Source organism: Balaenoptera physalus (genome assembly GCF_965194825.1).
Source record: "Balaenoptera physalus genome assembly, chromosome: 1".
In the NCBI taxonomy this organism is placed as follows: Eukaryota; Metazoa; Chordata; class Mammalia; order Artiodactyla; family Balaenopteridae; genus Balaenoptera; species Balaenoptera physalus.
Genome location: NC_138882.1, coordinates 49361966 through 49434054, shown reverse-complemented (window position 1 = coordinate 49434054; position 72089 = coordinate 49361966). Strand labels below are relative to the sequence as shown.

General features: G+C 41.1%; 1 protein-coding gene across 4 annotated transcripts; it reads right to left on the bottom strand.

Moving 5' to 3' along the window:
* Positions 1-21440: 21440 nt before the first annotated feature.
* ZNF648 (zinc finger protein 648) lies at positions 21441-64136 on the bottom strand. 4 transcript variants are annotated; one of them, XR_014266910.1, is made up of 4 exons: positions 60514-64136; positions 54525-57233; positions 47128-47286; positions 21441-27257 (listed from the first exon to the last, which is right to left on the bottom strand). XR_014266910.1 is itself a non-coding variant. In XM_082473195.1 (2 exons), exon 2 carries the CDS (start codon positions 57172-57174, stop codon positions 55504-55506), a length of 1671 nt encoding a protein of 556 aa, XP_082329321.1. In that variant the 5' UTR covers positions 57175-57233; positions 60514-64136; the 3' UTR covers positions 54026-55503. The 4 variants fall into 4 exon arrangements, 1 of the variants encoding a protein (XP_082329321.1); XR_014266911.1 differs by lacking the exon at positions 47128-47286 and having other exon boundaries at positions 54577-57233; XR_014266912.1 differs by lacking the exon at positions 21441-27257 and having other exon boundaries at positions 37746-47286.
* Between the last annotated feature and the right edge of the window lie 7953 nt (positions 64137-72089).

Here is a 72089-nt window from a genome sequence, read left to right as displayed (position 1 = left end):
GGTAAATGGGAGTGTTTCCATAATTTCTCTTTCAGATTTTTCATCATTAGTGTATAGGAATGCAAGAGATTTCTGTGCATTAATTTTGTATCCTGCAACTTTACCAAATTCACTAATTAGCTCTAGTAGTTTTCTGGTGGCATCTTTAGCATTCTCTATGTATATTATCATGTCATCTGCTAACAGTGACAGTTTCACTTCTTCTTTTCCAATTTGGATTCCTTTTATTTCTTTTTCTTCTCTTATTGCCATGGTAGGACTTCCAAAACTATGTTGAATAATAGTGGTGAGAGTGGACATCCTTGTCTTTTTCCTGATCTTAGAGGAAATGTTTTCAGTTTTTTCACCATTGAAAGTGATGTTTGCTGTGGGTTTGTCGTATATGGCCTTTATTATGTTGAGGTAGGTTCCCTCTATGCCCACTTTCTGGAGAGTTTTTATCATAAATGGGTGTTGAATTTTGTCAAAAGCTTTTTCTGCATCTATTGAGATGATCACATGGTTTTTATTCTTCAGTTTGTTAATATGGTGTATCATATTGATTGATTTGCGTATATTTAAGAATCCTTGCATCCCTGGGATAAATCCCGCTTGATCGTGGTGTATGATCCTTTTAATGTGTTGTTGGATTCTGTTTGCTAGTATTTTGTTGAGGATTTTTGCATCTATATTCATCAGTGATATTGGTCTGTAATTTTCTTTTTTTGTAGTATCTTTGTCTGGTTTTGGTATCAGGGTGATGGTGGCCTCATAGAATGAGTTTGGGAGTGTTCCTTCCTCTGCAATTTTTTGGAAGAGTTTGAGAAGGATAGGTGTTAGCTCTTCTCTAAATGTTTGATAGAATTCACCTGTGAAGCCATCTGGTCCTGGACTTTTGTTTGTTGGAAGATTTTTAATCACAGTTTCAATTTCATTACTTGTGATTGGTCTGTTCATATTTTCTGTTTCTTCCTGGTTCAGTCTTGGAAGGTTATACCTTTCTAAGAATTTGTCCATTTCTTCCAGGTTGTCCATTTTATTGGCATAGAGTTGCTTGTAGTAGTCTCTTAGGATGCTTTGTACTTCTGTGGTGTCTGCTGTAACTTCTCCATTTTCATTTCTAATTTTATTGATTTGAGTCCTCTCCTTTTTCTTGATGAGTCTGGCTAATGGTTTATCAATTTTGTTTCTCTTCTCAAAGAAACAGCTTCTAGTTTTATTGATCTTTGCTATTGTATTCTTTGTTTCTATTTCTGCTCTGATCTTTATGATTTCTTTCCTTCTACTAACTTTGGGTTTTGTTTGTTCTTCTTTCTCTAGCTCTTTTAGGTTAGATTGTTTATTTGAGGTTTTTCTTGTCTCTTGAGGTAGGCTTGTATTGCTATAAACTTCCCTCTTAGAACTGCTTTTGCTGCATCCCATAGGTTTTGGATCGTCGTGTTTTCATTGTCATTTGTCTCTAGGTATTTTTTGATTTCCTCTTTGATTTTTTCAGTGATCTCTTGGTTATTTAGTAATGTATTGTTTAGCCTCCATGTGTTTGTGTTATTTTCCGTGTAATTCATTTCTAATCTCATAGCATTGTGGTCTGAAAAGATGCTTGATAATTTCAATTTTCTTAAATTTACTGAGGCTTCGTTTGTGACCCAAGATGTGATCCTGGAGAATGTTCCATACACACTTGAGAAGAAAGTGTAACCTGCTGTTTTTGGATGGAATGTCCTATAAATATCAATTAAATCTATTTGGTCTATTGTATCGTTTAAAGCTTGTGTTTCCTTAGTAATTTTCTGTTTGGGTCATCTGTCCATTGGTGTAAGTGAGGTGTTAAAGTCCCCCATTATTAGTGTGTTACTGTCGATTTCCTCTTTTATAGCTGTTAGCAGTTGCCTTATGTATTGAGGTGCTCCTATGTTGGGAGCATATATGTTTATAATTGTTATATCTTCTTCTTGGATTGATCCCTTGATCATTATGTAGTGTCCTTCCTTGTCTCTTGTAACATTCTTTATTTTAAAGTCTATTTTATCTGATATGAGTATTGTTACTCCAGCTTTCTTTTGATTTCCATTTGCATGGAATATCTTTTTCCATCCCCTCACTTTCAGTCTGTAGGTCTCCCTAGAACTGAAGTGGGTCTCTTGTAGACAGCATATATATGGGTCTTATTTTTGTATCCATTCAGCCAGTCTGTGTCTTTTGGTTGGAGCATTTAATCCATTCATGTTTAAGGTAATTATCGATATGTATGTTCCTATTACCATTTTCTTAATTGTTTTGGGTTTCTTTTTGTAGGTCTTTTCCTTCTCTTTTGGTTCCTGCCTAGAGAAGTTCCTTTAGCATTTGTTGTAGAGCTAGTTTGGTGGTGCTGAATTCTCTTAGCTTTTGCTTGTCTGTAAATTTTTTATTTCTTCATCAAATCTGAATGAGATCCTTGCCAGGTAGAGTAATCGTGGTTGTAGCTTCTTCCCTTTCATCACTTTAAGTATATCATGCCACTCCCTTCTGGTTTGTAGAGCTTCTGCTGAGAAATCAGTTGTTAACCTTATGGGAGTTCCCTTGTATGTTATTTGTCGTTTTTCCCTTGCTGCTTTCAATAATTTTTCTTTGTCTTTAATTTTTGGCAGTTTGATTACTATGTGTCTCGGCGTGTTTCTCCTTGGGTTTATCCTGTATGGGACTCTCTGCACTTCCTGGACTTGGGTGGCTATTTCCTTTCCTATGTTAAGGAAGTTTTCCACTATAATCTCTTCAAATATTTTCTCTGGTCCTTTCTCTCTCTCTTCTCCTTCTGGGACCCCTTTTATGTGAATGTTGTTACGTTTAATGTTGTCCCAGAGGTCTCTTAGGCTGTCTTCATTTCTTTTCATTCTTTTTTCTTTAGTCTGTTCCGCAGCAGTGAATTCCCCCATTCTGTCTTGCAGGTCACTTATCCGTTCTTCTGCTTCAGTTATTCTGCTGTTGATTCCTTCTAGTGTAGTTTTCATTTCAGTTATTGTATTGTTCATCTCTGTTTGTTTGTTCTTTAATTCTTCTAGGTCTTTGTTAAACATTTCTTGCATCTTCTCGATCTTTGCCTCCATTCTTTTTTCGAGGTCCTGGATCATCTTCACTGTCATTATTCTGAATTCTTTTTCTGGAAGGTTGCCTATCTCCACTTCATTTAGTTGTTTTTCTGGGGTTTTATCTTGTTCATTCATCTGGCATATAGCCCTCTGCCTTTTCATTTTGTCTATCTTTCTGTGAATGTGGTTTTTGTTCCACAGGCTACAGGACTGTAGTTCTTCTTGCTTCTGCTCTCCTCACTGTCCTTTTTAAATTGAGGTATAGTTGATTTACAATATTATATTAGTTTCAGGTGTACAGCACAGTGAGTCAGTATTTTTACAGATTTACACTCCATTAAAAGTTATTACAAGATAATGGCTATAATTCCCTGTGCCGTACAATATATCCCTTTGCTTATATATTTTATACATGGTAGTTTTTATCTCTTAATCCCATACCCTAATCTGTCCCTCCCCCCTCTCTCTCCCCTTTGGTAATCACTAGTTTGTTCTTTATATCTGAGTCTGTTTCTGTTTTGCATATATATTCATTTCTATTATTTTTTAGATTCTACATGTGATATCATACAGTATTTTGTCTTCCTCTGTCTGACTTATTTCATTAAGCATAATATTCTCTAGGTCCATCCACGTTGCTGCAAATGGCAGAATTTCATTCCTCTTATGGCTGAGTAATATTCCATTGTGTATACATGTACCACATCTTCTTTATCCATTCTTCTGTTGATGGGCACTTGGGTTGCCTCCATATGCTGGCTATTGTAAATAATGGTGCTATGAACATTTGGATGTATGTATCTTTTCAGAGTAGTGTTTTCATTTTTTTCCAGGCATATACCCAAGAGTGGAATTGCTGGATCATATGGTAGTTCTATTTTTAGTTTTTTGAGGAACCTCTATAGTGTTTTCCAGAGTGGCTGCACCAATTTACATTCACACCAATAGTGTACCATGGTTCCCTTTTCTCCACATCCTTGCCAACCTTTATTTGTTTTCTTTTTGGTGATAGCCATTCTGCCAGGTGTTAGGTGATGTCTCATTGTTTCCCTGATGATTAGTGATGCTGAGCATCTTTTCATGTGTCTGTTAGCCATCTGTATATATCTTCTTGGGAAAAATGTCTATTCATTCTAAAAATGTCTAACCCATTTTGATTGGGTTATTCAAGGTTTTTGATAATGAGTTGTATGAGTTGTTTGTATATTAACCCCTTTCAGTCATATCATTTGCAAACATTTTTTCCCATTCTGTAAGTTGTCTTTTTGTTTTGTCAATGGTTCCTTTGCTGTGCAAAAGCTTTTAAGTTTAATTAGATCCCCTTTGTTTATTTGTGCTTTCACTTCTTTTGCCTTAGGAGACAAATCAAAAAAATATTGCTATGATTTATATCAAAGAGTGTTCTGCCTATGTTCTCTTCTAGGAGTTTTATGGTTTCATGTCTTATATTTAGGTCTTTAAGCACTTTGAGTTTATCTTTGTATATGGTGTGACGGAATGTTCTAATCTCATTGTTTTATGTGTAGTTGTCTAGTTTTCCCAGCATCACCTGAAGAGACCTTTTGTCCACTATGTATTATTGCCTCCTTTGCCATAGATTAATTGACTATAAGTGTGTGGGTTTATTTCTCTATTCTGTTCCATTGATGTGTCTGTTTTTATTCCAGTACCACACTGTTTTGATTACTATTGCTTTTTAGTCTGAAGTCTGGGAGGGTACTACCTCCAGCTTTGTTCCTTTTTCTCAAGAATGCTTTGGCAACTTGGGGTCTTCTGTGGTTCCATATGAATTTTAGGATTATTTGTTCTAGTTCTGTGAAAAATATCATGGATATTGTGATAGGGATTGCAATAAATCTGTAGTTTGCTTTGGGTAGTATGGTCATTTTAACAATATTAATTCTTCCAGTCCAAGAGCATGCGATATTTTTCCACTTCTTTGTATCATCTTCAATTTCCTTTATCAATGCTTTATGGTTTTCAGCATATAGGTCTTTCCTTGGTTAAGTTAATTCCTAGGTATTTTATTCATTTTGATGCAATTTTAAACGGGATTGTGTTTTACTTTCTTTGATAGTTCATTATTAGTGTATAGAAAAGCAATGGATTTCTATATATTAATCTTGTATCCTGTAACTTTGCTGAATTCATTTATTAGTTCTAATAGTTTTGGCGTGGAGACTTTAGAATTTTCTATATAGTGTATCATGTCAGTGTCTTTCTTTTTATGACCTTTTAAAGGTTATAAGCCCCTCTCCCACCCAGAGTTCCATTGTGCCCTTTAAAGGTTCATACTCTATATTATTATCCTGGGGAATCTTATTCACCACCAAACTTTTAGCCACCACCCATGCTAATAACTTTAAAATAATTATTTCTCTGAACAAGAACTCTTTCCTAAGCACCACATCCATTTTTTTTTTTTCGAAGCCTACCTCTTCAGGTCAATAAGCGCTTACTGGAGTGCTTACTATGTGCCAGGACTTTCACCAGGGATATGAAGGGGAATGAAACACACCTCCCTGGGATGACAAGAGGGTCCTGCATGCTTGAATTAAGTCCCAACTTCTCCAGACACTCCAAACTCCATTAATAGAGGTAAGGAGGGAGTCCCACAATTTCAAAGCAGGATCATCTCTCCCTAAGAGAAGTAAGATTAAGCTCTGTACCTGCATTAAGAGCCCAGGCCTCTGCCAAGGACAGGTGCCATAAGAGCCCCAAACACCCACACCTCTATACCCCCAAATGCTTACAGCCAACACTCAAAGCCTCCTGTTGATATCTGCCTTGAAGGTTTAATAGTCAAAATATAGATAATTCATACAATTAACAGGAGAAAACCAAATAACCTGATTTTAATAAAAAGGCAAAGGATCTGAATAAACATTCCACAAAAGAAGACAAATGGCCAACAATAAATGAAAAGGTGCTCAACCTCACTAATCATCAGGGAAATGCGAATCAAAACCACAATGAGATATCACCTCACACCCATTAGGATGTCCATTATCAAAAAGAAAATATAACAAACAAGTGTTGGCAAAGATGTGGAGAAAAATGAATATTTGTGTACTATTGGTGGGAATGTAATTGATAAAGTCATTATGGAGAACAGGATAGAATTTCCTCAAATTAAAAACAACATTTCTATATGATTTGGCAAGCTCATTTCTTGGTATATAATCAAAGGAAATGAAATCTGGATTTCAAAGAGATATGTACACTCCCATGTTCACTGCAGTATTGTTCACAGTAATCAGATATGGAAACAACCTAATGTCCATCAACAGATGGATAAAGAAAGTGTGGAATATATATATATATATACACATATACACATATACATACATATATATATATATATACACACATATACACACACACACACACACACACATACATATGCACACACAATGGAAAATTATCCAGCCATGAGAAAGAAGGAAATCCTGTCATCTGCGACAACATTAATGGAACTTGAGGGCATTATGCTAAGTAAAATAAGCCAGACACAGAAATACTGAATGATCTCACTTGTATGTAGAATCTTAAAAATTTGAACTTATAGAAGCAGAGAGTAGAAAAGTGGTTGCCAAGGGTCTGGGGGTGAGGGGAGGAGACAGAATGAGGATAAGTCAGCCAACAAGTGTAAAATTTCAGTTATGCACGATGAATGAGTTTTGGAGGTCACCATGGTGACCAGCATGGTGATAATAGTTAACAAAACTGTATTGCATACTTGACATTTGCTAAGAGAATAGATCTTAAATCTTCTCAGCACACACACACGTAACTATGTAGAGCGATGGATAACTTATTGAGCTTGATTGGGATGATCTTTTCACAATGTTTATATATATATCAAAACATCAAGGGTGGGGGAAATTAGGAGATGTAGGTCAAAGGGTACAAACTTCCAGTAATAAGGCAAATAGGTTCTGGGAATCTAATGTACAGCATAGTGACTATAGTTAACAATACTGCATTACATACTTGAAAGTTGCTAAGAGAGTAGATCTTAAATGTTCTCTCCAAAAAAAAGATGGTAATTATGTGACATGAAGGGGGTGTTAGATAACATTATGGTGGCAATCATTTTGCAATATATAAATGTATCCAATAACACATTAAATGCCTTAAATTTACACAATGTTATAGGTCAATTATATCAATAAAACTGGAAAAAACATCAAATTTGACCAATTAAAATTGTATATGTAAAATGTACAGGCTCTCAATAAAGTTGTTTAAAAATTAAAAATCTACCTTCATTCCACCTGAACCGGTTTCATTATGGCTTTTATCCTGGTTTGTGTCAGTCACCGCAAAAAGCCTTAGACTCCCAGGTCACCCCTCATTTCCCATTTTCTCATCCCTATATGGCTCTGCATAACCCCAGTTCTGTTCCTATATCCCATTCCCTCCAAGCTCCCCCAGATCACCTACTGTGCTCTCTGGAATACATGGTCTGTCATTAGCAAACATTCCCTAGGTCCCCAACTTCTTCTCTGAGCAGTCCTTTCCATTTCTTGCTCTAGGGAAAGTAGTTTCTCCCCGGAGGATACTGCCCCCAGTAGAGGAGGGGCTGTGTTTCCTCCCACAGCCCTCAGACGTCTGGGCTTGAAGGTAGATGAGGTCCTCCTTTGCTCCCCATTGCCACTTTCAGACCCTTCTCTCTCTCCTCCCAAAATACCCCAGCTTTGAATCATATGTCATCAGACTATCCCACTCATTACCCTTCACTGTAGCTATAACTTACTGACATTTGCTTCATCGTCATTCTTTCCAGTACTACTTCTGTCTTAATTTTTGGTGATTTTATATACCAAAGAAAGTGAAACTTCATGCATCCCGGCCCCTCACCTCACCAAATGCCCCTACTCTGATGATCTTGTCCTCCGCCCTTCCTCAAGTTCTCACCCCCATAGTGACATCCTAGACTTTGTCATAACAAATCATTGCAACTATTCCAGGAAACAGATCCCACGCCGACCTCTCCCTGAGCCCTCTCCCATAAACTTCAGCTATCTCCCTCTAGAGCCCCAGATTCAAAGAATTCTGACCCTACCTGGACCTATAATCCAGGGATTCTATCATCTTTTTACTGTCCCTGCCCCCTTCCCTCCTTAGCCAGTTTACATGCCATAGTCAATCCTTAGTAAATGCTGTGTATATATCATTTCCCATATCCCTCAATTCATTGTATTTGCTTGGCTAAACTCCAAATTTGAGCATTTCTGCCAGCCGTACTGGCCTACAAATTCAATGCAGCTCGAAGTGACTAGAAACACACACACACAGCCGTGCTGACTTGTGTGCTTTAAATTCATGTCCGGAACCTCAAGGGGGCCCTTGATGCCACGCAGCAGCCACTTTGGTTTCCCTGGTATATTTGCCTTCCCACTCTTTGAGATGATTAGTTCACACCTTCTCCGTTCTCCTCACAAGTCCAACGCCTCTGCCCCCATGCTCACTCTCAGCTGACGATCTTGCCTCTTACTTTCCTCACAAAATTGGAGCAATCAAAAGAGAATTTCCACAAACTCCCACTACCTCATTTACCCACCTCCAACCATCTGCACCCATATACTCTGTTTTCTTCCTGTTATAAAAGATGGACTTTTTAACGTACCTCTAAAGCCAGCCGGCTTCTCCCTTGTGCAGTTAATACCTGACTGGGGTAGGTTGTGTGTTTGAGGGATGGGTGTTAGGTTTTTTTCCTAATTTCTTGTTATTGTGAATAAGAACGTCATGAATATCTTAATGCCTATTTTTTTTTTAATTTTGGATTTTTTTCTTAGGATGGATTCCAAAAAAGTATAATGATGGGGACCAACTGCATTTATATTCTCATAGTGACATAGTTAGGGGGGGAAGGAGGATGGATGAAGGGAATAAGCAGCTTCTGACTCACTGTCAGATATGAGGGGAGAAAATATTATGAAACAAGAACTTTAATAGAACTAAGGTACAATAAAAACAAGTAACATTTGGGAAATATGTCCAAAATTATATGTTACAATACAGTCAATTCAAATGATAACTTATATCCATTCCCTTCTCCAAAAAAGTCATTTTCTATGTTTACAGTTTTGCTTGGAGAAATAACCAAAGAACAAAGCGATTAAAAGCTAAAATATTAATTCCTGCTTGCCTCATTTGTGTCAACTTGCAGAAAACAATTCTGGAAAAGGGTTTCAGTGATCTGATTTTCTCATCAATAAATATTTATGAAATTGAATTACTAAACTTTAATATTCCAAAAACTGCACAAGCACCTACATAACTTTGTGAAACCTTTGCTGATATTGGAGGGAGGAGAGTGGATAGAAGGTCAAATAAATCATGTATGCTGGCCACCTTCTTGCTGTACTTCTGCAGATTTCTGTTATCCATAGTGAGCAGTGTTGGCATTTTCCTGTCTCTTTTTCAGATTTTTCCATTACAAAAGCAATGTATCTCCAGGTAAACGAGGTGGTTTACCATTTACTTTTTAAAAGAATTTCTTCTCTGTCCCTAACTGCAATAAAGTCACAGTGAAGGAATAAAAGTATGTAAGTCCACAAGGAACAAGAGACCACAGAAGGAAGCCATCGAGAAGAAGATCTGGCAGCTTGGGAAGATCTCATTTCTACTGAGGTTAAAATACCAGGTGGAGGAGCAGTGACAGGTATGGCAGAGTAAGCTTCAGCTCATGTGCCTGCAGAGACAAGGGGAACTTGCCTAAGAGGTTCCTGGAAAGGCTTAGCATTTAGAGACCCAGGCACTATCAAAGATGAAGGTGAGATGTAGGACTGGAAATAAGGGGCTTGTTTGGAATCTATGTAACGAGCAATTGAATCCTCCCAGATCCCCTTTCTAAAATTACACAGCCACATGATGAGTCCCTGAAAAAGATCAGAAGCTGATTCTCTAGTGAAACTGAAAAAGAACATTCCAGATGTGAACCAGGCACTGAAAATGAGGGAATTTAGTGAAACAAAATTAACAAAACACTTAATTTCCTTTGCTCCCGGAACACAGACAAGCACATGTGCCATCCCACTTCCCAGATAAGATGTTAAAGGATTCTTCTATTAGGATAACAGATAACCCCAAAGAAAGCTGTTCACATACTGAAATATGTGGGTCTCCCAATGAAGAGCTAACCCTTGATTGTACCATGGTGAAACCCCATAGCCTACAAGACCTGTGCAGGCATACAAAATTTCATATCAGATTTTTGTACCTTATTTTAAAACTAAATAGTCAAAAACTCTAAGATTTTTAGGAAAGTCTCCAACATGAAAGAGAGACAACAAATGGGAAAAATGGATAAGAAGAGAAACAAACACTATACAAAGAACAGAAGAATAATTACAGTATCCTGAGAGAAAAAAATTGCACTCATGAAACAAGACAAAGTACTACAGAAAAGGAACTGTGTTAGTTAAAATATAATAGGCTCTGCTATAGTAATAAACACTCAGTTTTCAATGACTTAGGACAACTAAAGTTTCTCATTTATACCAAGTCCAAAGCAATCAAAAGTTGTTCTTCTTAATCTGGGACTCAGAGATTCAGGTTCCCATTATTCTGTGATGTCACCATCTTTTCATGTGGCTTACAAGGACACAGCAGGAGGAGAGAGGGATGGACTGAGGCACAGCTTTTAACTGCTTCAGCCTGGGAGTGACATATATCATTTCTGCTCACAGACTATTGGCCAGAACTAGTCCAAATCTAACTGAGGCTGGAAAATATAGCGAAGCACATGGAATATTAGTTGTCTAATATCCTTGCAACAGGAACTACCAGAACAAGAAAGAGCTCTTGAAAATTAATATGACAGCTGAAATTTATATTTCTATAGAGAATTTAGAGGATAAAGTTGAGGAAATCAGGAAAAAATTTTGTAAAAGACAGAGATTAAGTCTATAATCCATCCAATTGTTAGGAACTCCGTGAAGAGTACAGAGAAAAAAAGAATGGGAGGAATTTTTCTATGAAGTAACACCAGAAGTTACCCATGGATTATAACCTGCAACTCTCCAGATTAAAAGGGCCCACTGACACAGGCATTCATCTTTTGTGCTAAAAAGCTATGGTCAGGAGTCTTGTGATATAAGGCCCAGCAATCTGTGAGTAAAATAAAACCCCTCAGAAGCATGGCCACCACTTAGTTTGACAAAAGGGAACAGCGTGACTGGCAAGCATCTCAAGGAGCCTGCTCCATTCAATACACAGTGTTATATCTTGTGTTTATCACTTAACATTATATAATAATTGTATTTCCATGGTACTGGATTATCTTCATGGCTGTTACATTTACTGATTACAAATATCCTATAGAAGAGATATACCATATTTTACTTAACCCTTCCACTATACTTAGACTTACGTTTCCAATCTTTCGTTGCTATAAATAAGACAATCATGAATATCTTACTGTCTAAATTTTAATTTAAATTTGGATTACTTCCCTAGGATGGATATTTCCTTAGGATTATTTCCAAAACTGAAAAGATGAGAGCAAACCTTATTTATATTTTCATGACTCTTAGTAGATTTTACAAAAATCAGCTTCCACAATTACACCAGTACATAATGCATCCAGGCATACCTGCATGTATGTGTTTATCCACACATTCACTGGCACTGTATATTTTTATTGAAAGTTTTTGCTAACTTAGGAGGAAGAAATGGCTTTGTATATGTTTTTCTGTACAATTGTTTATAACAATTTCATTTTAATAAATTAACTGTCCATAAACTTTGGTTATTTATCTATTTAGTGCTTTATTACTTTACAGGACTTCTCTATATGAACCCTTTGCTAGTTATGCCTTTAGCTTTTTTTTTAATATACTGAAATTTAAAAAATATTTATGTAAAAAATATGTTGAGAGGATTAACCAAGATGGCAGAGTAGAAGGACGTGTTCTCACTCCCTCTTGCGAGAGCACCAGAATCACAATTGGCTGCTGGACAATCATCGACAGGAAGACCCAGGACTTCACCAAGGAGGATACCCCACGTCCAAGGACAGAGGAGAAGCCACAGTGAGACGGTAGGAGGGGCGCAATCAGAGTAAAATCAAATCCCATAACTGCTGGGTGGGTGACTCACAGACTGGCGAACACTTATACCACAGAAGTCCACCCACTGGAGTGAAGGTTCTGAGCCCCACGTCAGGCTTCCCAACCTGGGGTTCCGGCAATGGGAGGAGGAATTCCTAGAGAATCAGACGTTGAAGCCTAGTGGGAATTGACTGCAGGACTTCGACAGGACTGGGGGAAAGAGAGACCCCACTCTTGGAGGGCACACACAAAGTAGTGTGCGCATTGGGACCCAGGGGAAGGAGCAGTGACCCTGGGGGAGACTGAACCAGACCTACCTGCTGGTGTTGGGGGGTCTCCTGCAGAGGCGGGAGGTGGCTCTGTTTCACCGTGGGGACAAGGACACTGGCAGCGGAGGCTCTGGGAAGTGCTCCTTGGCGTGAGCCCTCCCAGAGTCTGCCATTAACCCCACCAAAGAGCCCAGGTAGGCTCCAGTGTTGGGTTGCCTCAGGCAAAACAACCAACAGGGAGGGAACCCAGCCCCACCAATCAACAGTCAAGTGGATTAAAGTTTTACTGAGCTCTGACCGTCACAGCAACAGTCAGCTCTACCCACCACCAGAGCCTCCCATCAAGCCTCTTAGATAGCCTCAACCACCAGAGGGAAGGCAGCAGAAGCAAGAAAAACAACAATCCTGCAGCATGTGGACCAAAACCACAGTTACAGAAAGATAGACAAGATGAAAAGGCAGAGCGCTATGTACCAGATGAAGGAACAAGAAAAAACCCCAGAAAAACAACTAAATGAAGTGGAGATAGGCAACCTTCCAGAAAAAGAATTCAGAATAATGATAGTGAAGATGATCCAGGGCCTCGGAATAAGAATGGAGGCACAGATTGACAAGATGCAAGAAATGATTAACAAAGACCTAGAAGTATTAAAGAACAAACAAACAGAGATGACCAATACAATAACTGAAATGAAAACTACACTAGAAGGAATCAATAGCAGAATAACTGAGGCAGAAGAACGGATAAGTGACCTGGAAGACAGAATGGTGGAATTCACTGCTACGGAACAGATTAAAGAAAAAAGAATGAAAAGAAATGAAGACAGCCTAAGAGACCTCTGGGACAACATTAAACGTAACAACATTCGCATTATAGGGGTCCCAGAAGGAGAAGAGAGAGAGAAAGGACCAGAGAAAATAATTGAAGAGATTATAGTCGAAAACTTCCCTAACATGGGAAAGGAAATAGCCACCCAAGTCCAGGAAGCACAGAGAGTCCCATACAGGAAAAACCCAAGGAGGAACACGCCGAGATACATAGTAATCAAAGTGGCAAAAATTAAAGACAAAGAAAAATTATTGAAAGCAGCAAGGGAAAAATGACAAATAACATACAAGGGAACTCCCATAAGGTTAACAGCTGATTTCTCAGCAGAAACTCTGCAAGCCAGAAGGGAGTGGCATGATATACTTAAAGTGATGAAAGGGAAGAACCTACAACCAAGATTACTCTACCCGGCAAGGATCTCATTTAGATTTGATGGAGAAATCAAAAGCTTTACAGACAAGCAAAAACTAAGAGAATTCAGCACCACCAAACCAGCTCTACAACAAATGCTAAAGGAACTTCTCTAAGTGGGAAACACAAGAGAAGAAAAGGACCTACAAAAACAAACCCAAAACAATTAAGAAAATGGTCATAGGAACATACATATCGATAATTACCTTAAATGTGAATGGATTAAATGCCCCAACCAAAAGACACAGACTGGCTGAATGGATACAAAAACAAGACCCATATATATGCTGTCTACAAGAGACCCACTTTAGACCTAGGGACACATACAGACTGAAAGTGAGGGGATGGAAAAAGATATTCCATGCAAATGGAAATCAAAAGAAAGCTGGAGTAGGTATACTCATATCAGATAAAATAGACTTTAAAATAAAGAATGTTACAAGAGACAAGGAAGGACACTACATAATGATCAAGGGATCAATCCAAGAAGAAGATATAACAATTATAAATATATATGCACCCAACATAGGAGCACCTCAATACATAAGGCAACTGTTAACAGCTCTAAAATAGGAAATCGACAGTAACACAATAATAGTGGGAGACTTTAACACCTCACTTACACCAATGGACAGATCATCCAAAATGAAAATAAATAAGGAAACAGAAGCTTTAAATGACACAATAGACGAGATAGATTTAATTGATATATATAGGACATTCCATCCAAAAACAGCAGATTACACGTTCTTCTCAAGTGTGCACGGAACATTCTCCAGGATAGATCACATCTTGTGTCACAAATCAAGCCTCAGTAAATTTAAGAAAATTGAAATCATATCAAGCATCTTTTCTGACCACAACGCTATGAGATTAGAAATGAATTACAGGGAAAAAAACGTAAAAAAACAAACACATGGAGGCTAAACAATACGTTACTAAATAACCAAGAGATCACTGAAAAAATCAAAGAGGAAATCAAAAAATACCTAGAGACAAATGACAATGAAAACACGACGACCCAAAACCTATGGGATGCAGCAAAAGCAGTTCTAAGAGGGAAGTTTATAGCTATACAAGCCTACCTAAAGAAACAAGAAACATCTCAAGTAAACAATCTAACCTTACACCTAAAGAAACTAGAGAAAGAAGAACAAACAAAACCCAAAGTTAGCAGAAGGAAAGAAATCATAAAGATCAGAGCAGAAATAAATGAAATAGAAACAAAGAAAACAATAGCAAAGATCAATAAAACTAAAAGTTGGTTCTTTGAGAATATAAACAAAATTGATAAGCCATTAGCCAGACTCATCAAGAAAAAGAGGGAGAGGACTCAAATCAATAAAATCAGAAATGAAAAAGGAGAAGTTACAACAGACACTGCAGAAATACAAAGCATCCTAAGAGACTACTACAAGCAACTTTATGCCAATAAAATGGACAACCTGGAAGAAATGGACAAATTTTTAGAAAGGTATAACCTTACAAGACTGAACCAGGAATAAACAGAAAATATGAACAGACCAATCACAAGTAATGAATTTGAAACTGTGATTAAAAATCTTCCAACAAACAAAAGTCCAGGACCAGATGGCTTCACAGGTGAATGCTATCAAACATTTAGAGAAGAGCTAACACCTATCCTTCTCAAACTCTTCCAAAAAATTGCAGAGGAAGGAACACTCCCAAAATCATTCTATGAGGCCACCATCACCCTGATACCAAAACCAGACAAAGACAGTACAAAAAAAGAAAATTACAGACGAATATCACTGATGAATATAGATGCAAAAATCCTCAACAAAATACTAGCAAACAGAATCCAACAACACATTAAAAGGATCATACACCACGATCAAGTGGGATTTATCCCAGGGATGCAAGGATTCTTCAATATACGCAAATCAATCAATGTGATACACCATATTAACAAATTGAAGAATAAAAACCATATGATCATCTCAATAGATGCAGAAAAAGCTTTTGACAAAATTCAACACCCATTTATGATAAAAACTCTCCAGAAAGTGGGCATAGAGGGAACCTACCTCAACATAATAAAGGCCATATATGACAAACCCACAGCAAACATCATTCTCAACGGTGAAAAACTGAAAGCATTTCCTCTAAGATCAGGAATGAGACAAGGATGTCCACTCTCACCACTACTATTCAACATAGTTCTGGAAGTCCTAGCCACGGCAATCAGAGAAGAAAAATAAATAAAAGGAATACAAATTGGAAAAGAAGAAGTAAAACTGTCACTGTTTGCGGATGACATGATACTATACATAGAGAATCCTAAAACTGCCACCAGAAAACTGCTAGAGCTAATGAATGAATATGGTAAAGTTGCAGGATACAAAATGAATGCACAGAAATCTCTTGCATTCCTATACACTAATGATGAAAAATCTGAAAGAGAAATTATGGAAACACTCCCATTTACCATTGTAACACAATGAATAAAATACCTAGGAATAAACCTACCTAGGGAGACAAAAGACCTGTATCCAGAAAACTATAAGACACTGATGAAAGAAATTAAAGATGATACCAACAGATGGAGAGATATGCCATGTTCTTGCATTGGAAGAATCAACATTGTGAAAATGAGTATACTACCCAAAGCAATCTATAGATTCAATGCAATCCCTATCAAATTACCAATGGCATTTTTTACAGAGCTAGAACAAATCATCTTAAAATTTCTATGGAGACACAAAAGACCCCAAATAGCCAAAGCAGTCTTGAGGGAAAAAAATGGAGCTGGAGGAATCAGACTCCCTGACTTCAGACTATACTACAAAGCTACAGTAATGAAGACAATATGGTACTGGCACAAAAACAGAAACATAGATCAATGGAACAAGATAGAAAGCCCAGAGATTAACCCACGCACCTATGGTCAACTAATCTATGACAATGGAGGCAAAGATATACAATGGAGAAAAGACAGTCTCTTCAATAAGTGGTGCTGGGAAAACTGGACAGCTACATGTAAAAGAATGAAATTAGAATACTCACTAACACCATACACAAAAATAAACTCAAAATGGATTAGAGACCTAAATATAAGACTGGACACTATAAAACTCTTAGAGGAAAACATAGGAAGAACACTCTTTGACATAAATCACAGCAAGATCTTTTTTGATCCACCTCCTAGAGTAATGGAAATAAAAACAAAAATAAACAAATGGGACCTAATGAAACTTCAAAGCTTTTGCACAGCAAAGGAAACCATAAACAAGATGAAAAGACAGCCCTCAGAATGGGAGAAAATATTTGCAAACGAATCAATGGACAAAGGATTAATCTCCAAAATATATAAACAGCTCATTCAGCTCAATATTAAAGAAATAAACACCTCAATCCAAAAATGGGCAGAAGACCTAAATAGACATTTCTCCAAAGAAGACATACAGACGGCCATGAAGCACATGAAAAGATGCTCAACATCACTAATTATTAGAGAAATGCAAATCAAAACTACAATGAGGTATCACCTCACTCCTGTTAGAATGGGCATCATCAAAAATCTACAAACAACAAATGCTGGAGAGGGTGTGGAGAAAAGGGAACCCTCTTGCACTGTTGGTGGGAATGTAAATTGATACAGCCACTATGGAGAACAATATGGAGGTTCCTTAAAAAACTAAAAATAGAATTACCATATGACCCAGCAATCCCACTACTGAGCATATACCCAGAGAAAACCGTAATTCAAAAAGACACATGCACCCGAATGTTAATTGCAGCACTATTTACAATAGGCAGGTCATGGAAGCAACCTAAATGTCCATCAACAGACGAATGGATAAAGAAGAAGTGGTACATATATACAATGGAATATTACTCAGCCATAAAAAGGAACGAAATTGAGTCATTTGTTGAGAAGTGGATGGATCTAGAGACTGTCATACAGAGTGAAGTAAGTCAGAAAGAGAAAAACAAATATTGTATATTAATGCATGTATGTAGAACCTAGAAAAATGGTACAGGTGAGCCGGTTTGCAGGGCAGAAGTTGAGACACAGATGTAGAGAATGGACATATGGACACCAAGGGGGGAAAACTGCGGTGGGGTGGGGATGGTGGTGTGCTGAAATGGGCGATTGAGATTGACATGTATACACTGATGTGTATAAAATTGATGCCTAATAAGAACCTGCAGTATAAAAAAACAAACAAACAAAACAACTAATACTAAACTTTCATTGGGTTATTTGTATGGAAATATGTTAATATAAATGTTTCAGACATTACATGAAATTTCTAAAAAATAAAAATAAAATATTGATTCTTTCTTTGGTGATTTATTACTTATAAGAACATACTTCTACAGAAAGTTGATAACCACTTAATTTTTTGTTGCTTTACTATGATTAACTTTTTAAGTCCCTAGTAAAAGAAGTTTAGTATTTATTTAATGTGTGTCTATGTTCTAGGCACTAGAGGTTCAAGACCAATAGAAGAGGTCCCTGCCTTCCAACAGTTTATAGAACTGATGCTTCCTACAAATTGTTAGACTGTCCTAGCACCGCCACTATGCAGAATGTTTTCTTTTTCCATTGATGTCTCATGTGTCACAAATTCTTATATGTAAATATATTCTGTCAAAATCCCAATGATATTTTTCACAGAAATAGAACAAGCAATTCTAAAACTTGTATTGAACCACAAAAGACCTTGAATAGTCTGAACAATCTTGAGAAAGAAGAACAAAATTGGAGGCATCACACTCCCAGATTTCAAACTATATTACAAATCAATAGTAATCAAAACATTATGGTATTGGCATAAAAACAGACACACAGGTCAATGTAACAGAAGAGAATGCCCAGAAATATACCTTTTCACATATGGTCAATTAATTTATGATATGGTCAATTAATTTATGACAAAGGAGCCAAGAACATACAATGGGGAAAGGACAGTCTCTTCAATAAATGGTGTTGGGAAAACCGGACAGCTACATGCAAAAGAACGAAACTGGACCACTATCTTACACCATACACAAATATTAACTCAAGATGGATTAAAGACTTGAACATAAGAACGGAAACTATAAAACTCCTAGAAGAAAACCGAGGTGATAAACTCCTTGATTTTGGTCTTGGTAATGATCTTTTGGATCTGACAACAAAAGCAAAAATAAACAAGTGAGACTAAAACTAAAAACCTTCTGCACAGCAAAGGAAACCATCAAGAAAATGAAAAGGCAACCTACAGAATGTGAGAAAATATTTGCAACTCATATATCTGATAAGGGGTTAAAATCTAAAATATATAAAGAACTCATACAATTCAATAGTAAAAATGCAAAAAATCTTATTTAAAAATGGTCAGAAGATCTAAATAGACATTTTTCCAAAGAAGATATACAGATGGCAAACAGGTATATGAAAAGATGTTCAATATCACTAATCATTAGGGAAATGCAAATCAAAACCACAATGAGACATCACCTCATACCTGTCAGAATGGCTATTACCAAAAAGACAAATAAATGTTGGCAAGGATGTGAAGAAAAGGGAACCTCTGTGCACTCTTGTTTGCCTTGCTAAATGGAGTGACCTTGGGTTCCTCCTTAAAATTTGGTCAGCTAGTGGTTTTCTGGTCCTATAAGGCAGATCCAAGCCAGTATACTCACTTATCTGAGCTTCCTGATTCTTTCCTCCACCATTTGCAACAGCAGTTTTGCATTTTTACTTCACTCTGTGTTGGTCATTGCTTTTTCCAATCTTCTGAGAGGTATGCCACCAACAATTTAGAGTCATCTGCTAGGCCCTTGTAGGGTATTATCTTATGGCTATGATGGAGTGCTCCCATATCCACAAACTTCCCCTTCACAAACTTTATATTCTGTTCTCCCTCAGTCAAGCACTCTCAGGGGCCTCTGTTAGACACATTCCCACAGGTTCTGCCAATAAATTCTCTCTAGGTCCTGAGGCTCCTTCAATATGTAGTATCATCTCCCTGTGGCTGGTCCAGCACTTTTCTGATTGAGCTATCCTGAGATTTGATGCTAGTTATGAGTCTGGTGGCCAGGAGGGGAAGTGGAAACATATCTTAAAGAGGACTCTGCACTATTTTATAAGGCCTCATTTGAAATCTCTTCATAGTCTTCAAGAAGGGTGGGGGTAGGAGGCCCTATCTTCAATAGAGAAATAGACCACTTCTTCAGGATCAGAGGGTTCACAGGAATCAAAGTTCGAAGTACATCTACACAGTGATATCTTTATCCCAAGTCTCAAAGTCACATTCTTTGCCCATTAAAGCCCCAACTCTGACTTAAAGGCTTGCCCAGGCTGAGAAGTCAGCCTTCTTATAGTCCTGCACTATTGCAATTAAGTCCTATGCCCCATTTCAGCTGTTTCTGCTCCCACCCCATCCCAGCTGCAGGAGTTAAGCCCTTCTGACTCTCATGTTTTGCTATAAATTTTTGACCAATAAATCTGTCTGTAATTTTCTCTCTTCAGCTACTTCTCCAATTCCAGAGACCTTATAGTCATTAATTTCCCACAAATTAGTCTCAAATGCTGACTCATTGTGCCAATTAGCACATCCCCTCCCACCTGAATTCCACCGCAGTTCATTACAGATGGAAATCTTAGCAGTCACACTATGTAGCATAGCAAGGATTATCAATTCTCCACCTACCTTCAGCTCTGGGGTCCTCATTGCCATCCAGACAGCAAGTGAGCCAGCTCCAGAATCCCGTCCTCATGGTAGGCTTCTTAAATTCACCTCTGGAGCCAGTGGTCTTAAGTTGGGTTCCTGAGCAGCTGGGACTGAGATGTTCTTAAGTGATTGAGAAAGTGCTCTCAGGATAAGAGGAGCGGTAAGAAGCAGAGGAGGATAGGAGTAGAAAGCTTAAACAAGACTGTGGTACCTGCTGAAGACTAGTTTCAGTTTGACTCCACAGAGAGGCCGGAGTTGTATCACAACAAGGCAAGGAGGCCAGCCTTTTGTACCACGAAGTCTGCTGCCATTTGTTGAGCTCTGCCCTGGGTGGGAGGGGGCGTTGCCTCCGGGGCAATGAGACTTCTTTTTGGCTGAGGACTATTTTCAAGAGTTGGGACAGCTGTGAATTGTTATCAGTCAACAGGAGGCTGGGGATGGGTGCACTGTCTGTAAAGAGGATCCAGGTGGGGCACTAAGAGAAACCATCACACTAACATTTAATGGGTATGTACCTTATGCTAAATTCTTTTTCATTGACTGTCTCATTTAAACTTCACAAGTCCAGAAGGGAGATATTAAGATTGTCTCTATACTACAGATAAGGAAAATGAACGTTGAGAGTTTAAATGACTTTCTCATGGTTACAAAATGAGGGTTCACGTTTTCAGGTGTAATAAACTTGTAGATGAAAAGGAAATACCTCAGCTTGTGTATTTGTGAAATGAGAACACACAGAATCCATTTAGGATCATATCTTTGGAAGCTTAAACTAGGGACTCTAGAGTTAGCCAATGGGAATCAAATCCTGAGTGTTAGTGCTTTTCAATAATGTTGCCTCTTGAATATAATTGTGATTCTTATTCCCTAAATATACTTGATCTCATGTTGATTTTGTTTATGTGCGTGTGTGTATCAACTTAGTTACTCATAATATTTAATTAGTTGAAACACCACATTTCCCAACTCCTTAGGATAACAGGTGTTAAAAATTACTAAGAAATTCTCCATTACGTGGTGGAAAAGCCGAAAAAATAGTCTAGGCATGAGATTAATAATTTATTTAGCTTTGGCTGTGTTAAGCACTTTATGTCCATTTTCTCATTATGAAACAAGTATTAGCATCATATCCCACAATATAGATAAGAAAACTGAAACTATGGGACGTTTATTAACTTGCTCCAAATCACAGAACTAGGAAGGGATGGGTCTGGGAATTGAACCAAAACCACCATCTGACATCGAAACTACTATTGGATGTTAAGGAGAAAATGGCACATCATAGATTCACGTATATAGAGACAACTGGTGATACACATTTCAGTATAGGTGAAGGAAATTTTCCACCTTCTCAACTCTTTTTCACATGAACCAAATCTGAAGATGGAAAATTTCAGAAAACACTCATTCACTCAGCACATCACTGAGCAAGAGAACATTTCTGAGACAAGGAAGAATTGTTAATAATGACCTGTTAAAAAGTATTTTTCTAGAGGCAGTGCCCTGAACTGACACAGGATTGATTGGCTCTGATTCCACAGCTTGAGTGAAATCACCAAATCAGGTTCTCTGGCCCAGATGAGGATGAGGTTTTGTGGCTGGAGTGGCTATCTATCATCATGGAAACCATGCTAGCCACTTGCCCTGGATGGTGGCCTCTTCGGAATGCTCCTGAGGTTTTCTTTGCTTCCTCTTCCCACTCGCCACCTCCCACCCCTAATTAATTAATCCCCTGCTGAATCCCTCTATTTTCTGTTTCCTGGAGTCACTCTTCAAAAGGAAACAAGGTTGTTCCACTGTTGGCAGAAGGCCACTTCTGTTGTCCTAGACAAGTTACTCAGCCTTTCCAGGTATCAATTTCCTCATTTGTGAAAGAAGAATAACCCACTTCTTCAGATCGTTGTGGGGGATACATTCATTTTATACGTAAGTACATGGTGTGTGTGTGCGAGCCTAGGACAAAAGATTTCTGAATACATTCAGATACCTTCCCTACACCTCACCCTGACATACATACACTACCATGTGTAAAATAGATAGTTAGTGGGAAGCTGCTGTATAGCACAGGGAGATCAGCTCCCAGCTCTGTGACCACCTAGAGGGGTGGGATGGGGGGTGTGGGAGGGAGGCTCAAGAGGCGGGGGGGTGGGATATGGGGATATATGTATATGTATAACTGGTTCACTTTGTTATACAGCAGAAACTAACACACCATTGTAAAGCAATTATACTCCACTAAAAAAAAAAAAAATTGGAGGAAGGGAATATTACTTCCCTGTTCAAAACTCTTACTGGCTGTCTATGACCTATGAGATTAAAAACGAACCCTGCCTGTATTCAAAACCTTCCACAGCATGGCCCCCAATGTCCTTCCCATCCACCTTTCCCATGATACCCCACCTCTCACTAGTCACTGAATGTGATCTGCATTTGCTCACCTTTATGCTGTTCTCATGTCCCTCTCTCTACTTGTACTAGCCTCTCCCAATTTTGCCAAAATCATATCCATCACTTTAGTCTCAAACAGTGTGGAAATTCTATGCAAATCAGATTTCAGTAAATTATGGAAATTGTGAGAATTCCATTCCTTCAATGTATCTTATCATTTGTCATGGGTGAAACTTGAATTTTAAAAATGTTCCTTGATGTTATCAAACCATGTATTTTAAGTGTACAACTTGATGGATTTTCATGAAGTACACACACCCATGTAACTATCTCCTGGATGAAGAAATAGAGTATTATAAATATCCAGGTAGCCTCCCTCAAGCTGTTACCTGAAAACTGGATTCGCTTTTTGGTGGGTGTCAAGCCAAGACACAACCAAGCCAAAGAGCAGGAGAAGGAAGGATTTATTACTCACAACAAGTTGGGAGAACACGAGGAAATGTCCTGAAGTAGTATTTCCCTGAACAGCAAAATTAGGGAAGTTTTAAGCTAAGGGTACTTGCATACATGAAGGGGCTTGGGCAGGATAGTATGTGCATATTCATGGAGGGGCTTGAGCCAAGGAGAATGCAGCTTAGAATTGGGGCAAAGGTTGACAGAGTCCTGGCTCTAGTTGATTGAAGTCTCAAAGGTCAGCAAAGGTCAGCAACATCATTCCTTAGGTTCCAGTTAGTCTGGTGGTTGAGTACTCAAGGGGGGTTTAGAGCTTGCAGAATAGCTCAGGAATGTGCTTCAGGCTAATCTTTACCTTCGAAACAGAAATGGGAGTCTTTACAACTGATTTATTGTCCCCAATATGGTTAAGTTATTTCCTTGGCCTGGTCAAGAGCAAGCACTTGTGGCCAGGCTGAGATCACAAAATGGCTTAGGCCTCAAACGGCTTCTCTTACGTCAAGAATGTTATGTCTGGAGAAAGATAAATACTATGTCACTTACATGTGGAATCTAAAAAATACAATAAACTAGTTGATATAACAAGAAGCAGACTCACTGATATAGAGAACAAACTAGTGGGTACCACTGGGGAGAGGGTGGGGAGGGGCAGCATAAGGGTGGGGGAGTGGGAGGTACAAACTATTGGGTGTAAGATAGGCTACAAAGTGTTTGTATAAAACAGGGAATATAGCCAATATTTTGTAATAACTGTAAATGGAGTGTAACCTTTAAAAATTGTATTAAAAATGTTACATCTGGTTCTCTTCCTTCAGGAACCCCCTACCCTATCTGCCTACAATGCCCTGCCTAATTTCCACCCTCTTCTCCAAAGGTAGCTACTATCCTGATATCTAATATCATATATTAGCTTTTTCCTTTTTTAAAACTTTATATAAGTGGAATCACACAGTTTGTGTTTTGTGTGTGTGTTTGACTTCTCTTGATCACTATCGTGTTTGTGATATTTATTCATATGGTTGCATGTGGCAGTACTTCATTCTTTGTCATTTCTTTATAGCATTCAATCATGAATATGCCACTATTTTTGATCTGTTTGCCTGTTGATAGGCATTTGGGTTGTTTCTAATGGCTAAGCAGGATATGTGCTGGGAAGGTCCTCATCTGAATCAGGTGCATCTGATCAATTTCTGGTCCAGACAATGTATAATGTGACTGCAGAGTTTGGTACTGTGTACTGAGATGCGGATATATACTCATTTTCTCCCTCATCTACCCTCTCTCTAAGCTTGGTCTGAGAACACTCTGGCACTTAGAGCTGCAGAATTAAAAGAGTCAGTTACCAAATGTCTCGTGAAGTTATGTTAATAGGGCCTTAAAATAGCCAAATGGCCTATCTGTTGGGGTTTTTTTCCCTCCAATATTTAATAAGGTGTTCAGGAATTATGAGTGTGGACCCCACATAAAGAAGAGATCTATTTACTTATGTTTTTCCTAAACGATGGTGATTCACAAATTACATAATTCTAGGATGTTAGACCTGGTAGGGACTTTGAAGCTCATCTATTTTAATGCCCAATTTTGAAGTGATAAAAAAAGGCATAGATACATCAGTGATTTTTCCAAGGTAAAATATTTTAGTGGCAGAATGTGGTCTAAAACCTGACTAGAAGGGTCCTTTCCTCCACAAGATGGCATTGCAAGCCACTCTGAAGATTTTATAGCAGTAACATGCCAACCTCCCTTCCTAGAAACATGCAGGTTTCCCCACTGACGAGTAGACAAATATCCACTTTCCTTCTGGGGATGGATGAGGAGTTCCACGTTGGGGTCACTTTACACATCACTTCACCAAACACCAGTGACTTTCTTTATAGAAAATCCACCAATAGAAAATCTGATTGTACTGTGCTCCAAGACCTCACTAGAGGAAGTTACCTGGGGATGCAGGAGCAGAAACTGACTGTCCTGCATCATCCCCTTGAGAAATGTTAACAGCCGAAGGGCCTTTACTGTTCATTCCTGAAGGGAGTAGAGCACCAACAACAGCTAACTTAGACTGAGTGCTTATTACGTGCCAGGTACCTTCTAAGCTCTTTACATGCATTTGTTCATTTAATTCTCACAATTCTCAAGCAGGTATTATTATTATCCCCAGTTTACTAATGAAAAGACTATGGCACAGGGAGGCTTGGTCACTTGTATATAGTCCCACTAACTCTTATGATGAAGATATGCCCCCCACCCCGGCTAAAGTTGAGAGCCCAATGAACCTTCTGGAAGTATATGTGAAAAAAATTATGAAGGGCAACAGCCACAGATTCACAAAGTAAATGTGTCCTCTGGTGGGGACAAAGGCTCTTGTCATGAAGTCTATAGCTCTGCCATATATATGTATAATTGTGGTTTTTTTTTTTTTTTTTTTTTGGTCTTTGTAGCAAGTCTTGCATTGCTCAGACCAAAAACACTTCCTGAGAAGCCGCATACTTACTTGGAACACCCGAGAGAAAGTGACAGGCTGAGTAAAATTCCATAAGGCTTGTAGGCAGTGATAACACTCCTTCATCACTTCTGGTAATTGAGCCAATGGTGTGGGCAGTTGATTCTGGAATACTGTTTTCCCATATATCCCATTTCCTATAAACTGAAAGTGGAGCATGCCAATGGGTAAATTAATTTTTGCCAGAGGAGCATGGAGAGTCCCTCACAACATTTAGACAAAATGTCAGCATTCTCACCCCAGCTCCTGACGGCCAACACAGTCAACTGAATGGCTGCGGCCAGATTAGATTCCTCAGGACTGAGCCTGGGGTGGGCAGTTCCTTGGGAGCCAAAGGAATGAACTAGAGGAAATTCAAAGAATCAAGCCAGGACTCAATTATCAGGTAGGATATGCACAGACAGGCCTCCAGAGATAAGGTCAGGTCACTAAGCTGGGAGTTGGAGCAGGATTAGAGTGCCAGAAGGTCAGGAAAAACAAGGGCTGGGAATTCCCAGGCAATTTCCTTGAATTCAGGCTGGAATTGGTAGCTCACCCTTATAAACAAGCACGTGCATACTTAGGGTGTGGGCGCAGATGACTTGAACGTCCAGGGAAGAGTATTTAAAATCTCATCACTGTTTCAATGTGCATGTTTTTTTATTATCAGTGAGAATATTTTTCTATATGTTCCTACATGAACATTTCCTATATGTCAGTCATTTGTTTTTCAGTGGAGGCTTACTGACTAAATAACTTCAGAGGGGATGCTTGAGAAATGCAGTGGAGGCTAATATGGAATAAGCTAAAATGTCGGCTCAGGAAGGTCACCCCTCCAATACCTTCCTTCTTAGGCCTCACATTGAGATAGAACAGTATAGAGAATGCACCCTGGAAAGACACTAGGTCAGACTCCCAGGTCTACACTTTATTAGCTGTAACTCTTGCTTTCTGAGCCTCAGCTTCACCATCTGTAAAATGAAGATGGCAATGCCCACTTTATAGGCTGTTGTTATTCAATAAGATAACATGGATAAGGTCCACATAAGATACCTGACCTGTGTCTTTCTCACTGCTCTTCCTTTAGCCTTCTGAAGGAAGGCTGCCATCATGCTAAGACAGAGCAATGGGTAAGATGTTGATCTGAGGTTTGATCCAGCCAAGGACATATTCCACAGGCATTCAGGAGCCTCTTTGCATACAATGATCTCTCCAATGGCATTTGACTCAGTCCCTTTCCCAGATCTAACCCTGTTAGCATCAGAATTCCTCAAAACATTAAATAAGACAAAGAAAATCCTAGTATTATAAAGCTCTAAACTTAATGTAGTATTTCACCCAATACATAGAATCTTTATTGCCCCCCAAAAAGAAATAAGTTTTTTAAAAATAGGTGATTGTGACTATACATTGTAAATACATATTAGCAAAATAATTTTGTTTGATTAATATAGCCTTCTAAGTGTTGGCATTCACTGCCCCACACTGCAGCCGAGCGTGCTTCACACATTCCTCAAATCTTGGAAGAGCCACAGAAACCCATCTTGGTTCTTCACTTTCTGTCTATAAAGCAGGACCAGTTAGGGGAAGGAGCGTATTACTGGGAACTCTCTTCTGTTCCCTGTGCTTCATTGAGTACCTGTTGGGAGACCAAGAAAGATGCATTGCAGCTCTGGTGCACCCGTTTCCATCAAGCAGAATCAAAAGAACTTAAACAGATCATAAAGGTGGTCATATGTCAAACTCACTCAAGATAAACGAAAACATTTTCCTGGGTGCCTTCTGGACCCAGGTCTTCAGAAGTATATGTAACTGCTGCCTTGGAATATTGATTTGAACTGATCATTCCACATCTTAGCCTCCAAACCCCAATTTCTTGTTCGTTGATTCAATGACCGTTGAGTAATTATAGCTGCGATGACCCTATTTCCAAGAATAAGACCACATTCTGAGATACTGAGGGTTAAGACTTCAACGTATCATTTTGGGGGGGACATAATTCAACCAATAAGACTCAAGATCTTCATTCCTTATATGAAAATAAAAGTATATTCCTTGTGGAGCCGTCCTACATTGTTGGTGGGAATGTAAATTGGTGCAGCCACTGTGGAAAACAGTATGGAGATTTCTCAAAAAACTAAAAATATAATTATCATATGATCCAACAATCCCACTCCTGGGTATATATCTGAAAGAAATAAACACTAATTCAAAAAGATACATGCACCCTAATATTCATAGCAGCATTATTTACAACTGCCAAAGTATGGAAGCAACCTAAGTGTCCATCAACAGATGAACAGATAAAGAAGATATGGTATATATATATATACAATAGAATACTACTCAGCCATAAAAACGAGTGAAATTTTGCCATTTGTAGAAACATGAATGGACTTGGAGGGCATTATGCTAAGTGAAATAAGTCACACAGAGAAAGACAAATACTGTATGATAGCACTTACATGTAGAATCTAAAAAATGCAACAAACTAGTGAATAAAACAAAAAAGAAGCAGACTCACAGATATAGAGAACAAACTAATGGTTACCAGTGTAGAAAGGGAAGGTGGGAGGGGCAATATTAGGGTAGGGGGAAAAAAGGGTTATTATGGGATTATATGAAATCATGTGTGTGAAAATTTGAAAATTGTAAAGCACTGTAAAATTTAAAGAATCTTTCATTCAATAAAGAAATAAATAAATAAGTCTAATTAAATGTGAAAAAAGTACATTCCTTGCAAAGTTGTTATGAGAATCCTGTGTGAACTTATGAAAAAATAACTAGCATAATATCTAACACATAGTAAATGAGAAAAGTGAAGAGGAATCAAAGCCTGTCATCAAAACTGTATTTTGATTGTCACTATCTGATTCCCTCTGAGTTATTTGCCAAGAAATCTTGGTGGAGAGGTCTTACCAAGTTCTGTGACTCTTTAATATTGTATTCACTGGTGACCCTGATTCAACATATACTGAGCACTTTCTGTATGTTTGGCATTATACCAGGTACAGAGGTACAGGAGAGGAGACCTGAGGCCACCTCTGTGATGTTCTGAGGTGGTTTGTACTCCAGGATCAACCCATCATCCCAGGTAGTACTCAAATCTAGAAGCCATGGTCTGGAAAAGGGGTCAGCACACTATGACCCAGGAGCCAAATCCGGATTACTGACTGTGTTTGTAAACAAAGTTTTATTGAAAGATAGCCATGTCCATTTGTTTATGTATTGTCTATGGTGACTTTTGTGTTACCATGGCAGATTTGAGGGATTGTGACAGAGGTAGGCCCACAAAGCCTAAAATATTTACTATCTGGTTTTTCACAGAAATGTTACCTTTTGCATAGTCCAGACCTTGACTTATACTCTTCTTTTCTTTTTTTTTTTCCACTGAAGGAGACTTATAGTCTTCTTAGTCTATAAGCCTACCTTGAAATTTAAATTTCTTTTCTTTCTTGAATTTAAATTTCTTTCTCTTCAGCTACTGCCCTGACTTCTCTGACAACTTTGATTTGTCTAGTTTTGAGGCTCAGAACCTTGGGGTTATTCATTCATCATAATGTATCAATATTGGTTCACCACTTGTAACAGATGTACCACACCAATGCAAGAAGGTAATAACAGGGCATGCATTCCCCACAGTGCACTCCAGGCCTCGCTTTGTTTTGTTTTGTTTTTTTTTTAAGACCCCCTCTTTTGTTTTTTGGCCACACAACTCATCATGTGAGATCTTAGTTCCCTGACCAAGGATCGAACCTGTGCCCCCTGCAGTGGAAGTGCAGAGTGTTAACCACTGGACCACCAAGGAAGTCCCAAGGCCTCTCTGTCTTAAACCTGGTATTTTGCTTATTGCATTCCTTTCCTGGATCCTATTGAATAATTTGTGATCCCTTTTTAAATTTGAAAAGATATAACACAGAAAAACTCATTCTTCAGCAAATATTTGTTGAATACCTATTATATACTAATTATATAAGTATTAATATAATAATACTAAAGGACTGGAACATAGTAGTTCAAAATATTTCTGATGAAATTTGAAAGTTACATTAGTTTGTAATAGATGGTATTTTTCCTCAAAATATTCATTGCCTCTTCCATAGGGCCCCTGCCTATGGGAGGATGACCTATCTCTGCTCGTGGCAGGCATGGTTGTGTGACTTGCTTTGGTCATTGGACTATGACTGGAACTGACAGTCCTACCTCTGAACAGAGCTTTAAGAGCCATTTTGTGGGCTTCCCTGGTGGCGCAGTGTTTGAGAATCTGCCTACCAATGCAGGGGACACGGGTTCGACCCCTGGTCTGGGAAGATCTCACATGCCACGGAGCAAATGGGCCCGTGAGCCACAACTACTGAGCCTGCGCGTCTGGAGCCTGTGCTCCGCAACAAGAGAGGCCGCCATAGTGAGAGACCTGCGGCCTGCGCACCGCGATGAAGAGTGGCCCCCGCTCGCCGCAACTAGAGAAAGCCCTCGCACAGAAACGAAGGCCCAACACAGCCATAAAAATAAATTAATTAATTAATTAATTTAAAAAAAAAGAAAAAAAAGAAACACCTGCTTTTGACATTAAAAAAAAAAGAGCCATTTTGTGGTTCTTCACCACCAGCTCTTTTTCATTCAGACATGAAACTCTTACATTTTAGATAGGGGTTGCTTTTTTTAGATAGGAGCTGCTTTTACCTGGAATGGAAGAGACATGGAACTGAGTCAAACTTGACCCCAGTATGGACACGAGAAATAAACCTCTGTTGTGAGCCACTAGGGTTCTGAGATCTTTATTGCCACGTAGCCCAGATTCTGAGATCTTTATTGCCACGTAGCACAGACTGATGGAAAAATCACTGATTATATTTTCTTCACATTTTTTTAACATTTAAGAGTTATTTTTCTAACTTTAATATTATGGATGATAATTTACAACTTAGAGATAATCAAAATAAGGCCTAGAAATAAATGTCACTTGTGCATTAAATGGAAGTATCCAAAATTCTAGTTGGCAACTCAGAGTACTGTGCACATGGTGCCTAGTTATGTAAATCCTATTTGACTTAAACTGATGTGTACTATCTAACATTTTACACTACTTGCTTTATTCATGTATCTGTGTATCCATCCAATGATCCATCTTATTTTCTGAAGTATTTTAGGTAAGTTTCAGGCATCAGTACACTTCACCCCTAAACACTTCAGCATGCACATCATTAACTAGATTTCAATATTTGCTTATGATTTTTTCCTTTTGAGGTAAAATTTATATATAATGTACAAATCTTGCGTATATCATTCAATAGGTTTTGCTAAACAGATAACTCCTATGCAACGCAAATCTCTGTCAAGATACTGAACATGACGATCACCCCACAAGATTTTCCCTGTTTATTTTAGCTCATATATTTGCTGTGTGTATGTGCTTCTGAATGTTGCATATATTTTTATTCTGAGCTTTATATATTTAAGGAGAGATTTAAATATATTCATCGAATTCACACTAATATGTCATGTCTTTAGACCTCACGAATGATACACTTTAACAGGAGTTTGTTTCTCAAAAAGAACTTTTAGCATCTGATAATCTCTCTATATATTTTTTCCAGGCCATTATTTTTCTTTCTCTGCCTTTGCTTTTTGAATGATAATTTTGTTTCTGTGATAACCATCCAACAGGAATGTCCCTACCACATTAAGCAATGTAATCATTTCCACATAATTGAAGCTTTGGCAATCTCATGTTCTACAAGAGACATTAGAGGGGCTGGGATGTGTTTTTCTGATACTAATCACAACACAATTATATTGGCTTAGACTGGCTAGGGCTGAGGCTGGTTAGTAAAAGTAGGATAACTGCAAATAAGAGAGGGAAAAAAAGGTTTATCCTATATGTTTGTGGCTGTACACATGTGACAGACTGGAGGAATAAATAGTAACAGCATCAGTAGAGAAACTGGGCCAGCATGGAAAAGGCAAGGGCAGGTATAGGGATAAACATGGGCTGGTTTTTATACCACTTAGAATGTGGCCTTAATTTTCTTCTACTGCTTCCCTGCTCCCATGCCTTTTTGGCCTCTAAGATAACAGGTACCCATATCACACACACAAAAAATAAACATTGTAGAATAGCAGTCTGTTTACATATTATTATACAATATGGATGTAAAATGCCCATACCTAAAATCTATAGATATGAGGGATTGATTCATATTGTATTCATACAGGGAGAGGTAGCTATTACTGGAAATTAGAACAGTGAAAGATGGTTTCTATTTATTAAATTCACTCTTAAGTACCATTCCAGTTATCTTTCTCAAGACATTTGTCTTTCAGAATTTAGGCACCAAGATTTAAAGGATTGAAATCAGATTTTTCAGAAATTACAAATTAATGGAAACTAATATGCATCCTTTTTTTCCAGGAAGTCTTCAATGGAACCAAGTTTGGGAAGAACAGAATTGCTGGACAATGTATAAATCCTGTTTATCATAAGGTGAAGTAATTCACGACTGAATTGAGGTATCTCACCACATTTTAGTCTTAATAATCTTTTCATAATGATCTTTCTTACCTGTAATTTAAAAGGCCAGAAATAGAAGAATGAGGAAAGAGACGACAGACAACATGAACAATCTATAAAATCACCTAAGATCCTTATCTCTATATGTCCTCTGAAGGTTCCTTTTATCCCAGCTAACTGTTTCCTCCACTCCAGGTACCTTCCTGGCTTCCTGTTGAGATATTCCTTGGACTCCCTGAATGTGAAACTTAGCTCAGACACAAATTAGTAGGGAGGTTATTACAAGCTTGAAGGCAGGGTCAAAAATCCCTTTAAAGAAGTAATTCTATTATCAAATCATTCTCCCCAGCCCCTACTTATCGCAAACTCCATCACTGAAAATTAAATGTATCCCCCGCATTTATTGAAATACAGAAATGTATTTATTTTGTAATTAGAAATAGACAGTGGAGACATGATTGTTCTCTTTAGATATCTGAAGAGCTGTCATTTCTAGGATGAACCTCTTTTTATATCTCCCTGAGGCACAATTAAGCCTTATAAGTAGACTTAACTATAGGCCAATTGAGGGCTACTCTAGGGAAAGCATTTCTAATAACTAGAGCAGTCAGATGGTAGGATGGAATACCTAATGAATATGAGAGATTTCTATCATTTGAACCACTCAAACTCTCAAGGAAGAGCTTAGGTGACCACCTGTATGCGTTTCCTGCACACAGTGGCCCTTTATAAAAATTTTGACCTGAAAATACTTAAACCCAAGGACTTTAAATCAGACTTTCATTGATCCAGGCAAAATTGTCTACATATTTATCATATCAGATTGGATGTCATAGTCAAGGGTTTGCAACTGATACATATATTTCTTACTGACAGTAAGCTTGCTCTGGGGACTTCCCTGGTGGTGCAGTGGTTAAGAATCTGCCTGCCAATGGAGGGGACAGGGGTTGGAGCCCTGGTCTGGGAAGATTCCACATGCTGCAGAGCAACTAAGCCCGTGTGCCACAACTACTGAGCCTGTGCTCTAGAGCCCACAAGCCACAACTACTGAGCCCGTGTGCTGCAACTACTGAAGCCTGCACGCCTAGAGCCTGTGCTCCGCAACAAGAAGCCACTGCAATGAGAAGCCTGCACACCGCAATGAAGAGTAGCCCCAGCTCGCCGCAACTAGAGAAAACCCACACGCAGCAACGAAGACCCAATGCAGCCAAAAATAAATAAATACAATAATAATTTTTAAAAAAATAAGCTTGCTCTGGGTTTATGAGATCCAGTAAAGATGGAGTCACATCAAACTTTGTCTCATATTATTCACCAGTTGACCGTCTGTCAAACGTATATTGTAGGCACTGGTCTGAACATGTGAGATAAGAGCCTCAAAATACTCAAAATATCAGAGCAGGGTATACTTTTGGGAATTAGACAGCATACTGCTAATAAGACAACCTGTGTATGTGATTGCAAAATTCTACAGATAGTCTTAAAGAAGTTATCACTTGGTCCATATTCATATCCTACGCTTATTGCAGCTTCATATTTTCTCTTTAGCAAGGTTTGTAGGAGGACATTGTTATTCTTGCTGACATTATCTTAGAACAGGTAAGGCTATACATTGTCATACCCCTCTTTTTTCCAATAAGAAATAACCTCAAAAACGGCATGGCCCAAGATCTATGGTAAGAAAATTAAGCTTCTTTAAAATTTGACTTCCAGCAAAGTTTAATATATGTGTACTATATGTGTAACTCATGCTGCTTTGAAGTTGAATTTGTGGTTATTCCACTGAGTCTATATTAAAATAATTCCCTGGTTGTATTCATTATGCTCATTGGATTTGGTGATTTATTATTAAACTTCTTAGAGTTAATTATGTTTATTGCTCCAGTCCTCTCTGAAGGAAACTGGGGAATTGTCTTTCTCATCCTTAATTAGGAAATCATAAAATGCAATTCTGAGAACATGGGAACTGTTTTCCTTCACTCAGTAAGACTGACCCACCAAGTTTATTAAATAAAAATGTCTCACGATACCAGATAAAATGTTTTATCTTTACTATTAACATGTAAAAGTATATTCTGTTAAATAGCAAATCAGCTTTTCTCAACTCCTGGTTCCTCATTTTACATTTTTAAGGGCAGAAAGGTTATTGAGGTTACTGTTGTTTTTTTTTTTTTTCCCTCTGCTAAAAACATACTTTTCTTTTTAAATGACAAAATTGTGTTGTAAGGTTATAAATGTGCTATTAGTGTGCTAGGACTTCTATAAGAAAATACCACAAATTGGGTGGCTTAAACAACAGAAATTTATTGTCTCACAGTTCTGGAGGCTGGAAGCCTGAGATCAAGGTGAGCGCAGGGTTGGTCTTTCTGAGGGTTGTGAAGGGAAATCTGTTACAGGCCTCTCTCCTTAGCTTGTAGATGGCCATCTTCTCCCTATATATGTCTGACTCTGTGTCCAATTTTCCCCTTTTTATAGGGACATCGGTCTAAGAACTTCATTTGAACTGTAAGTCTTTACAGAGTAAAGCCAAGTCAAGTCACATTCTGAGGTAGTGGGGGTTAGGACTCTAACATTATTTCTTTTGGGGGGACACAATACAACCCAGAACAAATGTCATCATGGAAAATATCCTACAATGTGAGTTACTTGTCCAGCAACATTTTTGATTTATTAAAAGGAGCTGGAAATATCTTTGCAACCAATTTTGCTTCTTTTTTTCCCTACATTTTAAGCAGAGAAGATAACATGGTCTCAAAATATATAAAGTAAAAATGGTCAAAACCAGAGAGAAATAGACAAGTCCATAATCGCAATGGGAGCTTTTTATACATACTTCTTTTAGCAATTTATAGAACAAGCAGTCAAAAACTTAAGGATATAATACCAGGAAAGAATAATCAAGAAAATTGACTTAATGGACAAATATAGAACATTCTACCCAAGACTTCAGAATATACTTTCTTTTCAAGCACACATAAAACATCTACAGAAATTGGCCATAAACTGGCCCATGAAGAAAGTCTCATCAACGTTCAAGTGAAAGAAATCATATAGACTAGATAAAATATATTATTGACCCTAATGCAGGTAAGCTAGAAATGAATAATGAAAGGTAACCAGAAAATTCTCATATATTTGGAAATTTAGCACATATTCTAATAACCCATGGTCAAAGAAGAAATGACAACAAATTAGGAAATATTTTGAATTGAACAATATGAAAATGTACAATCCAATATTGTACAGTTTAGCTAAAGAAATCCTTAGAAGGAAATTTATAGCCTTAAAGCCATATAGTAGAAACAAAGAAAGACTGAAAATTAATGAGCAAGAATTCTACCCTTCTAGAGAGTTTATAAAAGGACTAAAAAATAAGTACAAGAAAAGTAGAAGATGAGTGAAGTCAGACAGAGAAAGACAAATATATGGTATCACTTATATGTGGAATCTAAAAAAAAAGGGCACAAATGAACATATCTACAAAACAGAGTTACAGATGTAGAAAATAAACTTGTGGTTACCAGGGGGTAAGGGGGGAGGGATAAACTGGAAGATTGGGATTGACATATACACATTACTATATATAAAATAGACAACTAATGGGGACCTATGGTATAGCACAGGGAACACTACTTGATACTCTGTAATGGCCTGTATGGGAGAAGAATCTGGAAAAGAGTGGATATATGTATATGTATCACAGATTCACTTTGCTGTACACCTGAAACTAACATAACATTGTAAATCAACTATACGCCAATAAAAAAAAAAAAAAGCGATTTGCCAATGGGCCAGGGTGGGGGGAAGAAAAGTAGAAGCTATGAAATAGTAAAGGTAAGAGAGAAATTAATCAGATAGAAAACACATGTATAGTAGAGAATCAACAAAACAAAACAAAAAATTTAGGACTAATAAAATTAACAGGCCTCTGGTGAGACTTTTCAAAAAAAAGACAAAATAAATGTCCAATATAAGGAATGAAAAAAGAGACCACACTAGAGATCCTGCACACATTAAACATATGGTAAGAGGAAAACCTAAGAAACTCCTTCAGACAGAAATTCTTAATGTCTTATTCTCTCCACTCACTAGCTCAGAGGAACTGCCCAAATTACTGCTTAAAATAGGTGGATTATTGGATAGACATTTATCCTATAGATTTCTTGGCAGCAATAATATGTGAACCATCTCCTAATAATTAATGCAAATGAGGGCCACAGGAAGTTCCTACAATTAAATTTTGGGGGTAATCCTCAAGTCTCCTTTAAATCAATAGTGTCTGTTCTTTTTTCTCACTAAAATGTAATTAATTCTCCCAACGCATAGTAAAAGAGACCAATTTTTAGTTTCACTCTCCTTCTCTCTCATGGAGGTGGAGACAGTACAGGTGCAAACAAAAATGCCATTAAGAAGCCAAATGTTAGAAAAATCGAAATTAATTTGTCCCTGAATAATTAAAGTTCTTTTATTATACAAGCATAACTTGAAATATTGAACTAAGGGAGCCATTACCAAGAGGCTGGTAATTTTATATAGAAGTGGTAATGAACTTTAACATATGTAACTCAGCAATATGCAACTTTTGTATTCTTAAATTACTTTTTAACCTTTGAGAGAATTTCCAGTTTTATCCTTGCATAAATCAAGATAACAGCCAATGACTTAGCACTACAGAATATTTGGGTTCAACATGGCATCACTGGTGGCTCTACATGCTCCTTACTAGACTGACATTTCCATAAAATTAGGAATACATTTATGAAAACAAGAGGCATTAGTTTTCTGTTGATAAGTATTTTTTCAGAAGCTCTGATTTAAAGTTGCTTTGGTGTGTCCAGAAGCTGAGATATATGCAGAGTTGTAGGAACAGGTTTGGCTGGTCAGGTGCTTTCTGTATGGGGCTTGTAATTCATCAGGGAAATGAAAAACTTTGGATTTTCCTTTTTGGACAAAGCAAAAGGTACAAAAAAGTTCCAAGAATAATAGAGCAAACACCCACATATCTGCTACCCAGAACTAACCAAAATTAACATTTAGTAATATTTTCTTCAGATCTCTTAATCTCTGTTTGGAGGGGAAGGGGCAAAGAAATAAAACTTTACAAATTAAGTTAAGCTCCATATAATCTCTTTTCTGGTACTTGTCTCCTCCATCCCTCCCAGAGGCAAGCACGAGGATCTTGTTGTCTAGGCAGTGCTTTTGTTTTTAGGACAGATTTAAATATCCATAAATAATAGTACTGTGTCTTTATTGTTTTCCAACCTCCATTTTTCACTCAACATTTTCTAAACCTACCCGTGTAGATACTTATAGCTCTGTTTCATTCAATTTAACTGCTCTTTAGTACCCCATCATATGAATAAAAGACAGTTGATCTTTTCTCTTACTGATGGACATTCAGGATGTTTGCAGATTTTTGCCACTACAAATCAATTTGCGGTTAACATACATATCTATACATATCCTCGTGCATATTTGAATTTCTTAAGAGCAGTGGTCTCCTACTTTCTTCATCAGGCTGCTCTATCAAGAAAATATTTAACTGCCTATCCCCAACATTTCTATATTTATCTATAAATTATATAAATGCTCTATCATACTAATATACAATATACTAATATACTAATATATCCACTGTAAAATGTAAATTTTTTTCTTAAAAGATAAAATAAATAAATAAAAAGTTCTATTATTTGCTTCCCACATCCCATTTGAACTGCTGGGGTACAGGATATGAACACGTTCACCTTTACTTATATTACTATCATTATTATTATATTATATTATTATTATGTATCTACAATATAATATAATACATTATTATTGTTACTCTCCAAAGAACTGTACTAATTTGCATCCTTTCTAGCAGAGTATGAAAATTTCCATTTTCCTACAACCTTAATAATACTTGATATGAACAGATGCTTTAAACATTTTATTTTGAAAAAATTTTCAAACCAGCAGAAAAGTTGCTAGAATGTTACAATGACCTCCTGTATAAGCTTCATCTAGATTCACCAATTATTAATACTTTGCTACTTTTACTTTCTTTCTCTACCTCTCTCTCTTCTTTCCTCCCTCCCCTCCTTCCCTTCATATGCATTTATGTTTTATTTCCATAATTTTTTCCTGAGCCATTTAAAAATAAGTTGCAGAAAGTATGACCTGTTAGCCCCAAGTACTCCCACATGTAGCTCCCAAGAACAAAGACATTCTCTTATGTAACCATGGTACAATGATCAAATTCAGGAAACTTAACATTGCTAAAGAACTATAATATTTCACCAATTCTCCCACTTAAGTCCTTTTTAGCAATTTTTTTTCTGACCCAGCACACATGTTGCCTTTGTCATTTCTCTTTAGTCTCCTTTAATCCTGAACAGTTCCTTAGATATTCTTTTTCATGATATTGATATATTTGAAGAGTACAGGCCAGTTATTTTGTTTCCTGTTCCTAAATTTGGATTTGCTTGATGATTTACACATGATTAAATGGGGTTATGTATTTTTGGCAGGAATACTATATAAGTGATATTGTGTTCTCAGTGAATCACATCAGGAGGTTGTCAGATTTTCTTAAGTTTTGCCAATCTAATGGACAAGAAATGAAATTGCATTTTATTTTGAATTTCCTTGATTACTTATAAGGTTGAGCATCTTTTCCTTGGCTATTCAAGTTACTTCTTTTAAAGTTGTTTAATAATCTTTGCCTATTTTTCTTTTGAGTTCTTTTTATTGATTCATCTGAGTTATTTATAGTCACACGAGTCATAAATGTTCTTCCAAAGTGTCACTTGTCTTTTATATTTACTTATGCTACCCTTTGTTTTACAGATCTTTAAAGTTTTAATGTAGTCTCATTCTACCAATTTTCCTTTATGATCCCTTTTGTTGTCTTGTTAAAAAAAATCTCTCTAGTGCTGTAAAGATATCTTACATTTACTTCTTACAGTTTTAACCTCTGTTTTTCACATTTAGGTATTTAATCACTTATATTGTAAGGAAGAACTTTATTTTTTTCTATATGTGTATCTGGTTATCCCAACACCATTATTGAATAAGTTGTCCTTTTGCCACTGATTTGTAATATCCGCTCTATCGCATACTAAGAGCCTACACATGCTTGGATCTTTTTCTGGGCTCTCTGTTCTGTTTTATTAACCTATTTGTCTATCCTTATATCAATATAAAACTGACTTAATTACTCTAAAATGACTTGCTGTGTCATATGTCTTACTAACTACTCAGGCTACTTCTCCTCTTGTTTCTTTTTATCCTCCCCAAATTATTTTGGCTGTTTGTGGGCCTTTAACTCTTCCATATAAGTTTTCAAATCAGTTTTTCAAGGTCCTTAAAACATTCATATTGAGGTTTTTATTGGAAGTGCAATGACTTTACGGAGTGTTACAGATAACTTAATCTTTATGATATTGAGTCCTACCACCGATAAGCATGAATCTGATCTATCTTGTATTAAATCAGGTCCTATGTTATACTCTTAAATAATATTTTATAATTGTCTCCATGAGTCCTGCCCATATTTTACTGGATTTTATTCCTAGAGATCACTGCTAATGTGAATGTTATTTGTTTTTGTTACATTTTAAAATTGATTATTGCTGGTGTATAGAAATCTATTGGTTTTTACAGGCTCATCTTGTGTTTAGTTCCAATGGCTTGTCTGTTCTTTTTTTTGTTTTGTTTTTACTTTTTTTAGACAGATATATCATCTACAGACAAAGACAGTTTTGTCTTTCTTTCAAACTTTTATACTTTTTTCTTAACTTATAGCATCACATGGGTCCTCAAATAGTGTTGAGTAGTAATAGTTATAATGAGAGGCATCCTTGTCTTGTTCCTGACCTTACAGAGTTTCACCATTATGATGTTGGTTGTAGCTTCTTATTAGGTAACCGTAGCAGCCATTTTTGGCACCCAGCAAAGTTCACTATAGTTCAGCTGCACCTATAGTGCACTTTGTTGACTCATGCTAACAATATCTCACCTCAAGCATATGCCATGTATCTCTGGGGTTCTGTTTTCATTTTTTCGTTTTTAGTTTTCCCCAATGGGCTTCTCTGCAATAGTAGGGCTTTACAAAAACCATAGGAGCCCACTCAGTCCTTGTCTGGGGATACTACATAGAAGTGCTGGGCTAGAGGTCACCCCTGAATCAATGGTGAATGGGAGCTCAAGGATGGATGTCCTGGCCTCTAGTCGTTCCTTCCTCTGATGGACGATTTTTTCTATGCTTCTAAGGGTCTCGGTGGTATTGAGATGTTGTGGCTTATAACAGTGATATTGATAACACATTTACATTGGCTTACCCTCCTTGCTTGTTTCATTCTCTCTGTGACCTCACTGCTGCCGCCTGGAATCACCTCCCAAATAAAGAACTCAATACTATGTTACCTGTCTGAAGCTCTGTTTTCAAGGAACTCTAAAAAAGTGTCTCTCTATTTTGTAGTTTTTTCATGAATTTCTAGTGCATTTTATTGAATATGTTTTCTATCACACCTGTTGAGATGATCCTATGTTTCTTTTTGTCTAATTAATGTGGTCAATAACTTCAATAAAATTTCTTGATGTGGAAACACTTTTTCATTTTGGGGGATAAAAACCCTTCTAGTCAAACTGTGTTAGTTTTGTTTCATTGTTGGTTTCTTGGCTTTTGGATTTTCTTTTTTCCTGCTGGATTTGATTTCCTAATATTTATTTAGGATTTTTGAATTTGTATTTATAAGTGAGATTTGGCCATACTTTTCTTTCTTTATATTATTCTAATCCAGTCTTGATATAAATTTGCCTTTTCTCTTTCATTTTCTAGGATGACTTGCATTAGAAAAGGATTATGTATTCTTTGAAGATTTAGTGTAAAGTCACATTAGCCTAAAGTCTTTTTTTTTTAGGTTGAAGGAAAGAGAGTAAGACTTCAAAGAACAGATTAAATTTTAGTGGTTATTATTTTATTTTTTATCTTCTTGAGGCCATTTTGACGATTTATAGTCTTCTAGAAATTTTTCCATTTCATTTAAGTTTTTAAATATATGGGCATCAGTTTAATTTTTCAAAATATTTATTCTAGTCTAGTTTTTAAATTTCCTACTGAAATGTAATTTTGATTTTTTTCATTTCTAATGTTTTCGTGCTCGCCTTCCTTTTCCCTTTGTCCATCTTGCTAGTGCTTTCTCTTTTCATTTAGTTTTTTCAAAGAAGCAGCTTCTCATGGTGAGATTTTTTTTCTGTTTTCTAGATTATTAATTTTCCCCTATCTTGATCATATTCTGGGTTAGTGGCTTTATCTGCTTCTACCTACTATTCCAGGTATACAGCTTTACATCAGCCATCTCACAGGCTGTGGTCACATATTCTTCCAGCCCAGCTGCATTTTTATTTCATTTATGCTTTGAGAATTATACACCCAGCCACTTTTGCCAATTCTCTGACCCAGAATCCAACAACTATACACCTTTAGCCCTAATCACTGCATTTTGTTTCTATTCAGATATGGTCCATGAGGATTTGTATCTTGCTTTGGAATATAGCTATATTTTAATTGTTTTCTTTTATTATATTTTATCTATCATGCACTGCCATGTATTTTGGGAGTGGTAGTTAAAGTATAAACTCACGGTACCATCTTGACTAAAAAAACAGGCAACTATAGTTCTAATTCTTTTTAGAATTTAAAACTGTTTAACTGTTTAGAAAAACAAATAACTTGGTAGTTCCTAGAGTAAATTTTAACTAATTCTATGAACAAAACTGATCTCTTTTTTCCCCTTGGAATGTTTAAAAAACTAAAATGAAGCTATATCTATTTAGAATATCTACTTAGGAAGTATGTAAGAATGAAGGACCAGAACCTCAATAAAAATCCAAAAACAAATGCTTAGCCCATTGCCCCAAGGATGGGTATAGAGGTAGCATGGCAGTCAGAGCATGTCCAGGTCACAGAGAAATCATCTTCAGATGAAACCAGCCTGAGCCTGGGGAAGATACATCAGAAATTCAGCCTCCAGGAACTCTCCTACACTGTTGATGGGAATGTAACTTAGTGCAGCCACTATGGAGGTTTCTTAATAAACTAAAAATAGGGACTTCCCTGGCAGTCCCGTGGTTAAGACTTTGTGATTCCACTGCAGGGGGGCATGGGTTCGATCCCTGATCAGGGAACTAAAATCCCACGTGCCACACAGCGTGGTCAAAATAAAATAAATAAACAAATAAATAAAATATATTAAAAAAACTAAAAATAGAGTTACTATATGATTTGGCAATCCCACTCTTGGCATACATCTGGAGAAAACTCCAATTCAAAAAGATACACACACCCCGATGTTCACTGCAGCACTATTTACAATAGTCAAGACATGGAAGCAACCTAAATGCCCACTGACAGATGAATGGATAAAGAAGATGTGGTATATATACACAATAGAATACTACTCAGCCACAAAAAAGAATGAAATAATGCCATTTGCAGCAACATAGATGGACGTAGAGATTATCATACGAAGTGAAGTGAGACAGAGAAAGACAAATATCATATGATATCACTCATATGTGGAATCTAAAAAAATGAACTTATTTGCAAAACAGAAGCAGACTCACAGACATAGAAAACAAACTTATGGTTACCAAAGAGGAAAGCAGGGAGGGATAAATTAGGAGCTTGGGATTAACAGAAACACACTACTATGTAATAAAATAGATAAACAACAAGGTCTTACTATATAGCACAGGGAAATATATTCAACATCTTATAATAACCTATAATGGAAAAGAATTTGAAAAATTACATAGATAGAAAGTATATCTGAATCACTTTGCTGTACACCTGAAACCAACACAACATTGTAAACCAACTATACTTCAATTAAAAAAAGAAAAATCCAGCCTCCATCCGGAATTTCAAGAAGAGTACTTGCTACCCTCCAGAGCTGGCTATATCTTGGGTGGGGCTCTCTCAGGTAAGCAAGAGCTCCTAGTATAACTTTAGTGAGAAGATGAGGACACCTATGAAACTTACTACCACTCACGGAGTGAAACCACTGCAGGACTCTGTCACTTCTAGTACCCATCTTGACACAGAGTGTGAGGAGGAAGACCTGGAAACATATTCCTCTGAGCACTCAGAAGAGCTTCAGGGAGAGCCTATTGGGGATGACAGACATATCCTTATTGCCTTACTTGATGATGAAGACCTAGAGCCATTCTCTGGAGAAGATTGCTCCGATCAATCTAAGAACTGTGGGACAGCTTTTCAGGAGCTTACAGGACTTCAGCAGTATAAGCAGAACCATTTAGCGGAATGTTTCCACTGCTGCCCCATTTGTAGTAGGGAGTTCTTCCAGGCTGCCAACCTACACGTGCACAAATTGTTTCACTCTAGGGATGGGACACAGAAGTGCCCTGAATGTCATAAAGGTTTCATCTACACAGCAGATGTGTGGGGGCACCTGTGTAACAGGTACTGGATGGAGCACTCAAAAATGATTGTAGAAATGGTACCCTGAGAGTCCCTGGTCCTCTGCGCACCTGAACCGTCACAGTTCAGATGGTGGAAACAAAGAAAAGAAAGGCTCCAAACCATACACCTATCTGTCCTGTTTGTTGTAAGGGGTTCTGCAAACCAAATCTTCTATGGAAACATAAGGTGATCTATTGGCAGGACAAGACATACAAGTGCCAAGAATGTGGCATGGCCTTTGTACCGCTGGTCAGGTTAAAAAGACACCGACAAACACACTACGGAGGGCGCCCCTTCTACTGTGTTGAATGTGGAGGGACCTCCCCTGGCTGAAACCCCTGCAAGGCCATCAGCGGATTCATACAGGAGAGAAGCCACACTCCTGTGCTTCCTGCAATCATGCTTTCACTGAGTCAGGTGCTCTGAGAAGGCACGATGGACTCTAAGAGCAGAGGAATCCTAGTGGCTGGGACTGTTAAGTTTATTATCACCTTTTGGTTTTGTCTCCATTAAGATTTCATGTTGCCAGCTTTCTAATATAGTCATTAACTTAGTCCAGGTTTTTTCCCCAGACCCTGCTTCCTCATGGATGGCTTAAAATAAATCTAAGAATGTGGGGGGTTTTTTCCCCTTAGAAATGCCATAGTCATTTCTAGCAGGAGTAAAGAAGTAGGTATTTACAAGTACAGACAACAGTTTTTAATGACAGAACTAAATGAAGTTTTTGGTTGGCAGACTCCTTATCAAGAAGCCTCTGGCTCTTTTCATAATTTGGTGCTCTGCTTGGTCCTTTAAGGACTAGTCCTTACTGGAGCTTTCCATAGTTGTAACCCATCTGCAGGTTTGCATGCAGTTCAGGATGCAAAGGTAGACTCTTTCCTAGAGTACACTAGTAATTTGGTTCGCCTTGTCACTGTTGCAATTTTTTCAAAAAAGTATTTGTTTTTCTTAAAAGCTATGACAATACTTTAGTGAGATGAACTCGTACTTTTTTCAAACTACATATACCATTTTATAATTACAAGAATAATTGTTACCTTTATAAGGGAGAACATGACTAATTTAACATGTTAATTTAACATGTCTAATTATAAATTAATTTACTAATTTATACTCGTAATAAATTCATTTCAGCATTTGAAGAAATATGTTTATCCCTTTGGAGTATGAATTGCCTTAGTCATCTTCTGTGTGATTTTCCTTTTTTAAAATCCCCTAAAAGATAGTCTTTGATGAGGATTACTTTGTAAGTCTGTTGTAGCCCTTTCCTATTGTAACTGACTTAAGTTCCTGGGTTTTGGTGCTGGACACATATTTGGAAGAGGAATCTAACAGAGATTCTTAATTCCAGTCCAGCTGATGGGCTTTATAAGGTCTGTGACTCTCTGAAATCATAACACATCAGTAATGTGGGTTTTTTGGATAGGATCCATAGCTTTCATTGAATTCTCCAAAAGCCTGGGATTCAAGGAAAGGTTCAGAACTGCTTTAAAAGATTTTGGGAGTGACTTCCAGACCCATCACTCTAGTTTCATCTTTAGTTCTTTACCGCTTCTCTTCAGGACTGCTGTATCATTACAAAAGCATAATCTCTAATATGCCTCTAATAAATGCTTTCTTTTACATTTGTGATAATATTGGCAGTAATCTCTTTTGCATGGTGTAAGGGTTTTTTTTTTTTTTTTATAAATTTATTTAATTTATTTATTTATTTTTGGCTGTGTTGGGTCTTCGTTTCTGTGCGAAGGCTTTCTCTAGTTGCGGCAAGCGGGGGCCACTCTTCATCGCGGTGCGCGGGCCTCTCACTATCGCGGCCTCTCTTGTTGAGAAGCACAGGCACCAGACGCGCAGGCTCAGTAGTTGTGGCTCACGGGCCCAGTTGCTCCGCGGCATGTGGGATCTTCCCAGACCAGGGCTCGAACCCGTGTCCCCTGCATTGGCAGGCAGATTCTCAACCACTGCGCCACCAGGGAAGCCCAAAGGGTGTTTTAAGATCTTTTGAAATATGATGGAAGGAGAAGAATTTGGAAAATTGTATGCTAAGATTGAAAACTTTTTTTTCTTTTATATTTGCCTGGATAATAAGTGGCGATGGTAGAAAACAAGTTATAATAAGGAGTAATGGTGCTGGAAAGACTTGAAAGCTTAAGTAGATCATTTCATTGAGATGGAAATGGGAATTATGAATGGCTCTTAGAAGACAGAAACAGCTATAGATCGAGAATTGAAGCCATTCTAAAATTAAAGCAATGTTATTAGCATAAAAAGAAAATGTAAAAATTTTCATTTCTGATATCTAAGTATTTTATTTAAATCTACCATAACTTCTGAAATTAATAGAGCTAATTAAAGTTATGACTGTTAGTGACTTTAAAGATTAGAAATCAAACTTCACACAAAAATGAAAAAGAGGATCTGGTAGAATGAAAAGAACTCTGGACTGCCATTAAAAGCTGTGTAATTTGCAGCTTTCTCCCTTGCAAAATAAGTGATCTCTAAGGCCCGCTGTAGTTCCAAAATTTCTTTAAGTGACAGGAAAATTATACTTTCAGCTACCTTAAGTGAAAAAAGTGTTTATCACTTAATATTCATAGTTGTAAGAAGACCCCTGATACTATTTGTTGCGCATTAGGGTAGTAAGCTGAATAATGGCCATCTAAAGATATCACATGGATAGATGTTACCTTCTCAGGAAGAAGGGTCTTTGCAGATGTGATTAAGGATTTTGAGATGCGGAGACTTCCTGGATTATCCAGGTGGGCCCTAAATGCCATCACAGTGTCCTTATAAAGAGAAGCAGACAAAGATTTGACAGAAAAGGAGGAGACATTGTGACTATGGAGACAGAGATTGGAAGGTTGCAGCCACAAGCCAAGGAAGCCAGCAGCTGCCAGAAGCCGGAAAAGAGAAGGAATGGATTCTCTCCTAAAGCCTTAAGTGGGAACTCAGCCCTAAAGACACTTTGATTTTAGCTCTAATTTCAGACTTCTGGCTTCCAGAATACTGAGAAAGTAAATTCTGTTGTTTTAAGCCACTGAGGTTGTGGTACTTTGTTACAGCAGCCACAGGAAACTAATACAAGCGGTTTAAACACACACCCACACAGACATCCAGGCATCATGAATGTGAACATCATTATATTGGGGAAAACAAGACGCACACTAACTACGCTTCTGCGTTGTCTGTTTCGAGTTATAGATGTTCCAGGCTGACATAAATAATTACATATCAATTTCCAGATGGATGTCTTATGATTCCAGGAGCACCAGGAGGGTGCCTCTCCCAAATATCTCCTTCCATTGATGCCTACAATCCCTTTTTTTTTCTTTCTTTTTCTTTTTTATTTTTTTTTCTTTTTAATTTTTAAAAATTTTTTGATTTTTTATACAACTTTTAAAGGTTACTTTCCATTTACAGGTATTACAAAATATTGGCTATATTCCCAGTGTTGTACAATACATCCTTGAGCCTATCTTACGCACAACAGTTTGTACCTCCTCCTAAAATCCCTTTTTTAAGACATACCTCCACAGTCTCCAAATGGAAAAGCTTTAGGTATCTATATATTTCATGTCACTTTCCTCCCGGAAGCATGAGCTGAGGATGACCCAACAGGAGCTTCAGTTGCCTCACAAATGTGTCCACATCACCATCTTCTTAAAGTCCTCATTAACCCCCTCATTCCTTGGAGACAGGGGTTGGAAAGTGAGAGTGGAAAAGAGAAATGGGAACATGCTAGCTGTGGTATTTACAGAAGGCCTCGGGCAGGGAAGTGGGAACAAAAAGAAATTAGGAATAAGAGCCAGTGGTTAGAGTGGAAAGAGCACTGACTCTGCCCAGTGAGCCCAGGGAGACACCTGGGGCCAAGCCTTGGTTCCCACGCCCTCCCCCACTCCAAGGCTGAGCCAGCACAGCCCCACAGATCTGACTTGGTATTCTGGTTCTGTGCTTATGAGCTCTGTGACCTTGGACGTGTGGCTTAATCTTTGCACTCCTTTGTTTCCTTACCTGCAAAATGGAGATAATAATACTTCCTTCACAGGATTGTGTTCTACACTCTAGAGAACTAGAGATGTCCCCCCTTTCTGGGAAGACCATGCATTGATTCACTTATCTCCATGGAGTAGGAATTGCAGTATTCCAAAAAAAAAGGGCAAGCAAAAGGGTTTGAATTCTCAGCATTCTCTATCAGATGTGGTGCTAGTGTCCAGATATTATGCACAATGCTTCTGCCCCCTTCCCAGAGGGTCTGTCTTGCTGGGCCCTAGAGTTAGGACAGCTAACTTGGCAATGGGGCCTATGACAGAGATGTACACCAGCTGAGCTTCTGCCAACCTTAACAGTGACCTGAGGGGGGGAGGGATGACAGGAAGTGGAGATGCTTTCCAACCCCTCTGTCAATTTCCTTAGGGCAGAAATCAGGGCTCATGGTGACATCGAGTGACTGCTCTCTAATTCATTAGGGGCAAGTTGTTCTCTATGGTTTGTGACCTATTCCTGCATCACAAATTGCCAACCAAAACTTATCATCTTAAAACAACAAGTAGTGATTATTTTACACAGTTTCCAAGAGCCAGGAATTTGGGAGCCACTTTGCTGGACGCTTGTGGCTGTGGGTCTCTCACGAGGTTTCAGTCAAGCAGTGGGCAGGTCTGCAGTCATCTGAACTCTCGACTGGGGCTAGAGGATCCCCTACTAGCTCATAGATGTGGCAGTTAGCAGCAGATTTCAGTTCCTCGCCACACGGGTTCTTCTGCAAGGCTACTCACAGCGTGGTAGCTGGTTCCCCCCAGAGTGAGCGATAAGAGGGAGAGAGAGAGAGGGAGACAGACAGAGGAGAGCTGTAGAAGCCAGAGTGCCTTTTATGATCTAGCCTTAGAAGTTGTGCACCAACATTTCTGCTTTATTCTATTCATTAGAACCGAGTCACTAAGTCTAGCCCACACAAAAGAGGAAATACACGGGTTCTTCTGCAAGGCTACTCACAGCATGGTAGCTGGTTTCCCCCAGAGTGAGCGATGAGAGGGAGAGAGAGAGAGGGAGACAGACAGAGGAGAGCTGTAGAAGCCAGAGTGCCTTTTATGATCTAGCCTTAGAAGTTGTGCACCAACATTTCCGCTTTATTCTATTCATTAGAACCGAGTCACTAAGTCTAGCCCACACAAAAGAGGAAATATTAGGCTCTACTTCTTGAAGGGAGGAGTGTTAAAGAATCGTGGGCATATTTTTATTAAAACTTTTTAAAATTCTTTTTTAAAATTTCAGTTTATGGAAGTATAATTGACATATAAAATTGTAAGATACTTAAAGTCTACAATGTGGTGATTTAATATATGCATACATTGTGAAAGGATTCCCCTCATCTAGTTAATTAACATATCCGTCACCTCGCATATTTATCTTATTTTTTTTCTTTTGGTGAAAACATTTAAGTTCTACTCTCTTAGCATATTCCAATTATACAATACAGTGTTATCAACTATAGTCGCCATGTTTTACATAAATCCTCAGATCTTATTCATCTTATAGCTGAAAGTTTGTACCCTTTGACCAACATCTCCCCTATTCTCCCACCCCCAAGTCCCTTGTCATCACCATTCTACTCTGTTTCTATGAGCTCAACTTTTTTAGTTTCCACATATAAGGATATCATACAGTGTTTGGCTCTCTCTGTCTGACTTATCTCACTTAGCATAATGTTCTCAACATGTCCACCCATGTTGTTACAAATAGTAGGATTTCCTTCATTGTCATTGCTGAAATAATATTCCACTGCATACACATACCACATATTCTTTACCCATTTACCTGTTGATGGAAACTTACGTGGATATATTTTTTAAATCACCACAAGGATGGAAAATAAAAATGTAAGCAAGCATGATTTCTAAACCAAAAGGCAGGGGATTTGCTGCACGTTCTCCTTGTTGCAGGTATGCAACCTACTTCTTGGAAGGGGTACACAGACTCTAGTGATTTAGTGACCCTTGCTTAACAATAATAGACAAAGCTAAGATCTATTAATCTCACCTGCTTTCCTGGAAAGGAAAATTGTTGCAGACCCCACATGGGAATATTTCTCAAGGGTCTCCCATAACAGACCGTTGTAAGGATTAATTGGGATAATGAATGTAGTGTCTGACCCCTAAAAATTGTTCACTAAATAGTAGCTGTTATTATCTTGTCATCAAGCCTAATTGACTCCACCTTTGAAATCTCAGGCATCTTCTCATTTAATGTATTATCCCCACTTGTCCTTGATTTCATCTGAACTATCAGACAGAATCCTTGCTTCCCTCCTGTTTTTCTTTAAATCTTAATCATAGGTTATGTCTTATAGACATTCCCTTCACTCATTGAGCCAATCTACTACGAGCCTGACATTCCTGAGATGAGTCAGTGAAATTCTGAGCCAATTTGACTGAGGAGAAAACATGGAAAAGGAAGATTTTAAAATATTATCCAGCCATAGTGGAAAAATTTTAATTATACTGGCATGGTTTTATACAGAATGGAAAGAGGGCAGTTGATATAAAAAATGAGCTTCCCTCTCAACTTGAAAAAGATGCCTTTTTCTCTTTTGATAAAACATTGAGTCATTCTATCTCTGGCAATATTTTCATGGGTAATTGAGTCTGTAGTTCATAGTCTAGTTCTGAGCCTAGCAATGACATCTGCTTGAGTATTTTAGCAATTAAATTGATGCTTTACACAAAATTTCCTTCCAAGTAAGATTTTTTAAGGCCTACTTGGAACTCCTGGGTGATCTATTGTGTTCATATTGGGGGTACTATAGCTGTTCAGTGTGCGTGCATTTGGTTTATAAAACGTTGTGTAAATGCTGAGTGCCAAGATTCATTGCTGCTGTATTTTTCTGTGTCCAGCATAGGCACAGAATGTTTCTTTCCTCAGTGAGATGAAGTAATGGTAGGTCTTCAGGGAACCATTATTCCTTTAGATTCAATTCCTTCCCTCTGACCAGGTAACTGACAGCTTTTCAAAGGAATTAATGATTAACAGCTGCCAACCCAGGGTCTCCCAGACCCATTCTTTTTTTTTTTTTTTTTTTAACATCTTTATTGGAGTATAATTGCTTTACAATGGTGTGTTAGTTTCTGCTTTATAACAAAGTGTATCAGCTATACATATACATATATCCCCATATCTACTCCCTCTTGCATCTCCCTCCCACCCTCCCTATCACACCCCTCTAGGTGGTCACAAAGCACCGAGCTGATCTCCCTGTGCTATGCGGCTGCTTCCCACTAGCTATGTATTTTACATTTGGTAGTATTTATTTATTTATTTATTTTTAAACATCTTTATTGGAGTATAATTGCTTTACAATGGTTTGTTAGTTTCTGCTTTATAACAAAGTGAATCAGTTATACATATACATATGTTCCCATATCCCTTCCCTCTTGCATCTCCCTCCCTCCCACCCTCCCTATCCCACCCCTCTAGGTGGTCACAAAGCACTGAGCTGATCTCCCTGTGCTATGTGGCTGCTTCCCACTAGCTATCGGTTTTACATTTGGTAGAGTATATATGTCCATGACACTCTCTCACCCTGTCACATCTTACCCCTCCCCCTCCCCATATCCTCAAGTCCATTCTCTAGTAGGTCCCAGACCCATTCTTAAGTAATTCACAGGTCTCCTTCCTAGAGTCACACCATGGTTTCTGCTGTGCTGTGTTTCAACCTTTATCTTCCCTTGAATTTATGATCATCCACTTTGAAAATGCATGTTATCAAGAATTTCAGGGTATTCCTCTGTACCAAACAGAAGCAGTTAGCTCTGTGGTTAAGAACACAGTCTCTGGAGTCAGGATGTCAAATCATTATTATGCTACTTTCTAGCTACAATATCTTGGGCAATATAACTTTTTTGTCTCTTGATTTCTGCATCTTAAAAACAGAATGTCTCTTGTACCACAATGTTCATTGCAGCACTATTTACAATAGCCAGGACATGGAAGCAACCTAAATGTCCATCGACAGATGAATGGATAAAGAAGATGTGGCACATATATACAATGGAATATTACTCAGCCATAAAAAGAAAGGAAACTGAGTTATTTGTAGTGAGGTGGATGGACCTAGAGTGTGTCATACAAAGTGAAGTAAGTCAGAAAGAGAAAAACAAATACCGTATGCTAACACATATATATGGAATCTAAAAAAAAATGGTTCTAATGAACCTAGGGGCAGGACAGGAATAAAGATGCAGACATAGAGAATGGACCTGAAGTCACGGTGGGGGAGAAGAGTAAGCTGGGACGAAGTGAGAGAGTAGCATTGACAAATACACACTACCAAATGTAAAATAGATAGCTAGTGGGAAGCAGCTGCATAGCACAGGGGAATCAGCTCGGTGCTCTGTGACCATCTAGAGGGGTGGGATAGGGAGGATGGGAGGCAGACACAAGAGGGAGGGGATATGGGGATATATGTATACATACAGCTGATTCACTTTGTTATAAAGCAGAAACTAACACACCATTGTAAAGCAATTATACTCCAATAAAGATGTTAAAAAAAATAAATACATAGAAAAAAAATAGAATGTCTCTTGATTTCTTCATCTTAAAAATAGAATAGAAAGGCTTACTTTAAAAATGAAACAGTTAATACATGAGAAACACTTAAAACAGTTCCTGGCACTGTAAGTGCCAACTCTTATCATTATTATCCAAAGGATGTGGATCATGGTGACTGTAGACTCTGGTGAATACAGTAGGAGAATTTTTATTAAGTGAAAACTTACAAATGAACATTTTTACTGGGTATATCCAAATTAACTCTGGCAAACTAAACCGTGAACACAGCACTAGTCCAGAGAGAAACGTTAAATTTCTTCTATCACAAAGAGGGCCCTGCTCTGATTTTAAATTACATACTAGGGAAGTAAGATTTGAGGTACAGTGGGTGTATAGAAAACCAGAAAAGTAGCTCAGCATCGCTTGGGGGCAACAATCTGAGCCAGAATAACCAGTATTCTAGCATTGATTCTTCTTCAAATAGAGGATTCAACTGCCTCTAATTTGGAAGGACGACTATTGGGCAGAATGTGTGTCAAGCCAGCCTGCAGCTGGTTGATTTCTCTGCTGGCCACTCCATGTGTTGCTGCCTTCTACGTGCACCATGGAATGGCCCTGTGACTATGGCAACAGGATTGCTTCCCCCCCCCCCGCCCCCCGCAATACCTACTCAGCAAGACCCTTGCAGCTGATGTAGTGGGAAAAGACTGTTTGGGACAATTTTCCTTTAAAAAAATGTGACTTCTTTATGTAATAAGCACTGAAGGATTAATGAAGTTCTCTTCAGCATATTATATAATATTCAGTACATTATACACCCTTATATTCCAGAAACACAGTATACAGCTCCAAATGTACCCAGCACAAGCTAATCTAGTTGGCCTATTAACTCACTCTCTCCCCAAAAGTATAACCACCTGGAAGCCATACCTAGATGCTGCATCTCATCTGCAGAAATGAACTTATGGGACACTTCAAAACCTGCTTGCAAGTTTGAGTCTACCATATCCAACTCAGGAGATGTTCCAGTAGTTTGTGCCTATTTTAAGTCTAGTTCTATTGTGATCTCATCCATATTGCCCACTTCTTATTCCTCTATTATTTGTTTATTAAATAATAAAATTTAAGCATCACCAGTATATTAATTATACTAGTGGTCCCAACTTAGCTGTGCACCAGAACACATGGGAAGCTTTAAAAATTAGATTGCAAGGGGGCTTCCCTGGTGGCACAGTGGTTAAGAATCTTCCTGCCAGTGCAGGGGACAGAGGTTCGAGCCCTGGTCCGGGAAGATACCACATGCCGCGGAGCAACTAAGCCCGTGCGCCACAACTACTGAGCCTGTGCTCCAGAGACTGCAAGCCACAACTCCTAAAGCCCGGGCTCCTGGAGCCAGTGCTCTACAACAAGAGAAGCCACTGCAATGAGAAGCCCGCGCACCGCAACGAAAAGTAGTCCCCGCTCACCACAACTAGAGAAAGCCCGCGCGCAGCAACAAAGACCCAACACAGGCAAAAATAAATAAATAAAATAAATAATAATAAAATTTAAAAAAAATTAGATTGCAATATGCGCTACAATATTTCACTACAGGTCTATTGATACAATAGACCTGTATCAATATTCAAGGCTAGGATTCAGCAAGTTTGTATGGTTAACAAACATCCCAGGTGATTTCTATACAGCCATTCTATGAACTGGTTTGGGGAACAACCACCTTAAGAAAGTATAGGCCAAACCAAAAATTTTAATTAGGGAAAGCTCTACTAACAACCATCTTAAGAAAAACAGAACACAAAGAAAAGGAAGAGTAACTTCAGTTTTCAAATATTTCATTGACTACCCAGAACAAAATATACTATCCTTTGCTTTCTTCATAGTCATAAGGTTATGGATGATTCTTATGACTTTTCTACCAATCTAATGCTTTTGAATTCAAAGTTCTTCTCCTGGGAGACTGATGCTCACTTTTATTACCCCGTTATTATCATTCCTATTTTGCCAATTCAGATGCAGAAGCTGAATTCAAGGTCATGTCGCTGGTGAATATGGAGATGGACTAGGAACCCAACCACTGGGTCTCCAGCCAGCCGGACCCAGAACTGGCTAACTCTGTCGTTTGGACCTGCAGATGTATCTAAGTGAGTCAACACACAAAACCTCCAGGCATGCAGTCAGAGTTCTAAGGTTACCTTTGTCAAACAAGGCATGACATGTATAGCAGTTCTCTCTGGCCTCCATGTGTCAAGCATAAGAACACTATTTAGCAGTCACTCCCTGGGTCCAAATCAGCTGAAGTTCAAGTGAAATTCAGATTTGGCAGGTTTTGGTGGCGATTTTAGGAATATAGTAAAGATATCCTCAAAAGGAGAGTACAATACCTTTTTGTGGAGTATCTTCTTTAACTTTGGTAAGATTAGAAGTGCTGTTTACCTCTGTGCATCAATGGAACTCTGTGAAGTCATGGATTCCTCCCGGTTGAGGTCCAGAGCTAAGAACTACCGACTTTTAAACTATACAAAATCAATGTATGTAGCAGTACATCTCTAAGAATGGCTGTTAGTAATGCAAACTTCAGTTAACCTTGTTAGAGAATAACTGTGAGTCATGTAGGTTTTCAAACCTGTTTTTAATGATAGTGAAACAAGCTGATTGCACTTGGGCAAGGGGTACTTTATTTACTTCACATTGGAGCTCTTGATCCTGGCAAGTTTAAATGAACCTAAAAGGCTTCCTGAACCATGGTCAAGCCCACAGGGAGAAATTTTGTATATGTCTCTGTAAATGGGCAGATTCCTCTGTAAATATAGCATGTGATTGAAGCTCCCAGGGTGGAAACAGGAGAAGAGGTAGCCAGAGAGGAGGCACCTGTGAATTTTTGCGGGTGAGACTCAGATAAGTTCCAGCTACTAAGCTCCACTGTGAAGAGAAGCGGGCTTCTTTTTCAGATGCTAAGGCTGTTCTGGATTTCTAGGATAACTGGGTGCCAAACATAGGACATAAACGCCCCTCTCTTTAAGATAAAGGCCTTCTCTAATTCAAAGGCATGACTCATAAAGACAGTCCCCAGGGTAAAGTCATTTCCTTAGGAAAGTGAAATGCTGAGCCACCTGGATGGGTTTGAGTTACCCCCAGGTATAATTTGCTGCTTTGGAAGATTCCTCCATAGAGAGCACATCTGGGGATTCCTTTATTCACATAAAAACAGAAAAGTACCTTTCTCTAGATAGGACCAGCCCAGATGCCTTCTCGGTGTTTGCATATGGCTTTGAGGGCAGAACGGGCTAGTCTTTTTCCTCACTGCATCCGAGGTCAGCCGGCCGTGTCTTCACCTTCCCTGAGAGTCAGCTGATGGAGCCCTCACTCGTCCGAGGAGGAGGGGATGGGCTCCTTCTTGCAGCTGCGGTGCTTGGCTCGGTGTCGTTGGAGGTGGTTGGACCGGGTGAAGGCCTGGCCGCAGTCTTCACACTGGTAGGGCCTCTCCCCGTTGTGCACCCGAATGTGCTGGGCCAGCTCCGAGGCAATGCGGAAAGCCTTGCCGCACTCGGCGCAGAGGAAGCCCTTCTTCCCGGAGTGGATCTGTTGGTGCCGCTTCAGGGTGGAGGAGCGCGCAAAGGCCTGGCCACACTGCGCGCAAGGAAAGGGCCTCTCGCCCGTGTGGATGCGCTGGTGGCGCGCGAGGCGCGAGGGCTGCGCGAAGGCCACGCCGCAGTCGGCGCACTTGAAGGGCCTCTGGCCCGTGTGCAGCGTCTGGTGCTCGATCAGGTTGGAGGATTTGGTGAAGCACTTGCCGCAGGTGGGGCAGGGGAAGGGCCGCTCGCCCGAGTGCACGCGTTGGTGCTCCATCATCCGACTGGCCACGGCGAACTCCCGGTCGCAGGTGGGGCAGCGGAAGGGCTTCTCGCCCAGGTGCGTGCGCTGGTGGCGCAGCAGCGACAGCGGCTTGTTGAAGGTCAGGCCGCACTCGGCACACGGGAAGGGCTTGTCGTTGCTGTGCATGTTGCGCTGGTGTTTGCGCAGGTCGGAGGAGCGCACGAAGGCCTTGCCGCAGTCCGGGCACGGGTAGGGTTTCTCGCCCGTGTGCGTGCGGATGTGCTTGCGGTGGTCCGAGGACCAGGTGTAGGCTTTGTCGCAGAAGGGGCACCGGTAGGGCCGTTCGCCCGAGTGCACGCGCTGGTGCTGCTGGAGAGTGCCCCGGTGGGAGTACACCTTCCCGCACAGCTCGCACGCGTAAGGCTTGGCGCCCGGCGGCTTCTGGAAGGCCCGCCCGCCCCGCCGTCGCTTGTGGGGACACGCCTCCCTCTGCCCGCCCTCCCCGGCGCCCGCCGGGTTCTGGTCCTTAAAGCCCTTCCGCACTTTGGCCAGCGCCTCCGCTGCCAGGTTGGCCGGGGTGGCCGACCCCTGAGCTGGTATATGTGTCTCCTGCGTGGAGGGGTCCCAACTGCCCGCCGCCTTGGGGACACACGCTGGAGAGGAGCTGTCTGGGGACTCGTCTACCCCTTTCTGTGCACAGAAATACCTTCCAGAACCAGGGAAGTTGGATGGGACACCCAGAGCAGCGTCCAGGTTTGCCCTCCAGTCTCCATCATTGCCAGCAGGTAATGGGTCCCTAGGAGGTTGCATCTGACCGAACCCCTCGTGTGAGAGGCTCCTGGGGAGGGCACTGGGAGTTGTGCTTGCTCTGGGGGGGTCCTGAGTCAGGGTGATCTTTGACTCACCTCTTTCCCAGCTGGCCTTCTTCCTAGGCATTGCCATGGGTTTCTTCCCCACGACTCCTGCACTAAAGGAGTCAGAGAATTTCTCTTCCTTTTTGTGGAACGGATGCTGCCGTGGCAAGTCAGTTTTGTCCTGAGTCCCTTGGGAGCTGAGCCTTGAATGGGCCTGCTGACCAGTGTCACCAGTGCCCCCTTTGTCTCCTGCCTGTCCATGGTCCTCATCCTCCCTCTCCAAGTTCATGCTCAGCATCCGGGGGTCATAGCTGCAGAGAGGAGACGCCTCACCCTGTCCATCCTGGGGGTCCACCTGTGCCATATGTGCAGGCCCTTCTATCCCTGCTTCTCCGACACAGACCTTTACTTGGCTCAGGATACCTGCAAAAAAGAAAATCACCAAGAATGGACTTAATCACCTTCACGGCCACGGGGACTGAGTTCTCACTACAGATCTGTGTCCAGCTGGTAGCCGTGCCAGCCACATTGCTGCCCCTCACAGGCGAAGGAGGAGCTGGGCCCTGCTGAGAACTCCACAGTCACCCTTAATCCTTTGGAGGTCCCACTTGCCCGAAGCCGCAGGAGACAATGCTGTCAGGATGGCAAGCGTGGGGCATTTGTTGAGTGCCAGCTGTGCCCTGCCCTGCCCAGGGGCTCAAACACCAACTGCTAGCCAGGTGGGTTCTCTGTGAGCCTGGGGAAGAGAGAGGGCAGGAAGCAAGGTCTGGTCCTCCTCGGACCTCTTAAACTGCCGTCCTGGTCGGGAAGCTGAAAACCAGGCCGGCTCTTGCCATTTCTGGCAGGAGTGCAAGCCTGCCATCTCTTGATGGTGGCAGCTGGGACTGCCTCCCAGACACTGGACTGTGTGGGCCACCTCTTCCAAAGACAAGGACCAGCTCCTGGGAGAATGGGGGTGAGTCAGGAAGACACCAGCGTGTTCCCAAGAAGAAACCCAGCTGCCTCTCACTGCTTAAGGGGAGCTTCTCAGGCCTTTGCAGTGAAGAATCCCCTGCTGCTGGGCGGGGTAAACACATTGCACCCAGGGAGAAAGGGATGCCCACCAACAGCTTGAACTATCTCTGAAGTATTGCTTCATCTTAAGTGTTCATGAGAATGTAGATCCTATGTCATGTCTGTTTTAACATGAAAATAGTGTTTTAAGTTACCTTCAGTTTAAATGTTTAACTTTTCCCCAGGTGTGCTGTATTTATCCCATGGCCTCATGTATTCCTGGCACACCTCCATATGCTCCCACGGGTGTACATACCCCAACTTGAAAAGTATGGACTTAGGGTTTTGACAGCAAGGCATGAGACAAGGGAGGCTTTGAGTTGCATTTTCTGATTGATTTTATTTTAGCTCAAAGGTACAAAGAAAGCCTGCTGGGGTTGGTCAATAAGGATTGTTTGTGTGAGTTTTACAGGAGTTGCTGGAGTGAGAGACAGGCTACTGAGGGTCTCTGTGGAGGCCGGGGGGTGGGGAGTGGGACAGGATGGGGTGTAGGTGGGGGGAGGAGCAATTTCTGACCCGAGGGCTGAGTTTGCTTTGTTCTGGAGGGAACCTTCTGAGAATTCCAGAGAGCAGTATCACTAGCAGTTCCATTTTCTGGACAAATGTTATGAGCCAGGCAATGCGCTGAGCGTTTCACAAGCATGACTTCCTTTAATCCTCCCAGCAACCTAAGATAGATGCTATTACTATTATAGTATCCTTTCCATTTTACAGACCAGAAAACTGAGGTTTCAAGAGATTACTCACCTGCCCAAGGTCACACAGCTCATAGACAGCAGCCGTGGGGTTTCTGACTTCAAGGAGCTGCCCCAGCTCCCAGATGTGGCCTCCACACTGCGGCCCTGCCCTGGGGCTGGGCCCTGCCCAAGAGCAGCTGCAGCATGTGGGGGGGTGGGTAGAGCCGCTGCTTTCGGAGGCATCAAAGCCCCTTGTGTTTTCTGGGCCAAGACACCTTGGCTACGGGGCCTCACGGCTGGGCTCCTCCCTGCCCCTGTTGACCCAAATTGCCCTGCACAGGAGGGAGAGGCCAGGCCATTGCCTGAGGTGGTTAGGCGTATGAATCACTGAGTGTTTACTTTCCGAAAGCTGCTGCGCTCCTCCGCCCACCGTCCACCGCCTCTCAGAGGGATACAGGAGCCGTCTCTCGGTGCTTGGTGTGGCTCCAGCGTGCTCCTCTTCAGGGCAGGAGGCGCTCCATCATCCCTCAGCAAGACGGATTCATTCATTCGACAGATGTTGACCAAACAGTCAAAACATATGCCTGTGTGTCGACAGACATCTCTGAGTCTGGTTCTCTCCATGTGCGGGACGGAGATACTGCCCCTACTGTATAGTGTGTGGGACGCTCCTGCACACGTGGCTGGCGCTCAGTGACTGGGGCATTGTTACTCGTGCTGCTAGCTCCTCTGCACCGCAGCGGGACTCCTGGGAGGTGTCTAGGTGGACGATCTTCGCAGTTTGGTGGTCAGGGTTCACACAGTAAGGTCATGTCCTGTTACATTAGCCCCTGTCTCACCTAACTGCCCTTCCCCCAGCTCCCGCCTGATCACAGTAAGCCCAGTTACTCTGCGTGTGGGGTGGAGGGAGGGGAGGAGCAGCGATGGGGAGGAATCCTCACTCTCTCCTTGGATACAGAAGCCGTAGATAAATGGAGGACACAGTGCAGTAACGACTGCAGTTCAGCATCTCGTGTCCCTTTGTACCCGAAGCCCAGGGATCGCTCCCTCCCTCTGACCCTTCTGTTCTATCCCCATAACACGTCAGAATGTAGCTGGCGTACCTCTTGGCAGGAAACCAAGTTTGACATCTTTTCAGCATAGTGGTTCTTAGAGAGCGGCTCTGTGTGTGTGTGTGTGTGTGTGTGTGTGTGTGTGTGTGTGGAGAGGGGACACAGTGCTAACCAGCTTCCTATGGCTTACTGAGGCCAAGGTGCCTGCTCAGGGACTGTGGTCTGCCAGCAGGATGGCAAGGGGACGCTGGATTTGATTGAAGCAGGTTCCAAGGCTTCTTTCTTTCTCTGGGACAACACGCCGTGCATGCTCACAGAGAGCTGTTCACAGACCACTTATCTCACCCACTCCCCACCCCGCCTTCTACACCACATGTGTCTCATCCCTTTCCTCTGGGCCACAGGGGAGCCTCCGCAGGGTGGCACACAGCCCTCTGCTAGCTCACAGCTGACGGGGATTGCCTTTCCAGATGGGAAATCCCTCTGCCTGCAGCCACATCCCCAGTGAATATGTCCCGCTGTCTTCCTCCCGTAGCTGCCAAAGGTGCTCTCTTGACCACCAAGAAGACCGAGAGGAAGGCAAGGGCTCAGGCTGGGGTTTTCTGGCCAAGTCGACACAGATATTCCCGGTCTGGAAGAGGAACGCTGACACCCTGGTGTGGGCAGAGCACAGCCCTTCCCTGGACCTTCCTCCGTGCTTGCCAGCCAGGGGCAGCCCCAGCTCACCCGCCTCACCCGTGGACGTGGAAGCTTTGCAGGAGCCTGGCCACAGGGCTTGTTCCAGCTCCCAGCCCCTGCCCCTCTTTCCTTCCATAGACGGCACCCCGTCCACCCCAGGGAAGCCACCTCCCGCCTTCTCCCCTGCCCACCACCTTCAGGCCTTGCTCTTCACTTCTGGCTCCGACACAGATAGTCACTTACCTGGGAAATGCAGACAGCCACGTGGGCGCCCCCCGCCGGCTTCTCTGTCATATGTAGCTTCTCAGCTACTGGAACTAGAGCTGGGTACAAATCAGCAGAGATGGTGTCTCTGTCCCTCACGCTTTTGTGTCCAGTCCAGCAGCTGTGGAGAGAGCTTCAGGAGGTGGGGCCAGTATAATACACTCAACCTTCCTTCCTGCTTCCCAGAGGGCAGCCTGGGAAGTCTACTGGGGCTGCCCTGTCTCACTGCCTGAACTATCCTTCAGCTCCCTCTGCGCCCGCCTCCCCTCCTGCCAAGGCCAGCCTCCCTCGCTCCCTTCCTCCCTCTCTCCCTTCCTCCCGCCCTCAGGAAGGTTACTCAGTCCTCCTGCAGGTGGCCCTCTCCCTCCTGCTCACTTTCATCCCTTCTTCCAGCAGAGCAGGCACTCAGTCCTTCCATCCTGCCCCAATATGTCCATAAGCCTCTGGTCACATTGTGAGCTTCCTGGGGAAGCATGCTTTCCCTTCCTGGGAAGCAGGACAGGGTATTAGGCCTGTACCCCTACCTCCCCATGCTAGTACCCACCTTTTGCAGCACTGTGGTTTGAGCAGGGGTGTTCCCAGAATGTTTTGCAGTCATCATCGGCTCAAAGATGCCCATGACTATTTAGCTGGGGGTGGAGTACAGGGAGATAATTTTCTCTCCTGACTCATATACAAACCAAGCCTCTCTCTCTCCATCTTTCAGCATTGCTTCCCATGCAGGTTCATCTTGAAGAGGAAATTTTTAAAGAATTTTTATTGGAGCATAGTTGATTTACAATGTTGTGTTGGTTTCTGCTGCACAGCAAAGTGAATCATATACATATACATATATCCACTCTTTTTTTAGATTCTTTTCCCATATAGGCCATTACAGAGTATTGAGTAGAGTTCCCTGTGCTAGACAGTAGGTCCTTATTAGTTAGTTATCTTATTTATAGTAGTGTGTATATGTCAATCCCAATCTCCCAATTTTATCCCTACCCCCCTCAACCCCTGGTAACCATAAGTTTGTTTTCTGCATCTGTGACTCTACTTCTGTTTTCTTTCAGCATTGCTTCCCATGCAGGTTCATTTTGAAGAGAAAACTGGCCGAGGATCAAGTCTCGGTACGTCTAGAATTAGCATCCACTCGAGTATAAGGTGCTTTTATTAGGGTGAATGCTCAGGACATTAAAATAGGGGATGGGAGTCTGGTACCTGTGATGTCCCTTGGTGGCCAAAAATATACTGGTTGACAGTAGGGTTCTGGGACTGGGTTTAAATCTTAACTCACGACTTGTGTGACCTTGGACAAGTTATTTAACCTCTCTGTGCCTTAGCTTCTTATCTATGAAATGGGAATCATGGCAGTATCCCCATCATGGGGGTCTTGGGAAGGTTAAATAAGATCATGCACGTAAAGAGCTTAGCATAGTGTCTGGAACATAGTAAGTGCCCAGAAAAGTTAGCTGCCCTCCTTGTTATTATGGATGTTCTTGTTTCTAGAGAAGATATGGCTCATGGGGCTCCTTTCATATCCCCACAGCCTTGTTAGGGCTGCAACTCTGACAGCAATAGTGACACCTGACACATTTTTCTGAACAGTAAACTTCAGAATGTGATTGAGAGAAGTAGGTCTCTCTGCTCCTTGGCGTTTTGTAGGTGTGGCTTCAGAGGAAGGAGTCAGGCAGCAGACAGAGGCCTCTAGGTCTTTGAGTCTGTAAGTCTAGAACAGGGTTCAAAACCTGATGTCCCTGAAATAAAGTGCAGAGTGCTACAGATATGTGGATATGCACTGTCTAGGCAAGAGGATCCTTAGCTATTACGCATTTCTCAAAGGGGCTGTGATCCAAAAAAGGATGAGAACCATTGGTGTTGTGCAGGGGGAGCGATAGGATAGGGAGAGTTGGTACTTAAAATATCTCCCATAGCAACGTATCAGATGGTGTTTGCCACCAACCCACACCCCAACACTGCTGTTCAAAATTTCCCAAGTGGCCATGTCATACGGGATGACCTTCAGATACCTTTGGCAAGAAAGTGACTAAATTCCTCTAAGGGGCCAGAGGAGGTGAAAGCTGCAGCTGGGGTGGAAGTGTATGGGTCCCTCCCCTCTCCCAGCCTCGCGGCACCGGTGCACATGCGCTGAGCTCTTCCTTGTGCCGACACTACGCTGACACCACATGCGGTGTCTCCCTTAATCCTCACTGCGCTCCAGTGGAGTGGCTGCTGTCAACATTACTCCTGTCCACAGACTGAGGACGTAGAGACACAGACGGCTTAGTGCCATTTCGAGGCTCACAGCACATGGTCACTACCGAGTGGAGCTGTGGTTCCAAGGTGTCAGGGTCTGCACTTTAACCACTGAGCACAAACTGCCCAAACACTGTCACCTCAGAGCCTGTGTGTTTGGCCTGGCTCTGCCCTCCCTTCCTCCTGGAAACCCTCAGTCCTTCCACCCGAGGCTGTGTGACGTGTGTGTGTGTGTGTGTGTGTGTGTGTGTGTGTGTGTGGTCTCTGCAGTCCCTCCCCCAGAAGACCTTCTTTTCCCTCAGCACAGCTGCCCAAGGAGACGATGGGTCCCATAAATGCCAACTTATTATTGTCCAGCCAACACAGCTTGTCTCTCGTCGTGCTTTATCTCTAGAAACCCTAAGGATCAACTGTATAACAAAACCCACACACCATGGAACTTCCATGTTAACTTGTCCACCTTGTCTCCCCCTTGGTTTTCAAGACACCCTGCCATGACCACCTCACTGGTGTGGGCCAGGCGACCTCACCGAGTGAGAAATGGGATAAGGAGCAGCCTGGGTACTCACGACAACAAAACGTAACAGGAGCCCCTTATCCCGAGTCACCTACCCTGAGAGATCCCCTGAGCCTTCTCTGGCATGCTGTGTAGTCAGACCTCCCTGACTACACGTGCACAGAAAGGCTCCTTGGAGGTCAAAAATGGAGGGGGCACCACCTCATAGTAAGTGATGTCAACTACCCACAGTCCTTTTTGCTAGAATCCATCTTGGCTAAGAGATGCACACGCACACAGGGGAGTACTCACGACAACAAGACGTAACAGGAGCCCCTTATCCCGAGTCACCTACCCTGAGAGATCCCCTGCGCCCTCTCTGACATCCCATTTTAAAGTGTCATGCACCTTTTCTGTGTATGGAACTTCTGCGTCCTAAGGAGCCGCAAGCAGGGGGCTGAGCAGCCCTCAGAACTGAATCCTGGGTCTTGCTCAGGCCCCTGGTCAACCTGCTCAGACCCAAGGGGACAGGGACCTTTTTCACTTCGACAGCACAAGCACATTCACTATTTAATCTCCCCAGCAGTCACTCTGGGGACCACCGGGCATGAGAGTTGAAGGGAAGGCCACATCTTTTTCCTTCTTTTAAGAGCTCTTGGAATCTATATCATTCGGCCCAATCCCTTCGGTATGGAAACAAGGGAGGCATTGTTTTTGTTTGTTATTATTTGCAAGTCTACCTTCAAAATCTGGCATTTTCCTTGAGCTGTTCTGACTGGCAATGGTGAAAACTGGGGTCCCCTTGCCTGTCTGGGAAGGGGAGAAAAGAGAGATTGAGAGAGGCTTGCAGGGCACTGGGGAGAGAGAAGGGCACCTGGCCCCTGCCAGGCACGGTGCCAGAGCCCAGCGGTGCCTATGAACCGCACCGACTGGACCGGCAGGGCTGAGTGACACGGGTGGAGAACAGGACAGACTGGCCCTCCGTCCTGGAGGACGCGTGGGCACCTCGCTGAGTTCATGAACCGTGGCTAAGCCTGGACATTGGGTCCGATTATGATTCTGAGAGGACCTGAGAAACTTCCCGGTTCCTTTGCTGAGGCTCCAGGATCCCCTCCCCTGCAGGTTTTCCTCATGCTCTGCCGCCAGCTGTCATCACAGTGATCCAGTTGAGCTGCTTTCAAACAGTGGGAACCATTGCTGAGAAACCAGTCATCCAGTCTGCTTTCTTGCCCCAGGCCTGTGTCATCCTTGAGGAAGATTAATGGAGCCACTTAAGTGGCCCATATGTGGGAGAGACCTTCAATATTTGTTGTTTTCCTCTTAGGCATCAAAATTTGTTGAGTAAGAGAATGCGTGCGGCAGCAGAATTGTGGGTGGAACAGGAACTTGGTACATGATCTCGGGTTAGACAGACCTGGTTTTGAATCCCAGGTGTATTTGTTTGACGACCTTGACCAATTTCCTTAACTTCTCTGAGCCTTAGGCTCTCTGTCTGTAGAATGGGAATAAGAATTCATTACAACCTTCATTACAGGGTTGTTGTGAAAATACCCTGAAACAATATTTGTAAAGTTTTAGCCCAGTGTCAGCCATGTAGTGGTTTTTCAATAAATTATTATTTTTATCCTAGAGCTGGTGGGAGCTTGCTGATGTCTTTACCCCATCCCTGTCCTTCCAGAATGCTTGTCCGTAATTACTCTGCCACCTGAAGGGCACCATCTTTCTGGCTCCTACTCTGGTCTCCTTGCCCCAAAGCATTCCCACTCAGAGGCCAGCCAAGCAGACTTTTTCAAGGCCAATGATGTTCTCAGAGCAGTGATGTCAGGGCTTTTCATTGTGTGTTGCACTCGACACACATGGCAGTCAATGCCATGGCTGGGAGGTTCGTGCTCTAGACAGGATGACAGAATGTGGCAGTGACTCCAAATGTCAGTACTTCCTAGAACTTTCTGCAGGATGGCACCAGGTAGAAGTGAGGCAGGAGATAGATGGGCCCCAGGCTGAACAGTTTCTCCCCTGTGGACAGAAACTCCATAATAGCAGAAACTCCATAAAAGCAGGATGATGGAGGAGGATGGTCCCTGCCCAGATAAGAGATAAAAGACCACATATTCCTCATTCTCGAAGTCAAGGAGACCTCCCTGACTACACGTGCACAGAAAGGCTCCTTGGAGGTCAAAAATGGAGGGGGCGCCACCTCATAGTAAGTGATGTCAGCTACCCCCAGTCCTCTTTGCTAGAATCCATCTTGGCTAAGAGATGCGCACGCACACAGGGAAGGACCCTGAGATATAACAAATACGGACTCAGAACCAGGCAAAGCAAGATGACCGGTCAAAGGAAACCCGGAAGAAATGCCCCATAAAAGTGATTCAAACTACCACAAGGGCGCAACTCTCTCTCTGAGCCCGCCCGTGTGTCTAGCCACACGTACTGTACTCTTTTTCCTCCTAATAAACACTTTACTTACTTCACTATGTTCCGTCTCTATGTGGAAATTCATTTCTACATAGCTGACAGGCCAGGGCCTTGTTACTGGCCACTGGTCCCTGGTGGTCTGGTATCTAGGATTCAGTGCTCTCACGGCTGCTGCCCGACCTCAATCTCTGGCTGGGAGCCGAAATCCTGCTTCAAGACAGTGCCGGCTGAGGCCACCGGAGATCAGAAGACCTTCGCTTGACTGATAGCACCACCTGGTCCGGGGGAAGCCTGCACAGTGTACGGACCGAGAATGCAGGCTCTGGAGTCAGGTTACTTGGGTTAGTTAATCCTGTTTCTACCACTTGCTGCGTGACTGTGGGCAAGTCACTTAAGCTTCCTGTGCCTCAGTTTCTTGATCTGTACATTATGGTTAATAATAGTGTCTACCTTGCAGAGTTCTTATGGGGTTTAAGGGAGATGATGCTGTACTTGGTATCATTCTTGCTCTGCATAAAAAAAAATAGGGATCTGTTTAAATATGATGATGGTAGGACCACACTCCCAGAGATTCTTGGGGTCACGGCAGACCCTAGAATCTGCACTTTGACAAGCTCCTGCATGACTCTGAGGTATGCTGCAGAGAGCAAGAAGGAGGAGAAATTGGCTCTGCCTGGGCTTCGGAGAAGTCTTTCCAAAAGAGATGCTTTTTGACATGGGCCCTGAAAGAGGAACTTGAGTTTACCAAGCACAGACGGGGAGGGACAGGGCCACACTACCATCAGGAATTTCACATCACATTCTTCGGCCATGCTCCGCCCTTCTCTGTACAGGGACGGGCCTCTCAGCTCTCTGGCTCCCCCTCTGGCTCACTTGAACATTGCCACCGGGATTCTGACTTCTGCCTGCAGCAGCCGAGCTGCTGCCACGGGGCCCGCCTGGGCCACACCACCTACAGCGCTGGCCAGGGGTAAAAGGGGCCTTTTCTTTCCAAGGCCCCCACTGAGCACACACGCGTTTCCTCGCAGGTGTCTAGCTCAACTGCCTGAACACAGAGGTAATTCACAGGAGATGAGAGGCGTTTGAGGTTTCCAGGAAAACACACCTCCCTTTCCCTTTGTCAGCTGCTGCACTGAACATAACTGGAGAGGATCTGCCTTCAGAAAGGTTTGGCGGAGGGTGTGAAGCCAAGATTCTTGAAAGAAATTTCGTTTAGGGCTCCTGGGATGCGATATTACTCGGTACGTGCGGATTCTCGGGGCCAGGGTGAGCTGAGGACTGGCCCTGCCCCCTAGCCCTGCAGTGCGCATGTCTGTGCTTTGGAAAGACTGTGAAATCCTTGGACAAGTCTAGTTGGAGGGTGTGGGTGGAGGATGGATGTAAAAACACAAACAAAATTGAAAGTGGTTATGAACACATACAGGAATACTTTGCAGTTTTATGCCGTACATTTGAAAACAACAATGAGATAAGTTATGTCCTCGTACATAAAATGAATAAAAATAAAATTTAGATTAAAATCTTGCATTCAGAATAAAAAGTATCCACAATCTGCTAGTGGCTGGGCCTCACCGGGTGAAAGTGCCTTAGCTGAATCCAGCCCTCAGCCTCACAGAAACAGACACGTGATTTTGACGGGGTGATGGGGCTGCTGAGGTGACGACTTCAGGCAGGGCTGCTCTGGAAATGAGAACTCTCAGTGTCCCGGGTCAGCTTTTCAGCCAGGTTTCTTCATCGGGGAGGAACCAGAGAGGGGGAAGAGAATGAGAGATGGCAGACGCTCTCTGCACAGAGATTTGAAGTCATTCTCTACCAGGACAAATGGGGTAGGTGAGTATTCCAGGCAGAAGAACAGTAAATGCCAAGGCCATGAGTTCAGATTCTGCCCAGCTTGTTTGAGGGGCAACAAAGGAACCAGTGTAGCTAAGGGAAGGGACAGCAGGAAAGGAGGTCAGAGAAGCAGCGAGGGGCCGGCTGTGTAAGGCCTTATAGATTATGTAAGGAATTGGTTTTGTTTGGAGTAAAATGGGAACTCTTCAGAGGGCTTTGGGTAGATAGGAGGTATCAATTCATTAATTTGACAAATATTTAGTACCCACCATGTTCCAATTACTGTTTTAGACTTTAGGGTTTTATCAGCGAACAAAGCAGACGCGAATTCCAGCCACAAGAAACTTGTAACGCTGAAGGTCTATGTAATAAAAGAAGAAAGGTCTCAAGTAATGACCTCAGTTTCCCCTTTAAGAAACTAAAAAATGAAGATCAAAGTAAAACCAAAGTTGGTAGAATACAGGAAATGATAAAGATCAGAACAGAAATAAATAAAATGGAAAAGAAATATAATATGGGGAAAAAACCCAGTGAAACCTAAAGCTGGTTCTTTGAGGAGATCAATAAAATTGATAATCCTCTAGTCAGACTGATCGGGTAAAAAAAAAAAAAAGAGAGAAAACACCAATTAGTAATATCAGGAATGGGAGATATGACATCTCTACAGATGCTACAGATATTACAAGGATAAAAAGGGGATATTATGGACAATGTTATCCCAATAGATTTGACAAGTTAGAACAGAAAAATCCCTTGAAAGAAACACACTACTAAAGCTTACTCAAGAACAAATAGGTAATGATGGTAACCCTGTATCTATTAAAGTCATTGAATTTGTAATTAAAAACAAGCACACAAACAAAAACTCCAGGTCCTGAGGCCAGGTCTTTCTACCTCCTCCTCACGTGGTCCCCAGATGCAGGAAGCTGATGGCAGCAGCAATGGCAGACTCAGGAAGATCAGTTAGGAGGCTTTTCAGTCATCTGGATGAGAGATGATGGTGGTTTGGACCAGAATGGCCACAAATGATGAGAAATGGTCAACTTCTGGGTATATTTTGAAGTTAGAGCTAACATGATTTGGTTACAGACTGGATGTGGAAGTGAAAGACACAGAAGAGTCAGGGACAACCCTAGGATTTTGGGTCCAAGCAACTGGAAGGCTGGAGTTGCCCTTAACTGAGTTAAGGAAGACTGTGGGAAATAGAGTTTCAGGGAGAAGATCAAGGAGTTTAGGCTTGGACAATGTTTCCAAGTGGAAACATTGAAGAGAAAATTGAATATTGGCGGTGGATTGGGTATAGGCATCTGGATTTCAAGATGGAGGACTTGGTAGAATGTAAAATTTAAGAGTTATCAATGCATGAGTTGCATTTAAAGCCACGTCATTTTAATGAGTCACCAAGGGAGTGTACAAAGGGAAGAGAAGAGGAGCCTTAGACAGATTCAATGTTAATAAGTGTGGGAGATGAGAGGGAAACGAAGATATCTTCGGCAAAAGAGATGAAAAGAAGAGAACAAAAAGATTTGAAGGGAAATCAGAAGGATGTGATATTCTGGAGATCAAGGGAAGAAATGATGCCAGGAGAAGGAAGTAATCCATTATATCAAATGGTGCTGAGAGCTCATGTTAAAATGACCACTAAGAAATGACCATTTGACTTAGACACATGGGCATCAAAAGCTGACTGGAGTAGATTTAGGAGAGGAGAGGAATTGTCAGTGAGTATAGATAGCTCCTTCAAGGAGTTTTCCTGTAAGAGGGAGCTGGGACACGGGAAGAGAATGTCTGTATGCTGAAGGAAATGACCCAGTAGAGAAAGGGAAGCAGAAGGCAGGAGCAGGAGGAATTGCTGGGGAGATGTCCTTGCGAAAGTGAGAGATGATGGGATCCAGGACACAAGCAGATGTTGGCCTCCACACAGTTCATCCACAGGAACAGGAGAAAAGCTAAAGGACATGGACGCAGATGCAGGTGTGTGGGGAGATGTGGAGAGGGAGCACTTGAGGAAGTGTTCTTTCTAGGGCTGCTTCTTCTCCCTGCAATAGGCAGCAGGTCATTGGCTGAGATGGAGGGTGGGAGAGGAGGTGTGGGAGGCCTGAAGAGAGAGAGATAGGAGATATTCAACTAGGAGAGTAGGAGAGTGAATGGGTCCATGATTGCCAGGCAGCATTTAAGGCCCACTTGAGGTTAGCAGTCATAAACTAATGTTAGACCGGTCGGGAAGGTTGTGTACTTTCCTCCAGCCATGGTCAGCTGTGTGGGCACCAGAATGGAGTAGGCTCAGAAGTGGAGTTAATCAGGGTTAGAGTTTTGCCAAACTAATACAGTGAAGCAAAGGAAGGGTGCTGAAGATGGAGAAGTATGGAAAAAAAGAAGATATGATTAAAGTGATAAACCATGGAATTTAAGCCTAGTAAATTAGGGAGAGAGAACATGAGGGGCGCAGAACAAGTTAAAAGGCAGAAGATCCAGCAGTCCCACTATGATGAAGGATTGTTGGTGATGGCATTTCAGGAGCAGTGAGCTACAAAGTCGGGAGGCACCGGTCAGAGAGGAACATGCACTGAAACTGAGAATATGGAGGGGGTGCGGTTTTTATCAGTGTCAGGCATGTGACTTAGGCCATTTGGAGTATCTGTGATAGGGTGGAGGATGAGACCATTGGAGGAGAGGAGGTCAGGGAACTGAGAAGCCAGATACATGGGGTGTAGACCCAAGAATGATGACATGATGGTGTTGGCGAGAGTGACAGTGAGCCACATGCTAAGATCCACATAAAGATTGAAGGAAAGTGATCTGGGGTTTGTGGGAGACTGTAACAAGGAGGGGCGGTGGGTGCTGCAGGCTGATGATTTGATCTTCAAAGCCTAGAAGTTCTTAAAAGAATGGCCTGGGCTTCCCTGGTGGCGCAGTGGTTGAGAATCTGCCTGCCAATGCAGGGGACACGGGTTCGAGCCCTGGTCTGGGAAGACCCCACATGCCGCAGAGCAACTGGGCCCGTGAGCCACAACTACTGAGCCTGCGCGTCTGGACCCTGTGCTCCGCAACAAGAGAGGCCGCGACAGTGAGAGGCCCGCGCATCGCGATGAAGAGTGGCCTCCGCTTGCCGCAACTAGAGAAAGCCCTCGCAGAGAAAACGAAGACCCAACACAGCCAAAAATAAATAATAAATAAATTAAAAAAAAAAAAAAAAAAGAATGGCCTGACACAGCAAGAAGGAATGAAGAAGACACCTGCCCCACCAAATGGTAGGAGGGATGTACAAGAGAAAGATAAGTCACCCCTTGAGCAGGCTGCATGGAATTGCTCCAGAAGAGAGCCTGTGCTCAATGAGAGCAAAAAGGGAAAGAGAAGACAGTGAAGATACGGGATAATGTTTCTATTGGTGACATCCCACCACGCTTAGAAACTCTCAGACCAAGTCTCATGCTACCTGCTCACTCCCTTCCTGCACTCCAGCCACAGTGTCTTTAGCATGTTTCTTAGACATGCCAAGTTCTTTGCAACCCCAGGGCCTTTGCATATGCTTGAAATCACACCTCTGCCCCCACCCCAATCCTTTAGATCTCATGTTGACTATTATTTCCTCTCAGAAACCTTGCTGAACATCCTCCTTAAAACAGGGTGCTGTGCTGGTGCCACAGAAGTGATCTACACACACATTTTCTGCTGTCAGGTAGTCCAGTCTTGTGAAGCAGATGAGGAAGTGAGCAGGTGATTTGGAGTTTGCTAAGAGCCATGATGGGGCAAACCCAGAGGGGGCACACAAGAGAAATCCTTAACTTGGCCACGGTAGTGGTGGGGGGATTCAGAAAATGACTAAACAGAGGCCTAAAGGATGAACAGGAGTTAGTTGAGAGAGGGTGGGAGGCTACTGAGAGAACGTAGGGAGCTGGGAGCCCTTCTGATGGCTGAGTTAGAGGAGGTGAGAGGGGCTGATGCTGTAGAGATGAGGATGCGGGGCCTGTGGGACATGCTAAGGAGCTTGGGCTCCACTGAAGGATGATTATTTTGTCTTTAGAAGGTATATAATTCTTTTGCTGAACAATTATGAGCAGAAACAGAACATGATCAAACTGGGTCCCCATTGTGTTTGGCCCCAGAACAAGTGCAGAGCTGGCACTCAGGAGCCAGATGACCCCAGCCTTCTGGGGGCACAAAACAATGCCTAGAGCTGTCTGGAGAAAAACATTTGGCTGGAATCCTGCAATCACCAGAGCTACAGAATGTCCTGGACTATTGGGCCTCCCACCCACCACCCAGACTATTTTATTAACCAGCTTTACAATAGTTACACCTTCTCCATTTGATTCCAGTGCCACATCTTGACCTGCCTTGTACCTATTATCAGTAGAATCTGCTACAGGCCCTGGTGCGCAGGAACACTGAGTTCCTTTGTTTTCTCATTGTGGTTTGAATGCGTATCTCTCTACTTCTGGATCTATGTCAAGGTCCTCAAGTCCTTCACAGGACCAAGGGGTCTGGTTCTTGGGCATTTGTCTCCATGGGTTACCATGGAGACAGCTGGGGCTCTTACAGCAGGGGGCTCATAGGTCTGCAGGCTCAGGGATGC

Excerpts from the sequence above, each read along its gene's own strand:
- ZNF648 (XM_082473195.1), bottom strand. The coding sequence starts at position 57,174 with ATGGCACAGGTGGACCCCCAGGATGGACAGGGTGAGGCGTCTCCTCTC.